Source organism: Tursiops truncatus, chromosome 6 (genome assembly GCF_011762595.2).
Source record: "Tursiops truncatus isolate mTurTru1 chromosome 6, mTurTru1.mat.Y, whole genome shotgun sequence".
NCBI classification, from domain to species: Eukaryota; Metazoa; Chordata; class Mammalia; order Artiodactyla; family Delphinidae; genus Tursiops; species Tursiops truncatus.
In genome coordinates this window covers 16,978,114-17,050,202 of record NC_047039.1, presented here as the reverse complement: position 1 = coordinate 17,050,202, position 72,089 = coordinate 16,978,114, and the positions used below count along the sequence as shown (strand labels likewise).

Sequence of the window (72,089 nt, the reverse complement as noted above, 5' to 3'; positions counted from 1 at the left end):
ATAATAAGGTCACAGACACCCCAAAAAACACCACCAGACATGGTCCTGCCCACCAGAAAGACAAGATCCAGCCTCATCCACCAGAACATAGACACCTGGTGCCTCCACAAGGAAGCCTACACAACCCACAGAACCAACCTTATCATTGGAGGCAGACAGAAAGAACAACAGGAACTATGAACTTGTAGCCTGCGAAAAGGAGACCCCAAACACAGTAGGTTAAGCAAAATGAGAAGATAGAGAAATACACAGCAGATGAAGGAACAAGGTAAAAACCCATGAGAACAAACAAATGAAGAGGAAATAGGCAGTCTACCTGAAAAAGAATTCAGAGTAATGATAGTAAAGATGGCCTAAAATCTTGGAAATAGAACAGAGAAAATACAAGAAACATTTAACAAGGACCTAGAAGAACTACAGACCAAACAAACAGTGGTGAACAACACAATAAATGAAATTAAGAATTCCCTAGAAGGAATCAATAGCAGAATAACTGAGGTAGAATAACAAGATAAGTGACCTGGAAGATAAAATAGTGGAAATAACTACTGCAGAACAGAATAAAGAAAAAAGAATGAAAAGAATTGAGGAAAGTCTCAGAGACCACTGGACCAACATTAAACACACCAACATTCAAATTATAGGGGTCCCCGAAGAAGAAGAAGAAAAAAAGAGACTGAGAGGGCTTCCCTGGTGGTGCAGTGGTTGAGAGTCCACCTGCCAATGCAGGGGACATGGGTTCGTGCCCCAGTCCGGGAGGATCACACATGCCATGGAGCGGCTGGGCCTGTGAGCCATGTTCGCTGAGCCTGCACGTCCGGAGCCTGTGCTCTGCAATGGGAGAGGCCACAACAGTGACAGGCCTGCGTACCACAAAAAAAAAAAAAAAAGGGACTGAGAAAATATTTGAAGAGATTATAGTTGAATACTTCCCTAATATGTGAGGAAATAGTAAGTCCAGGAAGTGAAAAGAGTCCCATACAGAATAAATCAAGGAGAAACACACCAAGACACATATTAATCAAACTGTCAGAAATTATATACAAAGAAAAAATATTAAAAGCAGCAAGGGAAAAAGAACAAATAACATACAAGGGGATCCCCACAAGGTTAAAAGCTGATCTTTCAGCAGAAACTCTGCAAGCCAGAAGGGAGTGTCAGGACATATTTAAAGTGATGAAAGAGAAACACCTACAACCAAGATTACTCTAGCCAGCAACGATCTCATTCAGATTTGACAGAGAAATTAAAACCTTTACAGACTGGCAAAACCTAAGAGAATTCAGCACCACAAAACCACCTTTAAAACAAGTGCTAAAGGAACTTCTCCAGGCAGGAAACACAAGAGAGGGAAAACACCTACAATTATAAACCCAAAACAATTAAGAAAATAGTAATAGGGAGACACATATCAATAACTACCTTAAATGTAAATGGATTAAGCCTCCAACCAAAAGACACAGACTGGCTGAATGGATTAAAAAGAAAAACCCGTATACATGCTGTCTACAAGTGACCCACTTCATACCTAGGGACACATACTGACTGAAAGTGAGAGGATGGAAAAAGATATTCCATGCAAATGGAAATCAAAAGAAAGCTGGAGTAGCAATTCTTATATCAGACAAAAGAGACTTTAAAATAAAGACTATTATAAGAGACACAGAAGGACACTACATAATGATCAAGGGATCAATCCAAGAAGAAGATATAAGAATTGTAATATTTATGCACCCAACATAGGAGCACCTCAATACATAAGGCAAATGCTAACAGCCATAAAAGGGGAAATCAACAGTAACACAGTCATAGTAAGGGACCTTAACACCCCAATTTCACCAATGGACAGATCATCCAAAATAAAATAAATAAGGAAACACAAGCTTTAAATGATACATTAAACAAGCTGGACTTAATTGATATTTATAGGACATTCCATCCAAAAACAACTGAATACACTTTCTTCTCAAGTGCTCATGGAACATTCTCCAGGATAGATCATATCTTCAGTCACAAATCAAGCCTTGGTAAATTTAAGAAAATTGAAATCTTATCAAGTATCTTTTCCGAACACAACGATATGAAACGAGATATCAATTACAGGAAAATATCTGTGAAAAATACAAATACATTGAGGCTAAACAATACACTACTAACTAACCAAGAGGTCACTGAAGAAATCAAAGAGGAAATCAAAAAATACCTAGAAACAAATGACAATGAAAACATGATGACGTAAAACCTATGGGATGCAGCAAAAGCAGTTCTAAAAGGGAAGTTTATAGCAGTACAATCCTACCTCAAGAAACATAAACATCTCAAATAAACAACCTAACCTTACATCTAAAGCAGTTAGAGAAAGAAGAACAAAAGAAGCCCAAAGTTAGCAGAAAGAAAGAAATCATAAAGATCAGATTAGAAACAAATGAAAATGAAATGAATGAAAAAATAGCTAAGATCAACAAAACTAAAAGGTGGTTCTTTGAGAAGATAAACAAAATTGATAAACCAGTAGCCAGACTCATCAAGAAAAAAAGGGAGGAGACTTCCCTGGCTGTCCAGTGGTTAAGGCTTTGCCTTCCAATGATGGGGGTGCGGGTTCGAACCCTGGTCAGGGAGCTAAAATCCCACATGCCTTGGTGTCAAAAAACCAATACATAAAAAGAAGCAACATTGTAACAAATTCAACAAAGACTTTTAAAAAATGGTCCACATTAGAAAAAACCGTTAAAAAGAAAAAAGGGAGAAGACTCAAATCAATAGAATTAGAAATGAAAAAGGAGAAGTAACAACTGACACTGCAGAAATACAAAGGATCACGAGAGATTACTACAAGCAACTATATGCCAGTAAAATGGACAACCTGGAAGAAATGGACAAATTCTTAGAAAGGCACAACCCCCCGAGACTGAACCAGGAAGAAATAGAAAATATAAACAGACCAATCACAAGCACTGAAATTGAAACCATGATTAAAAATCTTCCAACAAACCAAAGCCCAGGACCAGATGGTATCACACGTGAATTCTATCAAACATTTAGAGAAGAACTAACACCTTTCCTTCTCAAACTCTTCCAAAATATAGCAGAGGAAGGAACACTCCCAAACACATTCTATGAAGCTACCATCACCCTGATACCAAAACCAGGCAAAGACGTTGCAAAGAAAAAAAACTACAGGCCAATATCACTGATGAACATAGATGCAAAAATCCTTAAAAAATACTAGCAAACAGAATCCAACAGCACATTAAAAGGATCATACACCAGGATCAAGTGGGGTTTATCCCAGGAATGCAAGGATTCTTCAATATACACTAATCAACCAATGTGATACATACACCATATTAACAAATTGAAGGAGAAAAACCATATGATCATCTCAATAGATGCAGAGAAAGCTTTTGACAAAATTCAACACTGATTTTTGATTAAAAAACTCTCCAGAAAGTAGACATAGAGAGAACTTACCTCAAAAAAATAAAGGCCATATATGACAGACCGAAAGCCAACATCGCTCTCAATGGTGAAAAACTGAAACCATTTCCTCTAAGATCAGCAACAAGACAAGGTTGCCCACTCTCACCACTATTATTCAACCTAGTTTTGAGATTTTTAGCCACAGCAATCAGAGAAGAAAAAGAAATAAAAAGAATCCAAATTGGAAAAGAAGAAGTAGAGGTGTCAGTGTTTGCAGATGACATGATACTATACATAGAGAATCCTAAAGATGCTACCAGAAAACTACTAGCGCTAATCAATGAATTTGGTAAAGTAGCACGATATAAAATTAATGCACAGAAATCTCTTGCATTCCTGTACACTAATGATGAAATATCTGAAAGAGAAATTAAGGAAACACTCTCATTTACTGTTGCAACAAAAAGAATAAAATATCTAGGAATAAACCTACCTGAGGAGACAAAAGACATGTATGCAGAAAACTATAAGACATTGATGAAAGAAATTAGAGATGATACACACAGAGGTGAGATATACCATGTTCTTGGACTGGAAGAATCAACATTGTGAAAATGACTATACTACCCAAAGCAATCTACAGATTCAGTGCAATCCCCATCAATCTACCAATGGCATTTTTCACAGAACTAGAACAAAAAATTTCACAATATGTATGGAAACACAAAAGACCCCAAATGGCCAAAGCAATCTTGAGGAAAAAAATGGAGCTGGAGGAATCAGGCTCCCTGACTTCAGACAATACTTCAAAGCTACAGTAATCAAGATAGTATAGTACTGGCACAAAAAACAGAAATATAGATCAATGGAACAGGATAGAAAGCCCAGAGATAAACCCACACACATATGGTCACCTTATCTTTGATAAAGGAGGCAAGAATACACAATGGAGAAAAGACAACCTCTTCAATAAGTGGTAGTGGGAAAACTGGACAGCTACATGTAAAAGAATGAAATTAGAACACTCCTTAACACCGTACACAAAAATAAACTCTAAATGGATTAAAGACCTAAATGTAAGACTGGACACTATAAAACTCTTAGCAGAAAACATAGGCAGAACAAAAACATAGGCAGAACACTTTATGACATACATCACAGCAAGATCCTTTTTGATCCACCTCCTAGAGAAATGGAAATAAAAGTAAACAAATGGGACCTAATGAAAGTTAAAAGCTTTTGCACAGCAGAGGAAACCATAAACAGGATGAAAAGAGAACCCTCAGAATGGGACAAAATATTTGCACACGAAGCAACTGACAAAGGATTAAACTCCAAAGTATGCAGGCAGTTCATGCAGCTCAATATCAAAATCAACCCAACAAACACCCCAATCCAAAAATGGGCAGAAGACCTAAATAGACATTTCTCTAAAGAAGATATACAGATTGCCAATAAACACATGAAAGAATGCTCAATGTCACTAATCATTATAGAAATGTAAATCAAAACTACAATGAGGTATCACCTCACACTGGTCAGAATGGCCATCATCAAAAAATCTACAAACGATAAATGCTGGAGAGGGTGTGGAGAAAAGGGAACCCTCTTGCACTGTTGGTGGGAATGTAAATTGATAGAGCCACTATGGCAAACAGCATGGAGCTTCCTTAAAAAACTTAAAATAGAACTACCATACGACCTAGCAATCCCACTACTGAGCATATACCCTGAGAAAACCATAATTCAAAAAGAGTCATATACCACAATGTTCATTGCAGCTCTATTTACAAGAGCCAGGACATGGAAGCAACCTAAGCGTCCATCGACAGATGAATGGATAAAGAAGATGTGGCACATATATACAATGGAATATTACTCAGCCATAAAAAGAAATGAAATTTAGTTATTTGTAGTGAGGTGGATGGACCTAGAGACTGTCATGCAGAGTGAAGCAAGTCAGAAAGAGGAGAACAAATACCGCATGCTAACACATATATATGGAATGTAAAAACAAAAATGGTTTTGAAGAACCTAGGGGCAGGACAGGAATAAAGACACAGACGTAGAGAATGGACTTGAGGACACAGGGAGTGGGAAGCGTAAGCTGGGACGAAGTGAGAGAGTGGCATGGACATATATACACTACCAATCATAAAATAGATAGCTAGTGGGAAGCAGCCGCATAGCACAGGGAGATCAGCTCGGTGCTTTGTGATCACCTAGAGAGGTGGGGTAGGGAGGGTGGGAAGGAGATGCAAGAGGGAGGAGATATGGGGATACATGTTTATGTATAGCTGATTCACTTTGTCATACAGCAGAAACTAACACACCATTGTAAAGCAATTATACTTCAATAAAGATGTTTAAAAAAAGAAAAAGAAAGAAAGAAACCACAGACAGTCATATCATATCACGTTACAGGGACTGCAAGTGTCTCTAAATATCATTTGTACTCATCATGTCTTGAAAATTATTGTGGTTATTATATCTGGTGCTAGATCTTGTTATTTAATGCATGAATGATGAAACTCAGTCATTATTTGTCACAAAATTATTTTTGCTTAATATTTTCATGATTGCTTTTCAATATAATCAGTTTCATTTGTAATCATGTATATTTGATTCCCTGCATTTAAAAACATCATTCTGGTTTACAGGCTTCACCTGAGAGCCAAGGGGCCTATGGCACAAAATTGGCGAGGCACCCCTGTTCTAGGTCATCTAAGTGTACATAAGGATCACCTAGGAGACTTATTGGAAGTAGAGAGCCCTGGGTCTTATCCCCAAAGGATCTGATTCTATTGGTGAGAGGGGGACCCAGAAACCTACATTTTTATAACATACCCTAAGATACTGGTACAGATGGTTCATGGACTGCATTTTGAGAAAAAAGTGCTCTGAGAATTCTTAAATTTATTCTGGGGTCAACTAAGATCACCAGAGTCAAGCCCTTGAATACGGCTTCTTTAACTTATTATCTAATTATTTCAGGGTTTACACTTCACTATGTCATTGGCACACTGGGAAGATGTCATAAGTAGTGGCTGTATAAAAGTTGATGCTGTCCCCATTGTCAGGATTCCATGAATGCTGTCAGCTTCATCATTGTATATTTTTATGGACATCCCTGGTAGAATTTTTTTGTTGAAGTATAGTTGATTTACAATGTTGTGTTAGTTTCGGGTGTACATCAAAGTGATTTTCAGTTATGTATGTATATTCTTTTTCAGATTTTTTACCATTATATGTTATTACAAGATACTGAATATAGTTCCCTGTGCTATACAGTAGGACCTTGTTGTTTATCTGTTTTACATACACAGTAGTGAATATCAGTTCATCACAAACTCCTAATTTATCCCTCACCCCTCTTTCCCCTTTGGTAACCATGAGTTTGTTTTCTATGTCTGTGAGTCTATTTCTGTTTTGTAAATTTTATGGCTTTCAAATCAGAAAAAGTTGTGCTACTCCAAAGCAATTTTTTAAAAATCTTTGAACATTATTAATCCTAAGATGATTTTCCTCTTCACATTGGCCATGAGAATCTTAAACACAACTTTGTGTCTTATCTTTAAAAATCACTGATAACCTATGATATGCATCTGTGTCCAAATACTATTCTGCATGACTTCAGCTATTCTCTATTCACATCATATGACAAGCATTCCTTTGCTATTTCTGGGAAGCATTGTTCCAGCAGAAAAAAAAAAAACAAAAAGGAAAAAAAAAAGTGTCAGGGGCTCAGCTTCTGAGCTTCAGAGTCGACTACTGAGTCTCATAGCACAGAGAACAGAGAGGATCATTTTTAAGTCTCAACTAGCATGTCCGTATCAAATGCCACAGCCCTAAAAGGATCCTGGCATAAAGTTTATGCTACAAATAATAAATTTGGAAATTACTGATAAAGTGCCAGCCTACCCTGTTCTGACCAGCTGATTCTTCCGCAGGCTGGAGGATGGGAGTGCATGGTGGGAGGAGACTGTCAAGCTGGTGAATATCCAGATGCTGAGCCTGCAGCCTGCCCTCCCTCCCCTCCCCCAGCCCCTAGGCAACAGGACAATAGATCCAAAAGAAGCAGAGACCTGGGTGCAGCTGAGGAGGAGCTATTCAGGCAGGGTCCCCACCTCTCCTGCCAGCATGCCGGGGCAGCCCCACAGCAGAAAGGGCCTGGGAAAGCCCCCTCAGGTCCTGCAGCCGAGAGTGATGGAGGATCAAGGCCCAAATATTTCTGTTCTCCATTCTTTTTTTTTGCACATTTTTTTCACATCTTTATTGGAGTATAATTGCTTTACAATATTGTGTTAGTTTCTGCTGTACAACAAAGTGAATCAGCTATATGTATACATATATCCCCATATCCCCTCCCTCTTGAGCCTCCCTCCCACCCTCCCTATCCCACTCCTCTAGGTGGTCACAAAGCATCAAGTTGACCTCCCTGTGCTATGCAGCTGCTTCCCACTAGCCATCTGTTTTACATTTGGTAGTGTATATATGTCAATGCTACTCTCTCACTTTGTCCCAGCTTCCCCTTCCCCACCATGTCCTCAAGTCTGTTCTCTACATCAGCGTCTTTATTCCTGCCCTGCCACTAGGTTCTTCAGTGTGATTTTTTTAGATTCCATATATATGCATTAGCATACGGTATTAGTTTTTCTCTTTCTGATTTACTTCACTCTGTATGACAGACTCTAGGTCCATCTACCTCACTACAAATAACTCAATTTTGTTCCCTTTTATGGCTGAGTAATGTTCCATTGTATATATGTTCTGCACATTTTTTAATTGAGGTGTTTGGTTTTTTTTGTTTGTTTGTTTTACATCTTTATTGGAGTATAATTGCTTTACAATGGTGTGTTAGTTTCTGCTTTATAACAAATTGAATCAGTTATACATATACATATGTTCCCATATCTCTTCCCTCTTGCGTCTCCCTCCCTCCCACCCTTCCTATCTCACCCCTCTAGGTGGTCACAAAGCACCGAGCTAATCTCCCTGTGCTATGCAGCTGCTTCCCACTAGCTATCTATTTTATGATTGGTAGTGTATATATGTCCACTCTCTCACTTTGTCACAGCTTACCTTTCCCCCTCCCCATATCCTCAAGTCCATTCTCTAGTAGGTCTGTGTCTTTATTCCTGTCTTACCCCTAGGTTCTTCATGACATTTTTTTTTCTTAAATTCCATATATATGTGTTAGCATATGGTATTTGTCTTTCTCTTTCTGACTTACTTCACTCTGTATGACAGACTCTAGGTCCATCCACCCCATTACAAATAGCTCAATTTTGTTTCTTCTTATGGCTGAGTAATATTCCATTGTATATATGTACCAAATCTTCTTTATCCATTCATCCAATGATGGACGCTTAGGTTGTTTCCATCTCCTGGCTATTGTAAATAGAGCTGCAGTGAACATTGTGGTACATGACTCTTTTTGAATTATGGTTTTCTCAGGGTATATGCTCAGTAGTGGGATGCTGGGTCATATGGTAGTTCTATTTGTAGCTTTTTAAGGAACCTCCATACTGTTCTCCATAGTGGCTGTACCAATTCACATTCCCACCAGCAGTGCAAGAGGGTTCCCTTTTCTCCACATCCTCTCCAGCATTTATCGTTTCTAGATTTTTTGATGATGGCCATTCTGACCAGTGTGAGATGATATCTTATTGTAGTTTTGATTTGCATTTCTCTAATGATTAATGATGTTGAGCATTCTTTCATGTATTTGTTGGCAGTCTGTATATCTTCTTTGGAGAAATGTCTATTTAGGTCTTCTGCCCATTTTGGGATTGGGTTGTTTGTTTTTTTTGTTATTGAGCTGCATGAGCTTCTTGTAAATTTTGGGGATTCATCCTTAGTCACTTGCTTCATTCACAAATATTTTCTCCCATTCTGAGGGTTGTCTTTTCATCTTGTTTATGGTTTCCTTTGCTGTGCAAAAGCTTTGAAGTTTCATTAGGTTCCATTTGTTTATTTTGTTTTTATTTCCATTTCTCTAGGAGGTGGGCCAAAAAGGATCTTGCTGTGATTTATGTCATAGAGTGTTCTGCCTATGTTTTCCTCTAAGACTGTTCTCCATTCTTAAACGTAGTTGATGGAGGGCATGATCCCCAAAGAGGCATGGTGGCTCAGAAAACAGATGCCTTAGCTAATTCTAGCACAGATTGCTATCAGAAACCAGGTGGCAACACCTCACAAAAAGCAAGAATGACTTTCTCAGGCCACAAAAGCAGGTATACAAATATGGAATGTTCTTAAATTTCCATAACATGACTCATTTTCAAACCCAAGTCTCTGTCGTGCTGACTAGTGAAAATTTGCTTCTAGTCAATTCAGGGTTTTCCAGCCCACTGGATTTATCTTCCCTCCTCTGCTTGTTTCACTGGTGTGCCGATGTTCTGGGGGCTGGGGACAGTGTCTTGGTCAGCTCGGGTTACTATAGCAAAATATCATAGGCTGGGGGCCTGAAACAACAGCCATTTATTTCTCACAGTTTTAGAGTCTGGGAAGTCCAAGATCAAGGTGCCGGCAGATTCAGTTCCTGGCGAGGGCCCTCGTACTGGTTTCTAGATAGAACCATCTTGCAGCATCCTCATGTGACCTCTTCTTTGTGAGAACAGGGAGAGAGAGAGCTTTGGTCACTCTTCTTCTCATAAAGACACTACTCCCAGGAATTCCCTGGTGGTCCAGTGGTTAGGACTCGGTGCTTTCAGTGACATGGGCCCGGGTTCGATCCCTGGTCGGAGAACTAAGATCCCGCAAGACACATGGCACAGCCAAAAAAGAAAAATGAAAAAAAAGACACTACACCCATCATGGGAGCTCTACCTTCACGATCTAATTTAAACATTGTTACCCTGGGGCCCTCCCTGATGGTGCAGTGGTTAGGAATCTGCCTGCCAATTCGGGGGACATGGGCTCGACCCCTGGTCCGAGAAGATCCCACATGCTGCGGAGCAACTAAGCCCCTGCACCACAACTACTGAGCCTGAGCTCTAGAGCCTGCAAACCGCAACTACTGAAGTCCGCATGCCTAAAGCCTGTGTTCCATAACAAGAGAAGCCACCGCAATGAGAAGCCCTAGCACCACAAAGAAGAGCAGCCCCTGCTCGCCGCAACTAGAGAAAGCCCGCGTGCAGCAACAAAGACCCAACGCAGCCAAAAATAAAATAAATAAATTTATGAAAGTAAATAAGTAAATAAACCTAATTACCCCCCAAAGACCCCAGCTCCATATGCCATCGAATTGGGGATTAGGCCTTCAACAGATGAATTTGGGGGGGACATACAACCAGCCCATGACAGGTGGAGAGGGTCAAGGTTGCCCCCAGCCCTGGTCACCAGCTGTCTGGATGGCATCTCCTGGTGCACCTTCATCCTTGCTGCTTTTTCACCACCACACACACCCTCTCAGAGCACTGTTCGGCCAGTGGCCTCAGCGGAGATGCTCCCGGGATCTCACCTCCATGGCTGTGTCAGCTACTTGGCCTATGGAGGCTCCGTCTTGGAGGCTGGAACAGTGGGGCTCTCCATGTGTTCTTTCCAGAAACCTTGTGCTCTGAATCCTGCAGGACTTTGATTTTCAACCCCAAGCAACTCTTTTCTCTCAAATGATTATCTCAGTTACATATTTCAAAGATCTGGTTGTAATGCCAAAACTGACCTATGCATTGACCATTTCTGCATCCCTGCTTATAAGGATGGTGGCCAGACCAAGGGGAGGGGACAGTGAGCAGGGGCAGCACGGAGGGAGGTGGCAGAGGGATTACGGGATAAGAGGCCAAGCAACTGATGCTTCCAAATGTATCCTGAGTGCAGTTTTACCTCTGCCTCTAATATTTTCCTACCTTTACCCTGACTTTTATGTTATTCTCTTGAATTTGTGTTCAAGACAGAATTTGTTCGAATATTTTGCAGGTTAAAGTGAGATACAGATAACAAAATGTAACATATCATGGCGGGAGGGGGGTTCACTAAGTTGTAGCTATTAATTATCTCCATTTTACAGATAATTAATAGTAGGTGCTCACTAAATAGTGGGTATCTTATTATCTCCATTTTTTACAGCAGAGGAAATGAAGAATCCAAGAGTTTAAGTGACTTGTTCAACATAATACAGCTAATGTTTGGGAGGACCAGGAGGCAAAATTCTACCTCTAAACCGTATGCTTTTTCCACTGTAACAACTTTGTCCCTTTCTAATACTTTTTCAAGTGATTTTATATTCAAGCATCTAGTGGATTTATGAACCTTCCCTACCAGGGTGTTAAGATAGATCTTCAAATGTATTTCTAAAGAACTTTGAATTTCCCTAGTGAAAATTCTCATTGAAAATAGCTGTATCTTCAGCTCTTAATTATTGGTGACAGTGAGAGACCGGGATAGAGCAGTTGGATGAGATTCATAAGTAATCATCTTTTTTGAGTCAAGAGTCTCAGGCTGCTTCTTCCATCACTTCTCCTGCTGGAGCTTCCCATGGGGAGAACCTAGTTTCCCAAGAGGCTGAACTCCCAAGGTTTGAGCTGGGGAGAGTTGTCGTGATCAGACATCTGCATTAATATGGCATGGAAACAGCAATCCAGGAGAACAAAGGAACACAGGTAACTTAAGGAGGGAGTGGAGTGATCCAAGGAAGTGAATTTCAAGACAGTTTTTTAACCAGAAATAAGTGCTCAAATCAATGCGATGGATCTGGTCAGATTCTGCATTACCACACTCACTGTTTTTCTGTATCAGTGTCACCCTTTTTGGAAGGGACATGGGATATCCTTGTCTGTCAGACAATCTGAAAAGAGACAGTAATCTAAAGAGTTTGTCAAACACTTTTTTTTTTTTTTTTTTGGCCTCTCCCGTTGCAGCGCACAGATTCCAGACGCGCAGCCCCAGCGGCCATGGCTCACGGGCCCAGCCGCTCCGCGGCATGTGGGATCTTCCCAGACCGGGGCACGAACCCGTGTCCCCTGCATCAGCAGGCAGACTCTCAACCACTGTGCCACCAGGGAAGCCCTGTCAAACACTTTTAAATTTTTTATTTCTATTTGGTGAGTTATTGGGCCAATCTCCATTTTTGCACCTAGATCCCCAAGGAAAGTGGGAATAACGGAGATAGCTAGAAACTTGCTGTTTTGTTGTAGAATAGATGTTACCAGAGCCATGAACATTATTAAATACCTGCTATGTGCTAAGTAAAGAAAAGTATTGATTACTGCAAGGTAAGAGCAGCCATGCATCCCCTAGCGTTTAGCATAAGAGCTTACAAAGGAGCTAAAGTCATCCAACAAGGGAAAAATAAGGGGAGGCTTATACAGTGAATACCATGGAGAAATAAGCAACAAGCCAGAGGTCAGACCAGAACTAGAACCATACATCTGCTCCCTTGATCTCTGATAGAGAAGCTCGAGGTGTCTACCTCTACACTCAGTCAAATACATTAGAATTAGGTATAATCCCATGTTTCCATGACAGTGTAACCAACCAACTCCAGCACATGAGATTGAGTTGGACAAAGACAGATCTGAACCAATTATGATTTCCTGGTACTGGTATGAATATAGAAGTGACAAAAGCAAAATGCCCAGAGGAAGACTGGATGTAGCTCAATGATCTGTGTGTTCACCAGACCTACCTTACCCCAAATAGAGTCTCACCTTTTAGCTGCTCCTCACGGAGTGGTCTCTGAAATTTTGAAGGCTTCAGAAGAGATTCCACTTTATTTTTAGATCTGCCCTAGGATGAGTGTTTCTGATCTTCCATCTCTGCAATCTTAGCTGGAACCAGGGAGGCCTCTTTCCTGCTTCATCCTGGCCAACCCCATGATTGGGAACCAGCTCTGAGGTTGGCACCAGAAAGCTTGGGTTTTATTTCTCTGAAATAAATTAACCCCCCAAAATGACACATAAATAGAACAGTGAATGAGGCAGGTAATTGCAAGGCTTCCCCTGAAACACAACCATTTGCAAACCTCTATCAAATGAGAATAGAGAATTCCCCTGGAAGAAGAAGAGAAGGCAGGGGTATGACCTAACTCTGTGCCTAGAATCTGGGTTCCAGTGGCACAGCTTCCACTTCTGGCTACGTTTTTTTAGGGACCTGAGAAGTAGAGTCTAGAAACTATCCTGGAAACTGGAAATTATCCTGGAAAGTAGCCTAAGATCTTCTTTCCCCAAGAAAAAGGCCAAAGGCTCTGTCCCTGCTTATGGACACTGATCATGTTGATTAAGGGGGCTCTAATCCAACTGTTGTCGTAAGGTATCCTCACATGGACCAAGGCTCTGGGCTAGAGACATCTCTATCTATCCTACAACAAAGCAGGGAGTCTCTTGCTCTCGCTGCCATTTACTGTCACTGGTCAAAACTGTAGTGGTCCCTTATTTGGAATTCAGACTCAAAAATGGAGATTGTCTCAATAACTGCCCAAATGCCTTGCAGTAGTCAGGCACTGAGAGAAATTAACAAGCAGAAGTTTATCCAAATGGGATCATGAACCAGTTCTTCAAACTCAAAAAAAAAAGAAAGGAGCTCTGAGTCAAATGCATGAAGCCTGAATCTGATTTTCAGAGTGTCAATGGTATAAAATCTGATTATCTATGCATGACTCTACTTTATACGCTTTCTAAAGTCATGTAAACCAGTTAATCATAGTACTATGAAGTGGGGTTAAATATAGCCTTTCATAGCAATCTATTGTACATAAGTATTGATAAATCCTTACTTCTCCACTCTGGGCTGGTTCTGGACCTGAGTTCCTCAGTGGTCAAGAATGTTATGAAACTGGAGACCTTCCCTGGAAAAGGAAGATGAAGAAGAGAAGGAGGAAGAGGAAAAGGATGAAGAAGAAGAGGAGGAAGAGGAAGAGATGGAGGAGGAAGAGGAAGATGAGAAGAAGAAAAAGAAGAAAAGCTGTTCCTGGTGGAAGGGATCCTTGTTAAGTACTCAAGAGGCTGGTGCCTCAGAAGCAGGTAGAAAAAGAAAAAGCAGTGAGATAGAGTCTAAAGACAAAAGCCTTATGAAAAAGATGAAACCCACACCTGGATCTAAAAAGCCAGGATCTACAAAATGAGGAGCCAGGAGTGGCCTGGCTGAGTGACCGAGGGAGGGCCCAAGAGGCCACAATGCAGAGTGGGCCTTCCTGGGGGTGTGTTGCGAGCACAGGGTATCCCCCCACCCCAGACCCCTCCATCTGAGTCTGAATGTGACAAGGGTGTTGAGGGGTCTGGGGGCGACACAAACTCCCCTCTTTCTCCATTCTCCAGTTTCAGCAGAACCAGGAGAGAAGAGCCCAACCTCATGGCTATAAGACATTTCCTTTGTGGAAGGGGAGGAGAGTAGCAATTTTTTTATCACAACAAATTAAAAGATGAAGAAACATGGATAAGTAAAGTTATCTTTAAGACAATGATGATCATATTTGAAGGGTCTTTAGAGAAACACTCTTTTAGGCTCTTTGAGAAACTGACCAGGGAGGCATGTTTTGCTGCCTTTGTTTCTTCCTGGCAGATTCCCCTGTAGCCAGCCAGACATGAGCTCACTCCAAGAGCTGCCCACTGCCATAGATATTGTGCTATTGGTGCCCTATTTTCTTTGACATCAACACATTGCAGGTTCCTTCTGCTTACCCCTGTGCCTTGTACATTGCCTGGCATAGGGTAGGCCCTAGGTAAGTATTTGTCAAAGGCCATTAAATAGAATGACGTGCCTTTATGCATCTTCTCAGTAGTAGAAGATTCCTCCTAGACCCTCATTCTGCAAGTCTGGCTCCAATTGGATTCTATATAAGCCTGTCCCAGCTGGTCAGAGACCACCATCAAGATGCCCATAAATGGAGTGCCCTATTGAATACCCCATGTTCTTGGAAGTATTATAGTTCGCCATCTTCCATGGTGACCACTCTATACCCTGTTAAATTTCTTTTTTTTTAATTTTATTTTTATTTTTTTAACATCTTTATTGGGGTATAATTGCTTTACAATGGTGTGTTAGTTTCTGCTGTATAACAAAGTGAATCAGTTATACATATACATATGTTCCCATATCTCTTCCCTCTTGCGTCTCCCTCCCTCCCACCCTCCCTATCCCACCCCTCTAGGCGGTCACAAAGCACCCAGCTGATCTCCCTGTGCTATGCGGCTGCTTCCCACTAGCTATCCATTTTACATTTGGTAGTGTATATATGTCCATGCCTCTCTCTCGCTTTGTCACAGCTTACCCTTCCCCCTCCCCATATCCTCAAGTCCGTTCTCCAGTAGGTCTGTGTCTTTATTCCTGTCTTACCCCTAGGTTCTTCATGACATTTTTTTTTCTTAAATTCCATATATATGTGTTAGCATACGGTATTTGTCTTTTTCTTTCTGACTTACTTCACTCTGTATGACAGACTCTAGGTCTATCCACCTCATTACAAATAGCTCAATTTCATTTCTTTTTATGGCTGAGTAATATTCCATTGTATATATGTGCCACATCTTCTTTATCCATTCATCCGATGATGGGCACTTAGGTTATTTCCATCTCCGGGCTACTGTAAATAGAGCTGCAATGAATATTTTGGTACATGACTCTTTTTGAATTATGGTTTTCTCAGGGTATATGCCCAGTAGTGGGATTGCTGGGTCATATGGTAGTTCTATTTGTAGTTTTTTTAAGGAATCTCCATACTGTTCTCCATAGTGGCTGAACCAATTCACATTCCCACCAGCAGTGCAAGAGTGTTCCCTTTTCTCCATACCCTCTCCAGCATTTATTGTTTCTAGATTTTTTGATGATGGCCATTCTGACTGGTGTGAGATGATATCTCATTGTAGTTTTGATTTGCATTTCTCTAATGATTAATGATGTTGAGCATTCTTTCATGTATTTGTTGGCAGTCTGTATATCTTCTTTGGAGAAATGTCTATTTAGGTCTTCTGCCCATTTTGGGATTGGGTTGTTTGTTTTTTTGTTATTGAGCTGCATGAGCTGCTTGTAAATTTTGGAGATTAATCCTTTGTCAGTTGCTTCATTTGCAAATATTTTCTCCCATTCTGAGGGTTGTCTTTTGGTCTTGTTTATGGTTTCCTTTGCTGTGCAAAGCTTTGAAGTTTCATTAGGTCCCATTTGTTTATTTTTGTTTTTATTTCCATTTCTCTAGGAGGTGGGTCAAAAAGGATCTTGCTGTGATTTATGTCCTAGAGTGTTCTGCCTATGTTTTCCTCTAAGAGTTTGATAGTTTCTGGCCTTACATTTAGGTCTTTAATCCATTTTGAGCTTATTTTTGTGTATGATGTTAGGGAGTGATATAATCTCATACTTTTACATGTATCTGTCCAGTTTTCCCAGCACCACTTATTGAAGAGGCTGTCCTTTCTCCACTGTACATTCCTGCCACCTTTATCAAAGATAAGGTGTCCTTATGTGCGTGGGTTTATCTCTGGGCTTTCTATCCTGTTCCATTGATCTATCTTTCTGTTTTTGTGCCAGTACCATACTGTCTTGATTACTGTAGCTTTGAGTATAGTCTGAAGTCAGGGAGCCTGATTCCTCCAGCTCCTTTTTTCGTTCTCAAGATTGCTTTGGCTATTTGGGGTCTTTTGTGTTTCCATACAAATTGCGAAATTTTTTGTTCTAGTTCTGTGAAAAATGCCAGTGGTAGTTTGATAGGGATTTCATTGAATCTATAGATTGCTTTGGGTAGTAGAGTCATTTTCACAATGTTGATTCTTCCAATTCAAGAACATGGTATATCTCTCCATCTATTTGTATCATCTTTAATTTCTTTCATCAGTGTCTTATAATTTTCTGCATACAGGTCTTTTGTCTCCTTAGGTAGGTTTATTCCTAGATATTTTATTCTTTTTGTTGCAATGGTAAATGGGAGTGTTTTCTCGATTTCACTTTCAGATTTTTCATCATTAGTATATAGGAATACCAGAGATTTCTCTACATTAATTTTGTATCCTGTTACTTTACCAAATTCATTGATTACCCTGTTAAATTTCTGACCATCTTGTCTACAGCCCTTCCTTCTTCTCTGACTCCCCTCTTTACCACCATTCTAGGTTCAATGCCTATATGGATGGAGAAAGATAGATAGATGATAGATAGATAGATAGATAGATAGCACTTTGGTCTTATTACTGTAGAAAAATCAGAAAGAATGAGATGTGCTACCCACCTCCTCTTCTTCCTCTCAAGAGGGTAGGTAAGGCTTTGAGTCCTAGAAACTGTGCTTCTTTTGCCCAAAAAATAGGGTTAAAAGATCTTTATTGTTAAAAATCATGTGATCTCAGAGACCAAAAGACCAAAAAAAGAGTTGTCTGAAAAGAGGACTAGTACCAGAGCTTGGGATTGGGACAGGAGACGGTAACATGACACAGGCAGACCTTAGAGAAGTTTGGAAAGATTACAAGACACAGAGAGTTATGGGAGTTCTGGGAGTAGGAAGGGTCTATATCCTGCTCCCTTGCAGGCGCGTAGGAGGTGTCAGGACCTCAGAGAGCAATGCCTCTGTAGGCTGCATCTAGGTGACTAGAAGATGCAGCTTGGGCTAAGGATGGGCTTAGCCCAAGAACTAAGCATGGGCCTCAGCAAAGGCTGTATGTGCCAGCTTGCACAGAGGCAGCCAAGCTTCAAGGGACTGTATGGGCTTGAAAATTGGACAGTGTCATCTGAACTAAAGACCAGAGGGTGCCCGGCAAATAGTCTGCACTTTTTAAGATTCTATGACTCACACCTCAAAGAAGGCATAGAGCCGGGGAAAAGGAGCCCCAATTGTGGCTAAGATTGGATTTTCCATTGGCCTGGCAGGATGTGGGCTCAGAATAAAATAGAGTTAGAGGGAAGAAAACTTTCTTTATAACTCACCTTGTAAGTAGAGTAAAATTCATCCTTGTGCTGCCCTCCCAAGCAGCCCTGTACAGCCCAGCCTGGCTGGTCCCAGACATTCCAAGGCAGATCCGCCTTCAATATGCATGAACCAATGCTAGTTAGAAGTTAATATTTCATGAGTTTCCCTTACTATACTGTGGCTTTGCAATGTCAGAGTTTCAAAGCTTTGTCGTGAATGCTGTCTACCAACTTCCCAAGGCCCTCAGCTCTGAGCAGGCACTGAATGCTCAAAGGTACCTCCCTATTTCAGTCACCATTCCTGTCACAAAACTGCAAGCTGCAGTCCTCGGAACAGCTTTGTTCTGTCCATGTATTACTTGTCATCTGTAAGGATTGAATCTGATATGTGGTTATAAAGTAATGAGACTGACTTTTAAACAAATCACAGACCTTATGAATCCAGATGAGTGCTGGCCTTCAGTGATGTCACCCTGGGAGGCTGGCCACACACTTACAGCAATGAGGCTGCCACTCCAGGCACCAAGACTGGAATTTCTCTATGGAAAGTGACTGCAGGAACAATTACCCAATTACAGAGGAAAATAGAAAATCAGTCCCACCACTTGGTGGCACTAATGGCTCTCAAGTGTGGTTCGTTGTTTGTGTGTCAGCCTCCCCTGGTAGCCTGCGTCCTCCTCAAGGTCATGTGTCTCATCCATCATTGCATCGCCCAGGCAGCGTACAGAACCCAGTACAGAGGAGGTACTTCATAAATGTTTGGTGAATAAACAACGGGCTCCTCATTGACCCAGTGATTTTTTTCCTTCCCCTTTTTTCCATCTTCTCCATTAGATGCTTATTTTTTTTATCCATATCCTCCTTTTCTTGCTGCATAAGTCACAACAAAAAATACCTAGGGAGGGAGCTAGAATTGACCACAGAGCACAGAGGGACTGAGGCTTCTGCATCCATCAGGATAGGCTAGACTATGTCATAGTAACCAGCAAACCCCAAATCTCAATGGTTTAAAATGGTGAAAGTTCATTGCTACCTCATTGTACAGGTACCAAGTGTAGAGGTAAATGTAGGGAGCTCTGCCTCATGTAGTCAGTTGCCTACCTAGGCCAACAGAAACCACCATACTCTCAGCAGACACTTCAGGGTTCATACAGTACAGGAGGAATGACAAGGCCAGAGGTGTTCACCCCAGAAACTAAATTCCCTACCTGGAAATAACATAAGTCTACCCACAGCCCACATGGCCCACTGGTCTCATGACCTCACTATAAGGAAGGACAGGGAAAAAAACTGTCATCCTCCTATGTGACTGGAAGAAGAGGAATACAAGATCAAGATAAGGGTAAGTATTCGAATTCTCTACCACATCTGGATGTCAGCAAGAGCTGATCAATGAACACATCAAGTGTGGTATATCGTTACATTAGTGGCCCCTCAGTGGATCATGCCTCCCAGAATCTATTCCTTTTCTTAGTTCACCCTCACATTGACTATGAACTTGGCCAAGTTACTTTCTTTGGCCAATGGGACATCAGCAAATGTAATGCAAGCCAGGGATTTATAAGTGCTTGCACACTGAGGCTTGCTCTCTTGAAATGCCGCCACTACCCTGTACCCTGTAGAAAGTCCAGACTTTCTGCTGGAGAGGCCACACAGAAAAGAATAGAGGTGCCTCTGTGGATAGCCCCAGCCAACTGGAAGATGTGCACGAGGCCATCTCCATCAGCCAGCTCCCAGATGAACTGACAACTGAGTATAATAAGCATATGACTGAACCCAGCCAACACCATGCGGGACAGAGATAAACCATCCAAGCTAAGCCTGCCCAAATTACTGAACCACAGAAGAGTGAGCAAATAAATGGTTCTTGTTTGAAACCACAAAAACGTGGAGTGATTTGTTGTACAGCGTTAGATAACTGCTAATGCAATTCTTATCTAGAAGGGGAGTACTGCCATAACAAAAATCTAAAACATGTGGTATTGGCTTTGTGACAAACCAGAGGATAGGAGCTGGGAAAGCAGTGAATAGATTGTCAGCAGAGGCTGGAGAAATGGTGAACAATCTTTTAGTGTATGCTAAAAATATAGTGAGGAAATTGTTACTAGGAGTTGGGAAAAGGACAATCTATGTTATGTAGTAGCAGAATCATTGGCAAAAATGTTGCCTGCAGTAACTTAAAAAATATAAATTACCTAATGAACTTATGGATTTAGCTAAGGAAATTTCTAGACACAATGTTGAAGGCATCAACTAGATGCTTCCAGTTGTATATGATAAGATACCACCAAGAGAGATAAGCCAAAAGAGAAACTGTTCAGTATTCAAGGATATTTTAGGAGAAATGTAGAGAGCCCAGAAATTCCTGGTTTAGAAAAAATTAAACTGTTTTTCATCCCTAGTATCTCCAGCCAGGCAAAAATTCTCACATAAAAAGTGACCTCAGCATAAAGATCAAATCAGGGGTATGCTTGTAAGACCTCTGAAAGGAAGTGCCTAGGAGACCCTCTCAACTAGATAAACGGACTTCTGAGAATCTTGAGGGCATTGTCCCACAGCAGCTTGATATGCTCAAAGAGAGGGTCTGTCTCAAAAAAAATTATAGATAAAGTCTTGAGGGCATAAAGTTAATCCCGATAAGATTCCTAGTAAATGCACAAAAGTTTTAAGAGAGTTTTATCAATGAAAGCATTACAAGGTTCAACTAAAAGTGAAAGAGATCATTCAAAATGAAAAGAGGCCACTGGACCTCCACTTTCTGCAAGCAGGGATCAGACTGAGAAGGCTACTTAGCTACAGACATGCATAATTTCCTATGTGAAAGAAAATACATCTCAGAGGGTGGAGCTAAGAGCCCAGAGGGAAGACCTAAAAGCCACAGAGAACAATTGGCTAGGTATCCCTCTGAGGGAGCAGAATCGTGTCCTAATCAAGGAACATTTTCTGACCCTTATAGGGGAAACCAACATGTGACCAGCTGGACTTCATAATTTCTGTAAACTAGTGACTGCTCTGTGGTTCCCATCCTATCCATTTTAAATAAGAGTGGCTGTAGGGTCTATCTAGTTCCTTTCTCATTACTGTGTTTTAGGGGTGAAGGGATAGAATACTTACTTATCTTTTAAGTTGAAGAGTTGAAGGTCTCTGTATCAAGGGAAGCTTGGTGCTTTGTGTCCACCTAGAGGGGTGGGATAGGGAGGGTGGGAGGGAGATGCAAGAGGGAAGGGATATGGGGATATATGTTTATGTATAGCTGATTCACTTTGTTATACAGCAGTAAGCTAACACACCATTTTAAAGCAATTATACTTCAATAAAGATGTTAAAAAAAAAAGCTAAAAATAAATAAATAAAATTTTTTTAAAAAGAGAGAAGCTGCATCTGAAAAGCCATACTTGAGAAGTCGTATCTATGTGATAACCTGGTGCAGATCATCAGATAATGGACTTCCAGCTTGATGTCATAATGAGATAAAACTTTGGGGGGCCTTGGGAAGCGTGAGTGTATTTTGCACATGCCAGGGAGTGATTTGCTGAGACCAGGGGATAGACTGTCATATACTGTTTCTACAGATGGCCCATTTCTTCCATCCATGCAATGTGACTCTGCAGCTCTCTCCATTGCAGTGGGAAAACTATTTCTCCACTCCTTGCATCTCAGTTGGTTCTGTAATTTGTTTTGGCCAATCAAATGTGGCAAAAGTGATATTGTGTGACTTCTGAGCCCTGGCCTCAAAACAGCTGCTATCCTCGTCCTGTTGAAAAGCGACTGTCACCATGTAAAAGAAAAACTGATTATCCTGCCAGGAAGGGAGAGACCATGTAAAGGAGAACCAGAAACCCCAGCCAAAAGCCCTAGCTGGGGACATGTGAATGAGACCAGGCATGTGAGTGAATCCTTCTTGGGACATCCAGCCTCCATCGAGCTGCTGGATGACTGCAACCACAAAAGTAACCCCCAGCTAAGCCCAGTCCATATTTCAGAACCACGAGCAAATAAATGATTGTTGTTTTAAGCCAATATTTTTACATGGTTTATGTTCAAATAATAACTAAAATATCAAGAAATAGACTAATAGTTTAGTTAGTGTATCTGTGCTATATAAAAGCCAACTATTCATAAATAAACACTTTATAATACACGGTCTTATTTGATTTCCTCCGTGATTTGTGCCATAGGTGTTATTATCTCTATCTATAGATAAAGAAGCAGAAGCTCAGAGACGTTAAGTAACTATTCAGGGCCGTGCAGCCTGTAAGTGAACCAGGACTCAATTTTTCCAGTTCTAAAATCCAGGGTGCTACCTGTTTTTAGTAGTTCAAAGTCCTGGACCAAGAGAAAGGGCATCTGTGGAGACACACTTGAGGAGCCTTATCTGCTTCTGAACCTGATGCAGATCATGAGATAATGGACTTCATGTCTGATGCCATAATGAGAAATAATTTTTTGTTATACCACTGGTGCTTCTTAGATCCTACAGTTAGATAACTTCAACATAGTCTAGAAATTTAAATCCCTAGAACTTGAAGACTGGAATTAACAGTTTATCTATGGGCAGGTAGACAAGCATGGAGATGCATGGAGTAGACAGATGTTAATGTGACCAATCACACCCCTGCTTCCAGGCCTTTGCGTTTGCTCTTTCCACTGCATGAACCACTCCCCATGGAACCCATTGGGCATTGAACCTTCCCCTCCTTTAAGTCTGTTCTATGTTGCCTTGTCTGTAGGGTCTTCCGTGGCTGCCCCAGACAGACCCATGCACAGTCTATTCCTCTTTCTGGTTTGCTTTGCTCCACAGCACTTACCACCCTCTGACATGCTATTTGTTTTACTGCTTTATTTGTTTATTTATTTGTTGTCTGTCTCTCCCCCACAAGGATGGAAGCTCCATGAGGATAGGGATTTTCATCTTGTCTTACCAGTGCATCCCCAATGCCTAGAACAGTTCCTGGCACGTGGTAGGTGCTCTGTAAATGTGTGCTGAATGAATGAATACATAAACAATACAATACATAAACAAAATAGTTTCAGTAAGAAAGTTTGGCTTAAAGATGTTTAAATTCTAGAAGCCTCTGTCTGAATATCTGTAAATGCCCTGGCTCTCTGTGAATTCTGTTTTCTGTGCCTCTTGTGAAATCAACCTTCCCTCAGCCTCTGAATTCTAAAGGAAACTGCTGGCCCTCTTGGGATCCTAAGAAATGGGGCTATTCAGTCCCAATTCTCCGAATGTCCTGACCCCAGAATGTCAAGATACTCATTCTTCCCTGTCTTCCTTTCCCCTTTTCCATGTGCTTTCCAAGGAGTCCCACGGCCACTGACTCAGCTCTTCTCTAACAAGAGCTCATGTGTGCACAGAGAAAGATATACAAAATGAAGTGATGAAAGGGGGAAAGGTAGAGGCTTCCTCACAGGTTCCAAGCAATGAACATAGAGAAATGAGCATTCTGAGTGCTCTTCTCCCATAGGACAGGTGGAGCTCCTTGGAAAAACAGTGTGGGCTCTTGAACAGACCCTGCCATAACTGCTTGTTTCTACCCCAGTACCTTTGTTTATGCTGTATACACACACACACACACACACACACACACACACACACACACACACACACACACACATACCCCTATCTGAAATATCAAACTCTAACCCCAGATCAACCCCATATTTCAGAACACATTTATTCCTTGCTATTTATTCTTACCACACTAACACTGGTTCTTCTCCTTCGGAATGTTACAGCATTTATGGTCCACAGCAATCTATATTAGTCAAGGTCCCAGCAGGAAACAGATGTCACAGTCAGCTGGGATGTTTAAAGAGATGTTTTATAGAAGATCTATTTACAGAGGTGTGAGTAAGGGTTAAAGGAACTGTGTTATTCTGGGTCCTCTGTGAAGAAGATGCCAAGACTAAGATTAAACTTGCAAGGATTTTTCAGGGGAAATATCTATGAGGGGAAAAAATGGGTAGGGTCCAGATAAAGCTAGAAGAACAGTCAGACCATGATGCAAGTTTGAACCTAAAGGGAGGCCAGAGGAATAGAATGTTGGGTAGAAGTATCCTAAAGGATGATACAATCTGAGGAAATTTTAGGAGTCCTCCAGCCGATGTCGGTCATCAGAGGATCTTGTGTCTCCCAAGAATGGACCTTCCTTACTATACCTGCGACACTCATTCATTGACTGGGAGCAGCCCGCGGGAAGTGGAGCCTCAGTGCAAATGTGGTGGTGGGCTTTACAACTAGCACCCTTAGGCATCTGTGCTCCCTGTAGTTGGAGGTCTGCAAGGCTTATTCTCATGGTCACCACAGCCTATCCCTTCCACCAAACAAATCTACTTCTCTACAAGATTTGGGCAGCAGTTCCCCCATGGTTCCAGGAGGCCTTTTTTCCTGAGGGGGAATCAGAAGAGGGAGGTTAGCAGGGTGAATTACTGCTCCCATCTTTGCAATTGACTGTGGGGTCAGAACAAATACCACCCTCTCCCTGCTCCACTACCCTTTTTTAAATTTTCCTCAAGCTCAACTATGACTCATCAAGATTTTGGCAGGTCTTGGTGGCTTCCCTGGTGGTGTGACCCAAACCTTCATTCCTGAGGGTTATGAACCCATGATAATCACTCATCTCAGGCCAGGGTGATTGCATGTGTCCATTCATACTTACAATGTGGTAAAGGAGCACAAGGAGAGACCCAAGTGGACCACCCAGTGTGTTAGCTCAGGCTGCTTTAAACAAAATACCACAGACTGGGGGGCTTAAACAATATAAATTTTTATCTTCTCACAGTTCTGAAGAGTGGAAGTCCAAGATCAAGGTGACAGCAGGTTTAGCGTCTGATGAGAGCTCTCCCTTTTGTTGTAGACAGCCACCTTCTTGCTGTTTACTCCCATGGTTTTTCCTCGGTGCCTGCACATGAAGAGACAGAGCTTTCTGGTGTCTCTTCTTGTAAGGATAAGAGTCCAGTCAGATCAGGACCCCATCTTTAAGACCTCATTTAACCTCAATTACTTCTTTAGAGACCCCCATTTCCAGACACAGCCACACTAGATGCTAGAGCTTCAACATATGGATTTTGGAGGGACAGGTTTAGTTACTAACATCTGGATTCCATGTGTCTTCTTTCCTGCCACTATTGTGTAAAAGCAGAGCTGCATCTTCCTGCTGGTCAAAGTCACTTGCCCCTGTAAGCGTAGTGACTCCTTTCCTTGCCCGTTGTCTCTGGGCACAATGAACCTAATGTGCCCTGAGAGCATCTGCGAGTTGTGGTTCAATGGTACACTTGCTGTGACCCATGACAAGGGTTCACCTCTTCAGCAATCCTCCAACCCTGCAGAACCCAAAGTTGCAGGAACAAGGCATATAACATCCCCCCATGGGTCATTGGTATGATGGTAAATTTGGCCACCCCTGCTGCTACTCCTTGGTTCCTGGACCCTTGAATTCTTATTGGAGATGGAACCACACATAAGAGTCACCGATTTAATAAATACTCTTCATCCTGAATGATGGCATCCAATCGCTTCAGAATGTTTCCTCTAAGCTAGGGCTTCCATTGTACTGATAGAAGGCTATTCTAGTGTTCCATGAGGATGGCTGCCTCTGAGTATGTAGTATGTAATAAAACAAATATATCTGCTAGTTGTGGTCCCAGTCTCACACTTTCTTCAACGTGAAGTGGATCTTCTGATTGTATGTTGTACTGTGTGGGGTTCCATACCTATGGATCAGGCATTCTATAAACACCTAGATAGTAATTCTGGCTGAGGTTTTGCTGGTAGGAAAGGCAAACCCATACCAGCAAAGATATTTATCCTTGTGAGAAGGAATCATTGACCCTTTCAAGGTGGAAGCAGGCCAATGTAGTCAACTTGCCATTAAATGGTCAATTGGTTTCCTTGAGGACTAGTGCCAGGATGAATTGGTTTCTTTTGCTAACAGTTGAGACATTCAGAAGCAACAGTAGCTAGATCAGCCTTGGTAGGTAGAAGTCCATGCAGTTGGGTCCACACATATCTTCCTCTCTGATACTGTGGCCACTCCACTTATGAGCCCATCATACCAGCCATCAGTGGTTGATGATGAAGGCTGGCTAAGGTTCACAGAACAAGTCATTTGATCTACTTGGTTATACAGTTGATGGCGGACACTTACTTGTGAGTGCAAGTGCAATACAAAAATCTCCACACATTATGCTCACTCCTACATGTCCACCACATGCCTCCACCCCAGACCTCCTTGCCTGTGTTCCTCTATTCCTTTTCTTTTCTGACCCCAGACCAGGCCATTAGCCATCCACTTTGGGACACTTTTCCTTTCCTACAAAGAAGATGATCAGGTACACTGCTTGTAGTTCCACTGGGAAGACTTTCCCCTCTCTACTGTCTTTTAGGGCCAACCCTAAATGTGGGAGAAATGCAGCTGCTGTCAATTTTGACTTACACACATGTACTGAGTTAATCTATCTGTAAACCAAGCTCAGCCATTTTCCTCTTCTTCCAGCTGGTCATAAGGGATTCTCCTCTATGGCCATAAGCACAAGTCGGAGAAGGGCATTGATCCAACTTTAGTGGGTGACAAGCAGGTCTGGGCTACTTAAACGTGCAGGTTAGTCATGCCCTCTGGTCCTACTAGGGCTCAACCTTAGATGTACTATTTCCACACCACAATGGATGCCTGCTGGACCTGCTTGGCTTTATGGTTTGGAGGTCTGACAGAACCCAGCTCATAATGGGCAGTTCCAGATGCATTGTCACTTGATGATTATGGTCAAGTACTCTGCTTCTATCAGGTTACAGTAATGTGCCAAGAGCTATTTCTCAACGGGTGCATAATTCTCCACTGAAGACAGCATGGCTTTGCTCCAGGATCCCAGGGGCCTGCACTGTGATTCTCCCACTAGAGTTTACCATAAGCCAAGGTCACCCCACCTACCCTTCCCTCATCCAGCCAAGTCTCTGGCCCCTTTCATCTTATTTATTTATCTCAAGACTCTATGCATTGACTTATATAACATCCTATTAGTTTGAAGGGGCTGCCATAGCAAAATACCATAAACGAGCTGGCTTAAACAACAGAAACTTACTGTCTCACCGTTATGGAGGATAGAGGTCCAAGATCAAGGTGTGAGTAGGGTTGGTTCCTTCTGTAAGCTGTGTGGGAGAATCTGCCCCATGCCTCTTCCTTAGCTTCTAGTGGTTTGCTGGCAATCTTTGCCATTCGTTGCCTTGTAGAAGCATCACCACAATCTCTCTTTATCTTCACATGGCATTCCTCCTGTATGTGTGTCTGTGTCCAAATTTCCCCTTTTCATAGGGACACCAGTCAGTTTGGATTAGAAGCCCATCCTACTCCCGTATGACCTCATCTTAACTAACTACATCTGCAGCAGTCTTATTTCCAAATAAGGTCATACTCTGAGGCATTAGAGTTAGGATATCAGTATATGAATTGTGTGACAGTTCAACCCATAACAAACATCTTGATGTTCTCTCCTCATTGAACACCTCTCTCTGATGCTTCCTTCCTCCTGGGATGAGGATAACTGCCTCCTACATCATCCAAACACTGTCATTCTTTGAATCTGAACCACTCAGTTGGGATGGTAGTGAGCATGAGGCCCAAGAAGCAGCCCTCCCACTGACCCTCACATACTCACGACAGGCCCCGCCCTTGACAGACTCTCTCAATCTCAAGACAACAGGGTGTCCTGAAGCCTGTCACTCTTCCTGACTTCAGCACATCCAGTTCTTCACTGAAGCCCTCACTCCAGACTTGACTTTGACACACCACATTTCACATTTTCCTCACCGGACAGAGCATGAAAAGGTACTTTTTAAAGAAGCTGTGTCCTCTCCAAGAAACACTGACTGGACATAGCTGTGAAAGAGCCCAGGTGACTTCAGGACTCCAGATTCTTTCATCACTCTCATCAGGCCTTTGGAAACTCACAATTCTACCCTGCCCCTAAGCATCCTTATAAACAAGTAGCACAATATAAAAAAGAGAGCACTGAGCTTGGAGTCAGGATACCTGTGGTGCAACCAGGCTCTGTCATTTAGCACCCAGGTGACTTTAGGTGAGTCACTTCACCTCCTGGTTCTCACCTGTAAAGCAAATAGGCAGATGAGTGACTATTAGATGATCTCTAAGTTGCCTTCAAGCATGAATGACCTAGGGTTCATTAACCACCAGCCCAGCTGGGGGTTAACTTGTCCAAAGAGAGAGGAATATATTTTCTTAGACAGGAAAGCTTATTTGAAAATGTCTCTTTTCCTCAATATGACTAATTATTAGAGAAATGCAAATCAAAACTACAATGAGGTATCACCTCACACCAGTCAGAATGGCCATCATCAAAAAATCTACAAACAATGAATGCTGGAAAGGGTGTGGAGAAAAGGGAACCCTCATATACTGTTGGTGGGAATGTAAATTGGTACAGCCACTATGGAAAACAGTATGGAGATTCCTTACAAAACTAAATATAGAACTACCATGTGATCCAGCAATCCTACTCCTGGGAATATATCTGGAGAAAATCATAATTCAAAAAGATATATGTACCACAATGTTCATTGAAGCACTATTTACAATAGCCAAGACATAGAAACAACCTAAAAGTCCATCAACAGAGGAATGGACAAAGAATATGTGGTACATATGTACAATGGAATATTACTCAGCCATAAAAAAGAAAAAATAATGCCATTTGCAGCAACATGGATAGACATAGATATTGTCATACTGAGTGAAGTAAGTCAGACAGAGAAAGACAAATATCATATATTATTGCTTATATGTGGAATATTTTTAAAAATAGTACAAATGAACTTATTTACAAAATGGAAATAGAGTCACAGATGTAGAAGAGAAACTTATGGTTACCAGGCAGGGAAAGGGGGAGGTATCGATAAATTGGGAGATTGGGATTGACATATACACACTACTATATATATACTCAATAACTAATAAGGACCTACTGTATACCACAGGGAACTCTGCTCAGTACTCTATAATGACTATTTGGGAAAAGAATCTTAAAAAGAGTAGGTATATGTATATGTATAACTGATTCACTTTACAGTACAACTGAAACTAACACAACATTGTAAATCAACTATACTCCAATAAAAATTTTTTTTAATAGTTTTAAAAATTAGGGAATTCGGGCTTCCCTGGTGGCACAGTGGTTGAGAGTCCACCTGCTGATGCAGGGGACACAGGTTCGTGCCCCTGTCCAGGAAGATCCCACATGCCACGGAGCAGCTGGGCCCGTGAGCCATGGCCGCTGAGCCTACGCGTCCGGAGCCTGTGCTCCACAACGGGAGAGGCCACAACAGTGAGAGGCCCGCATACCACAAAAAAAAAAAAAAAAACATTAGGGAATTCCCTGGCAGTCCAGTGGTTAAGACTCCATGCTTTCACTGCTGAGGTCCAGGTTCAATCCCTGGTCAGGGAACTAAGATCCCACAAGCCTCACGGCAAAGCCAAAAATAAAATACTTTTTAAAATCCTTTACATTTTTTTAACTAAAACAAAACTTTTTAAGAAAAAAAAAGAAAAGAACTTGTCCCCTTTCTCTGAAAGTAATAGCGAAACAGGATAGAAACCACGTTGGTTCATATTTAAAATTCAGGGGGGAAACCTTCAAGATGCTGGAGGAGTAAGACATGGAGATGACCTTCCTCCCCACAAATACATCAGAAATACATCTACATGTGAAACAACTCCTACAGAACACCTACTGAATGCTGGCAGAAGACTTCAGACTTCCCAAAAGGCAAGAAACTCCCCATGTACCTGGGTAGGGCAAAAGAAAAAAGAAAAAACAGAAACAAAAATTAGGGATCGGACCTGCACCTCTGGTAGGGAGCTGTGAAGGAGGAAAAGCTTCCACACACTAGGAAACCCCTTCACTGGTGGAGACAGGGGATGGCAGGGGGGAAGCTTCAGAGCCACAGAGGAGAGCACAGCAACAGGGGTGCAGAGGGCAAAGCAGAAAGATTCCTGCACAGAGGATCAATGCGGACCAGCATTCACCAGCCTGACAGGCTTGCCTGCTCAACCGCTGGGGTCGGGTAGGGGCTGGGAGCTGAGGCTCGGGCTTTGGAGATCAGATCCCAGGGAGAGGACTGGGGTTGGCTGCATGAACACAGGCTGAAGGGGGCTAGTGTGCCACAGCTAGCTGGGAGGGAGTTTGGGGAAAAGTCTGGAACTGCCTAAGAGGCAAGAGACCATTGTTTTGGGGTGTGGGAGGAGAGGGGATTCAGAGCACCGCCTAAAGGATCTCCAGAGACGGGTGCGAGCTGCAGCTATCAGTGCAGACAACACTAACAGTAACATAAACAAAACAGTAACATAAACAAAATTGATAAACCATTAGCCAGACTCATCAAGAAAAAAAGGGAAAAGACTCAAATCAATAGAATTAGAAATGAAAAGGGAGAAGTAACAGCTGACTGCAGAAATACAAAGGATCATGAGAGATTACTAAAAGCAACTATATGCCGATAAAATGGACAACCTGGAAAAAATGGACAAATTCGTAGAAAAGCACAATCTTCTGAGACAGAACCAGCAAGAAATAGAAAAAATAAACATACCAAACACAAGCACTGAAATTGAAACTGTGATAAAAATCTTCCAACAAACAAAAGACAAGGACCAGATGGCTTCACAGGTGAATTCTATCAAACATTTAGAGAAGAGCTAACACCTATCCTTCTCAAACTCTTCCAAAATATGGCAGAGGGAGGGACACTCCCAATCTCATTTTATGAGGCCACGATCATATGATACCAAAACCAGAAAAATATGTCACGAAGAAACAAAACTACAGGCCAATATTACTGATGAACATAGATGCAAAAATCCTCAACAAAATACTAGCAAACAGGATAGAACAGCACATTAAAAGGATCATACACCATGATCAAGTGGGGTTTATCCCAGGAATGCAAGGATTCTTCAATATATGCAAGTCAAACAATGTGATACACCGTATTTAAAAACTGAAGGAAAAAAACCATATGATATTCTCAATAGATGTAGAAACAGCTTTCGACAAAATTCAACACCCATTTATGATAAGAACCCTCCAAAAAGTAGGCATAGGGGGAACTTACCTCAACATAATAAAGGCCATATATGACGAACCCCCAGCCAACATCGTTCTCAATGGTGAAAAATTGAAACCATTTCCTCTAAGATCACGAACAAAACAAGGTTGTCCACTCTCACCATTATCATTCAACATAGTTTTGGAAGTTTTAGCCACAGCAATCAGAGAAAAAAAATGAAATAAAAGGAATCCAAACTGGAAAAGAAGAAGTAAAGCTGTCACTGTTTGCAGATGTCATGATACTATATAGAGAGAATCCTAAAGATGCTACCAGAAAACTACTAGAGCTAATCAATGAATTTGGTAAAGTAGAAGGATACAAAATTAATGCACAGAAATCTCTTGCATTCCTATACACTAATGATGAAAAATCTGAAAGAGAAATTAAGGAAACACTCCCATTTACCATTGCAACAAAAGAATAAAATACCTAAGAATAAGCCTACCTAAGGAGACAAAAGATCTGTATGCAGAAAAGTATAAGACACTAATGAAAGTATTAAAGATGATACAAATAGATGGAGAGATATACTATGTTCTTGGATTGGAAGAATCAACATTGTGAAAACGACTATACGACCCAAAGCAATCTACAGATTCAATGCATTCCCTATCAAACTACCACTGGCATTTTTCACAGAACTAGAACAAAAAATTTCACAATTTGTATGGAAATACAAAAGACCCTGAATAGTCAATACAATCTTGAGAAAGAAAAACAGAGCTGGAGGAATCAGGCTCCCAGACTTCAGGCTATACTACAAAGCTAAAGTAATCAAGACAGTATGTACTGGCACTAAAGCAGAAATATAGATCAATGGAACAGGATAGAAATCCCAGAGATAAATCCATGCACCTATGGTCACCTTATTTTTGATAAAGGAGACAAGAGTATACAATGGAGAAAAGACAGCCTCTTCAGTAAGCGGTGCTGGGAAAACTGGACAGCTACATGTAAAAGAATGAAATTAGAACACTCCCTAAGACGATACACAAAAATAAACTCAAAATTGATTAAAGACCTAAGTGTAAGACCAGACACTACAAAACTCTTAGAGGAAAACATAGGCAGAACACTCTATGACATACATCACAGCAAGATCCTTTTTGACCCACCTCCTAGAGAAATGGAAATAAAACCAAAAATAAAAAAATGGGACCTAATGAAACTTCAAGCTTTTGTACAGCAAAGGAAACCATAAACAAGATGAAAAGACAACCCTCAGAATGGGAGAAAATATTTGCAAATGAAGCAAGTGACTAAGGATTAATCTCCAAAATTTACAAGCAGCTCATGCAGCTCAATATCAAAAAAAACAAACTACACAATCCAAAAATGGGCAGAAGACCTAAATAGACATTTTGCCAGAGAAGATATACTGATTGCCAACAAACACATGAAAGGACACTCAACATCACTAACCATTAGAGAAATGCAAATCAAAACTACAATGAGGCATCACCTTTCACCGGTCAGAAGGGCCATCATCAAAAAATCTACAAACAATAAATGCTGGAGAGGGTGTGGAGAAAAGGGAACCCTCTTGCACTGTTGGTGGGAATGTAAATTGATACAGCCACTATGGAGAACAGCATGGAGGTTCCTTAAAAAACTAAAAATAGAACTACCATACGACCCAGCCATCCCACTACTGGGCATATACCCTGAGAAAACCATAATTCAAAAAGAGTCATGTACCACAATGTTCACTGCAGCTCTATTTACAAGAGCCAGGACATGGAAGCAACCTAAGTGTCCATCAACAGATGAATGGATAAAAAAGATATGGCACATATATACAATGAAATATTACTCAGCCATAAAAGGAAACGAAATTGAGTTATTTGTAATGAGGTGGATGGACTTAGAATCTGTCATACAGAGTGAAGTAATTCAGAAAGAGAAAAACAAATACCATATGCTAACACATATATGGAATCTAAAAAAAAAAAAGTGGTTCTAAAGAACCTAGGTGCAGGACAGGAATAAAGATGCAGACGTAGAGAATGGACTTGAGGACACAGGAAGGGCGAAGGTTAAGCTGGGCTGAAGTGAGAGAGTGGCATGGACATATATACACTACCAAATGTAAAATAGATAGCTAGTGGGAAGTAGCCACATAGCACAGGGAGATCAGCTCAGTGCTTTGTGACCACTTAGAGGGGTGGGATACGGAGGGTGGGAGGGAGATGCAAGAGGGAGGAGATATGGGGATATATATATATGGTTAGCTGATTCACTTTGTTATACAGCAGAAACTAACACACCATTGTAAATCAATTATACTCCAATAAAGATGTTAAATAAATAAATGAATAATAAAACTCAGGATCTTAGGCACTTTCCTTAAATATGTTTCCAGATCTCTATCGCTTTGTAGTAAACCATCTCATAACTTAGTGGCTCCAAACAATAATTGATGATTATCCCTCATGGCTCTATGGTTCAATTGGGCTCAGTTGTGTGGTTCTTGTTTGGGGTCTCTCATGCTGTTGTAGACAGCTGGTCTGATCCACTCACATGGGCTGGCAGGTGAAGCTGGCTGCCAGCAGGCCACTCAGCTGCTGAACTGAGCAGAGCACCTACATGAAGTCTTTCCATGTGCCTTGGCTTGAGGGTGGATTCCAAGAGGAAGTACCCAATGGTGAGTGTGCCAGAGAGGGAACCAGAAACCACAAGCCTCCTCTGTCCGGCCTTGGAAGTCCCAGAATACCACTCCTGCTGCATTCTGTTGACCAGAAAACTTTAAAAAAGCCTAGATACAAGGGGAGAGGAATTGATTCCATCTCTTGATGGAGAAGTGTCCAGACCACCTTGCAGAAGAACATGTTGGACAGGAGAATCATTACGTTCAACTTTGGAAAATGCACCCTACCACTGTATGGAAATCTATGGTATAAATCTATATGATACAATGTATAGAAATGCATAGAAAAGACATCAATAATACTTATCTCTGGGTGAAAGAATTTTCATTTCTTTTTGAAAAGTGCTTACACAGTGCTTGCTATATACCAGGCACTTTTTAAAGTACCTGAACACATATAAACTCATTTAATCCTCAAAAATTCATTCAAGCCACTATATTACCTTCATTTTACAATTGAAAAACTGAGGCACAGAGAAGTTAAGGAAATTGCCTAAAATCATACAGCTAGTAAGCTGGAATTTGAACTCTATATACTGCAATTAAGGTGAATGTTTATTTTTCTTTTTATTGAGCTGTATTTTCCAATTTTTATCAATGAACGTGTATTATTTTACAAGTCAGAAAAATGGATACTCACCGATATTGCAAGAAGTCTAGGCAAATGGCTCTGGAAAGTCATCTGTGCAGTGTTTGGTCATGAACAGGGTATTGCAGACATAGAAGTCCAGTCTAGACTAAAGGAGGAACAGGGGAAGCTGAGACAGCTCCTGAAGGAAACAGTGTGGTGTTGTAATTCCTGCCCTGGGACTCGGGGCACTTGACTTCTTCTAACAGATCTAACTGTACTCACTCCAGTAAAATCATGCTGACGGCATCCCCAGCTGTGGAGCTTCCAAATAAAATCTTTTCAGATAAACAGCAAACACTTCCGTTGCATAAGTGTGTCCCAAATATTGCATGGGATACACTTAAACAAAACAGGTATTTGGGTTTTATCTGAAATTGATATTTAACAGAGCATTGTGTATTTTTATTTGCTAAACCTGGCAACACTGTCTGCAGTGAATGTGGTGAGATGCTCTGGGACCACCAGGAAGCCTGCAAGGGTGGGTGAGCCATCAGGATCCAGGGACAGGACTTCACGGAAGAACTCAGCTCCATGGTTTCCTTAATGGAGGCTGAAGGGGAGGAAATTCTGAAATCAGGAGCACCCCCAATTGAGGCTGTTCTATGCTTGTGCCTAACAATAATAAATAAGTCAGAGAAACAAAATAAGTCGGAAGAGTGGGAATCTTTTATCTGAGCCGCCTTCTGCTGTGTCCTTAGGCTACAGTTCTTTGCTGTCACACTACGATATGAAACCACTTCCTTTGCTAGCCCTGAGGAATGATGAAGGGGGAAGGGTGGCATGGGTTATGGGGAGATGGACAATGCAAAAGGGCTTAGGGTTTACTGAGAGAACTTCTAGTTAAATCTGGAGAGGAATTTCCTTCCTTTCTTAAGGTTAAACCTGGATGAATCACTAATGCCTAGCGATAGCACGTATTTCAGTGGACACTTCTTGCCTGAGTGGTCTTTAAGGAGTCCTCTTTCTTGAGTTGTGGAGGGGAGTAATTTAACTCTGACATCCATTGCAATCCTATTTTCTGGGCAGGGTGCCAGGATGAGGACCATGAGCCTTGGATTTGCATCCCTGTCCCTCATATGCTTACAATGACTTGGGCATGTAATTTAACCTCTTTGGGCATCACATTCTCTTTGTAAAACAGCAGGCTCTCAGTCAGAATTAGTCTCCCCTCCCTTTTCATTCTTCCCAGTCATTACTCTTTCCAGACCCTCCCTTCCCCAACAGGAAGCGCATTTTCCCAGTCCCACTTTCCTGCTGCCCCACCACCCAATACTCTCTGAACCCTTTCTCTATGTCCCTTCCCCATTCATGCCCTCCTCTACTGCCACCTCTCCTTGTGTCCACTGGCCTTTGGCTGAGAGCATTCCACCTCTTCCTGCCTGCGGAGGTCAGCTCTTTGCTGGATGCGAGGGAGTGGCAGGCACTTGCAATGGCCCAGGAGTGCCAGGAGGGTGTTACAATGCAGTCAGTGCTGGATCAAGAGCAGAACCCAGACAATGAAAGGACTGTCTCATGAACACTTTTTATATGACAAGAGTGAGTGAGCAGGAAGCTTACAGCAACCATTAGTGTGCAATGAAGCAATTCCAGATATGATGTGTTTCAGCAATTTAGTATCTACAAAACCCTCTGCCTGAGGGAAGCCATAATCTTGCCCTGCACGTGTGTGTGTTTGTGCGCACGCGCACGCACGCACAATTATACACATTTCAGAAACTCCAAGAATCTTCATTTGGATCTAGGAATTCCATGGGGTCTTGAGCTCCAAGCCATATCACGGAGTTCCCTGATCATTGCCTTCCCGGAAGGCCACAGAATATACATTCTTGTTCCCAGGATGTTACTCCCAGAGTTTGCCCTCTGGCCAGGCTCTGGGAGGGATATAATTACATCCCAGATGTTCAAAGCATTCTGGTAAGAGTTGTACCACCCTGTTAGTTTAAGTAGAAACAATCCCCCGTTCTCATCACCACCTCATCATCATCGTTTTGTAAAGAGGCCAGCCCCAGAGAATGCTTTCATTATCTAATCATCTTAACTTCCATAATTATTTCCCTAAAAGGACAATTAGCAGATACACCTCTGGGATTTAAAATATATAGATAGCACAGCCTAATACAAAAAGTGTATCACAAAAGGGAGAAGAGACTAAAACACAGAAGAAAAGAGAGATGAAAAGATGGGGGAGAAGACAGAGGTGGGAAAATAAAAGGAGCAACGCAGGAGAAAGGAGAAATGAAAAGAAAGGAGAAGGGCAGAGAGAGGACTGGGAAGAGGTGAGGAGAGAGAGGGAGGTGCTGGCAGAAAAAGTGGTAAAGCTGGTGAAAATGAACGTCAGCACCCCTCCATCCCAGCAGCCTGAGTGCCTCTCCTCCTGACCACGTGTCGGTCAGAGAATCCATCAAAAGTCATTGCAACCAGTATCTCCAATCCAGAGAATTGCTCCAGCTCCACACTTCTGGTGTGGCTTTCCCAGTTCTCTCCCGGTTCTTTCCCATTGCCTAAAGGGCCACCCTCACTGCCTCATCCTCCAGGTTGACAACGTACCTGCTGATAAGCACACTGCTTCCTAGGCATCACCCTTGGCTCCAGAGACCAGAGCTTCTAGAGAAGTGACTCCCACTCCAGTGCCCTGGCGAGGCTTCTGGACAGACATTGTGCCTTAGGCTGAGCCCTGTCCTGGGTTGCTTCTTATCTGGGAGTGGGCATGAGACAACAGACCCCTGTCACTCCTCTGTCTACCGTCCCTGCAGTGTATGGATGTGCCATTAAGAACTAACTTGGAGAACAGGAGGCTCTGTGGCAGCATTACAGTTTCTCACCTCCTGCAGGTATCACAAGGCAGGTATGGTGAGGATCAAGCCCAGAGTCTGACAGTTGGGGCTGTAGAGTCCCAGCACCGATTAGTTCGCAAACCTGCCAGACCTTGGATGTAAGGTAAGGGCGCTAGTGGAGAAGTAGCAGCTCTCTGAAATACAGAATGGGGAACTTTGAACAGATACTGACAAGGCTGACAAATTTGATCCCCCAAATTCCCCTGCACCTCCCTGGCTCTTCAGGATGGGGTGGAAACAACGCTATTGCTCCTGGCCTCAAGTTCATGCACTGTCCATTACACCCTGCCCGTGCCTTTGTACCTAGTCCTTTTCTAAATTAACCCTCTTTACATTATTCCCATCTGAGCGTGCCAGCTGTTTCCTCTGGGCCCAAACTGATACAATGTTAACAAATGTTAAGAGGGGAAAGGAGTTCTATGGCCAAATAAGGTTGGAAAAGTCCAGTTAAATGGAACCAGGATTTCCAACTGCAAGTGATAGCCAAACAATGTACTAAGATATCAATGTGCTTTTCATTCTCATTACTGTAGGAGACTCAGAAAGACTGGGCTGCTTCCCAGCCCTCAGTCAAGAAGTTGGCTAACCTTTTTCTGAATCTGGTCTCCAGTGCCTCACAGTGGGAGTGGGGTTAACAGCATATTATGTCTCAGAGCCAAAATAATGGACACTGATACAAAACACCTGAATGACAAACCCAACTGAGATGTAGTTCAAGAAGTGGAGACCAACAAAAGGGGAAGGGAAGGATCCCCAGGCCCAAAATGAAGAAAATAAAAAACAAAGATGAAAAATAGGAAATAAATTTAGAAGATAATCCAAGTTCAATAATTATGTAATAGACATTCCGGAAAAAAAAAGAAGAAAACCATCCAATATGTGCTACAAAAACGTTTCCCATGAACTGAAATATATGAGTCCCCTGACTGAAATGGCTTTCTGATTGCCCAATAAAGTTAATGAATAAAGACCTCCCATCTAGGCTCCTCATCATGAAATTTTAGAACAACACGGGTAAAGATAACATCTTAAATGCTTCCAGAGAGGAAAAATGTCACATCCAAAGACATGAAACATGAATCACAATTGAATTCTCAATAACCACATAGGACATTAGAAGACAAAATTCTGAGGGAAATTTATTTTCAACCTAGAATTAAATTCCCAACTGAACAAAGATTCAAGTATGAGGATAGAATAAAGATATTTTTAGACCCACAAGACACATTCAGGCTTTTCAGCAAGCAACTAGATAGGTAGTAGAAGATATGAGGAAGAAAGACAAAAAGATCCCAGGAAACAGGGCTCCAGACAGGAGAATGGGAAGGTATATCCTAAGAAGACAGAGAAAATGAGTCCCAGACAGCACCTTTGTAACAGTCCCAGAGAGCTGCTGATCCAGATGGGAACAGTCAGGCTGCTGGCTCCAAGGAAGGATGGCATTTAAAAGAAAATCAAGCTGTTGTAAAACCTGACGTGACCATACAAGAAAGGAGATGTAATTATGGTATGCTACTTGGCTCAGCAGTACCCTGATTCATGTACTATAACCATGTAAATACTGAATATTGGCTCAAACAAAATTTGTGATATAACTGCATTGTTAGGGTGGCAGAAATGGTGCAAAGACAGCTAAAGTGTCATTTCCCACAATAAGAATGTGCACTCCTAACTGCCAAGAGAGGGGCAAAGTAGGCATCTTCCCTAAAAATACGTCTAACTACAGAAAACCTTTGTGGTCAGGAATCCTGTGGGGCTGGTGTTCCATGGAATATCAGTGAAGGATTTTGTCCACCCCTCTCTGATTCCCTCAACACAGGAGCTTGCAACATGGTAAAGAGACCCAGCACCTGAGGCTCACAGTTCTTGGGCATAGCACAACTTAACACTACCTCTGAAACCCCAACATTGCTCTCTCAGACCACAGCTTCCCATCCGGTCAAGTAATTCCATGAGTTATATGGTTCACTTAACACTTGTTCAATTGTTAAACTTAAGCTTGTTCATGTCTTTTTAAAGTCTATAATGGTGCTGTAACGTTACTATTGCAATCAGAGTCCATTCAACGTGCTTTGAAAATGATGTGGCAGTTTTTGTTTTTTGTAGGTTTTTTTAACATCTTTATTGGAGTATAATTGCTTTACAATGGTGTGTTAGTTTCTGCTGTATAACAAAGTGAATCAGCTATGCGTATACATATATCCCCATTTCTCCTCCCTCTTGTGTCTCCCTCCCACCCTCCTTATCCCGCCCCTCTAGGTGGTCACAAAGCACTGAGCTGATCTCCCTGTGCTATGCGGCTGCTTCCCACTAGCTATCTATTTTATGTTTGGTAGTGTATATATGTCCGTGCCACTCTCTCACTTCAGCCCAGCTTAACTTTCCCCATCCCTGTGTCCTCAAGTCCATTCTCTACATCTGCGTCTTTATTCCTGTCCTGCACCTAGGTTCTTTAGAACCACTTTTTTTTTTTGTAGATTACATATATGTGTTAGCATATGGTATTTGTTTTTCTCTTTCTGCCTTACTTGACTCTGTATGACAGACTCTAGGTCCATCCACCTCACTACAAATAACTCAATTTCGTTTCTTTTTATGGCTGAGTAATATTCCATTGTATATATGTGCCACATCTTCTTTATCCATTCATCCAATGATGGACGCTTAGGTTGCTTCCATGTCCTGACTATAGTAAACAATGTTGCAGTGAACATTGTGGTACATGACTCTTTTTGAATTATGGTTTTCTCAGGGTATATGCCCAGCAGTGGGATTGTTGGGTCGTATGGTAGTTCTATTTTTAGTTTTTTAAGGAACCTCCATACTGTTCTCCATAGTGGCTGTATCAATTTACATTCCCACCAACAGTGCAAGAGGGTTCCCTTTTCTCCACACCCTCTCCAGTATTTATTGTTTGTAGATTTATTGATGATAGCCATTCTTACCGGTGTGAGATGATATCTCATTGTAGCTTTGACTTGCATTTCTCTAATGATTAGTGATGTTGAGCATTCTTTCATGTGTCTGTTGGCAATCTGTATATCTTCTTTGGAGAAATGTCTATTTAGGTCTTCTGCCCATTTTTGGATTAGGTTGTTTCGCTTTTTTTGATATTGAGCTGAATGAGCTGCTTGTAAATTTTGGAGATTAATCCTTTGTCAGTTGCTTCATTTGCAAATATTTTCTCCCATTCTGAGGGTTGCCTCTTCGTCTTGTTTATGGTTTCCTTTGCTGTGCAAAAGCTTTTAAGTTTCATTAGGTCCCATTTGTTTATTTTTATTTCTATTTCTCTAGGAGTTGGGTCAGAAAGGATCTTGCTGTGATTTATGTCATAGAGTGTTCTGCCTATGTTTTCCTCTAAGAGTTTGATGGTGTCTAGCCTTGCATTTAGGTCTTTAATTCATTTTGAGTTTATTTTTGTGTATGGTGTCAGGGAGTGTTCTAGTTTCATTCTTTACATGTAGCTGTCCAGCTTTCCTAGCACCACTTATTGAAGAGGCTGTCTTTTCTCCAGTGTATATTCTTGCCTCCTTTATCAAAGATAAGGTGACCATATATGTGTGGGTTTATCTCTGGGCTTTCTATTCTGTTCCATTGACCTATATTTCTGTTTCTGTGCCAGTACCATACTGTCGTGATTACTGTAGCTTTGTAGTATAGCCTGAAGTCTGGGAGCCTGATTCCTCCAGCTCCGTTTTTCTTTCTCAAGATTGATTTGGCTATTCGGGGTCTTTTGTGTTTCCATACAAATTGTGAAATTTTTTGTTCTAGCTCTGTGAAAAATGCCAGTAGTAGTTTGACAGGGATTGCATTGAATCTGTAGATTGCTTTGGGTAGTAGAGTCATTTTTACAATGTTGATTCTTCCAATCCAATCTTTAATTCTTTCATTAGTGTCTTATAATTTTCTGCCTACAGGTCTTTTGTCTCCTTCGGTAGGTTTATTCCTAGATATTTTATTCTTTTTGTTGCAATGGTAAATGGGAGAGTTTTCTTAATTTCACTTTCAGATTTTTCATCATTAGTGTATAGGAATGCAAGAGATTTCTGTGCATTAATTTCGTATCCTTTTACTTTACCAAATTCATTTATCAGCTCTAGTAGTTTTCTGGTAGCATCTTTAGGATTCTCTATGTATAGTATCATGTCATCTGTAAACAGTGAGAACTTTACTTTTTCTTTTCTGGTTTGGATTCCTTTTATTTCTTTTTCTTGTCTGATTGCTGTGGCTAAAAGTTCCAAAACTATGTTGAATAATAGTGAAGAGTGGGCAATTGTTCCTTCTTCCTGATCTTAGTGGGAATGGTTTCAGATTTTCACCCTGAGGACGATGTTGGCTGTGGGCTTGTCATATATGGCATTTATTATGCTAAGGGAAGTTCGCTGTATACCTACTTTCTGCAGGGTTTTTATCATAAATGGGTGTCGAATTTTGTCGAAAGCTTTCTCTGCATCTATTGAGATGATCATATGGTTTTTCTCCTCCAATTTATTAATATGGTGTATCACGTTGATTGATCTGTGTATATTGAAGAATCCTTGCATTCCTGGGGTAAACCCCACTTTATCATAGTGTATGATCCTTTTCATGTGCTGTTGGATTCTGTTTGCTAGTATTTTGTTGACGATTTTTGCATCTATATTCATCAGTGATATTGGCCTGTAGTTTTCTTTCTTTGTGACATCTTTGTCTGGTTTTCATATCAGTGATGGTGGCCTCATAGAATGAGTTTGGGAGTGTTAGCAGTTTATTTTTAAGATACATCTATATGTCTGTGTGCGTTTCCCTGTGTATGATTACAATATGAAAATAATTATGTCCTTTTCAACTGGTAAACTAATGATGAAAACCTACATGTCAACTTCAATATATATGAAGGAGTATATTTAAAAGCAGCTTTCCTGCTCTCTTAACTCCATTATACCTTCTTTTCAACCTCAGTGATACCTGGTTCTTTGGAACTGTGTCTTCTCCAACTATCTTCTCTTGCCTTTCCTACACACTCTAGAATTCAGGTCAAGAGCTTCAGGTATCCCTACATCAGACTCCTTAATTTTTTTCTCACACTCACATTCCTCTGTCACAGCTGCCCTAAAAACTCCTTTCTCTACAACTGCATCTGGGCATCTGAACAAGGCTAGAAAAATGATAAAACCATAGGGGTTGGAGGTTTGTTGATATTTTCTAGTCTCAAGTGGGTTCAAAGTACACACAGGAGTCTTTTTATTTGTCTGTGAATGCATCCTTTCCCATTCACAATCTTCCCTGATCTCTTTAAACTTGTAGCCTCTTCCCTCCTCCTACTTCATAGTGGAAGAGGCATCTGCCTTCAGGTTCAAAGTCAATCTCTCCACCCGTGCACTTGTTCTCACCTATTCCTACCTCAATCAATGGCACTCATTCATTCACATCATGAGCTACTCCTCTCCACTTTCCCCTTCACCTCAAACCTTAAAAAATCTATGTCACTTGTAATTATTACTTTATCTCTCTCCTATTCTATTCTGAGTTTCTTAGGGGAAAGAAAGTCTGCACTGTGCCCCCACTTTCCGATCTCACATTCACTCTTTAATGTAAATATGTTGTAATATTTTTCTGCCCCCTTCATGCCAGGGAAGTTATTCTTGCCAAAGACACCTCCCAACTACCAAGTGAAATGGATTCTTCTTAGCTTTTAAATAACTTTATTCTTTGGTGCATTTGGAATTCTTGACAGAGAATTCCTTCCTTTCTCTCTCTCTATGGCCACACCCTTCCTGCTTCTTTCTCCTTCCTCTTTGATAATTCATTCGCTCACCCAGAAAACGTTTACTGAGCACCTCTACCATGCACGTCTGGACACAGGAGCTTACGTCCGGTGGAGGAAGGCACTCGGGGGGACCAGAGCACTCTGTAAAGTGCTACAGGGGCAGTGCTGGAAGTTTATGTGTCAGAGGAGGCATAAAAGAAGGGAATTGTCGTTACATTTAGGAGGGAATTCTTCAGAAGGGAGCATTTGCCAGAAAGACAAAGGGAGGCATGCCATCCTGGCAGAGGAGCTGAGGAAGTGCAGCCTGGAGGCCTGCAGGGGCCTGGGCCCCCGGCCCCCCATAAGTCATGTGGGTTGGCTGGGGGATAAGAGCAGGGGCTGCTCATCACTAGGACCTCTTCCTCCACCCACTCCCTAAAGTTGCTGTCACCATAGTCTCTCCCTTGTCTCTATCTTCTTCCTCCTCAGAACCCTCACACTGAGTGGTCTCAGGTCCATCCCCACCTATATGCACAAAATACAACCTCATCCTCCTCCTGTATCCCTGTTGTTGGATAGTGTACTCATCCCCCAAGGGACCAAAGATGGAAGCCTGGGGGTCATTCTTGACTCCCACCTGTCCTTCCCCTCCCCCCAGCAATACCCGGGTCCCATCAATGCCACCCCCACATCCCTCTGCCTTCCACTCCCCATGGCTAGGCTCTCAGCTTCTCCAAAGAGTTATCATGAGGGCCTCCTAACTGGTCACCCTGCCTCAAATCTCATCCTCCCTCTTCATGCAGGCCCCTCAGTTGACCTTTCTAAAACAGACAGGATGGTGACTCATCCCCGTACTTCCTGTCACCACTGCAGGCCTCCTCATACCCTCCAAGAGATCCCCCCAACCACGGAGCAGAGCAAACACACTCCTGCTTAGGGGCTCATCCAGCACTCCAGCCGAGGGGACTTCTTCCCCGAGGATGTTCAAGTAAAATTAATGTCTCAAGAAGATTGCTCTGTATCCATTTCTCTTGGGCCTTTAGCTGTCCTTTATTGTACCGCCTTGAGCCACCATCTACATGTTTTCCCCTGACTGAGGAGAAGAAATGCCAGCTCCCTGGCCTGGCACATATACTTGTCTCAGCCTGTCCCACGCCTGGCTCTCCAGAATGAGTTCTTACATCTCCCCACCTCACATTCATTACCCTCTCTCCCAACATTACCCTCTCTGTATCCTCATATACAGCACAGGGCCTGTGCAGAAAAAAAATTTAACTAATTATACTCAAAAAAATTTATATAATTATATAATTATACTCAAAAAAAATTTAACTAATTATACTCAAAAACTGTCTTCAACCAGAAGTCCTCTCTTGCTTTAAAACCTCAGGGCTCCCAGACTGCAGTGGACTTCTAGAAAACTCATTATGTTGCATTGTTATTTTTATTAAGTAATAAAGTTACCACTCTTTATAAAGCACACATGTTCATTATTTTAAAAGCAAGCAATAGAAAACTAATAAGGACCTACTGTGTAACGCAGGGAACTCTACTCAATATTCTGTAATAACCTATATTGGAAAAGAAATCTGAGAAAGAATGGATACATGTACATGTATAACTGAATCACTTTGCTGTACACCTGAAACCAACACAACATTGTAAGTCAACGAATCTCCAATAAAAAAATTTTTTAAAAAGAAAAATAACAGTATAAAGAATGCAACAAGTTTATCAAACTCCCACCACTACCTAGAAATAACCAGTGTTGACACATAAACCCCACTGTGTGCATGTAGCTTTGTGGTCATTTGTATGTCTGTCTCCAACACAATGAAGGAACTTCTCCAGGGTCCCAGCACCTGCGGGATGCCTGACTGTGATGGAGAAAGGAAGGGGATCCCCAACTCACGTCCTCCGGGAACAGGAGTCCACCCTCCTGCATGAGCCTCCCTGCTTCGCTGACCATTGGCTCTTAGCTCCAAAACAAGGGCTCCCCCAGTCCTCCAGCTCTCCCCTCCCCCATCACCCACCTTCACCACCTATTCCCAACCTTCTGCTCTGGGGTAGAGACTTGTCCTGCGAGACTCTGGAGGCCCTTCTAATTACAGGGGAATTGACAGGGCGGGGTGGAGAAATTTGTATGTTTAGCCAAGGTGAAGAGAAAGGAGATCAAGAGAGGAAATTTTCTGTCGGAAATTTCCCAGCTCCTGCTTCTGAACTCAGTGGGTTCCCAGGGTCTTGAACTTGCAAAGTTTTGGAATGAGAGAGAGCAAAAAAAAAAGCTATGGGAAACCTGATGGGAGGGGAGGAAAATGGTTAACACTGCCGTCAGACCATCGGTTTTGGAGAGGTTTACAAAACAGTGAAATGTGTTTACTGCTCAATGTTGGAAAGCTAACAAGAAATAGATACAGAGGCAGCATGACGCTAACTGCCTTTGACACTGGTGATGGCCCTTTGGTTGGAACAAATTCACCCAGTGCCAAAACAGATTATTTCATGTGTCTGTTGTCTTGAGAGCCAACCTTTGCAAATATTCTAATGCCCAAATTGGCTCATCTGTCCATTTATTGATTTATTTGAAGGCAGATTGGTGTGGAGAAGAAGCTGGCAGGAAGGACCCTGCAACTATGCAGGGGCTGAAAGTAGGGAGGATCAGGTGGCTAATGGGAATCACACCCAGCTCCAGGCCCTTGGGTCAGGTGAGGCATGGCCTCCAAGGGCAATCTTGGGCCAATAACTCATTCTGACCTGCCACTGCCACTCATTTAGTCTTTGCAACTACACAAGGAGAGAGGAAGTGTTACCCACACTTTATAGAAACTGAGGCATGCAACCATGATGTAGCTGTGACGTGGCCGAGGTGGAATTTTGGCTGAAAGCCCGTGCACCCCTCACTGCCTAACCCTTTCTCTATGTCCTGCTCCTTGAGAAAGGAAATCAAAACCTCTTCCTTCTGGCAACCTGAGCCAACCTCTCACCCATGTGGGCCTGAAGAACTACCCTGCAGACATGCTCTGCCCTTGCCCAGCTTTCCTACTGGCACAGGGGTCCATATTCAGGGGTACAGGGATTAGGCTAACTCTGCTTCTTGAAATGAGTGCTTATTTATGTTTTCTGAGCAATGGATGCTTTTTAAATGTTTCAAATATATTTCTGAAAATAGGTAGATTAATATAGTTCAGGGATACCAATTCCCATTGACTGATTATAGCTGCCTGGGTTAAGCTCTGAGCTGAGATGGGTTCTAAGGCCAAGTCCAGGTTTAGTGGGAAAGAGTCCAGAGGTTAATGCATAGTTGCTTTCCATACATACAGTAGAGTCATAAGCACATTTAATTCACTCAAATGAAATCATTTGGGCTCTGTACAAATGAAAAGAGAAAGAAAGAGGAATTTTAAAAGTGTGGGTGATTCTACCCATCTTTACAGTCAATTAGCACATGCCCACACTGAGGGGGCAGTGCGCTCTCAGCACCCTCCTGCATCCCCTGGTATGAGCATCTCACAACACTCGGTAGAATTCTGGTGAAATACCAAGTATTTTCATACAATAAACTCCCAGATGAAAACTAAATACTTCATCCACACTGTCCTGTTCAAACACTGGAGGAAATTCTTAAAAGGCTTGATGTTTCCAACACAGAGCCTTCCTCAGGGATTCTCCAGGTTAATTTCATTTATATATAGTTTCATAAGGAACACATCACTCACATCAGATTACATATGCACTGCTTGCCATCCTGGTGGAGTGAAGGTACACTGGCTTGGGATTTACAGCTGTCAGCTCTACCACTTACTACTTTTCCAATAACTTAGCAGTTTCCTAAACTGCCCTGCAGGCCTCATTGGAGATAGAAATCAGTACCATGAGGTATTCCCCAGAGCCAAGTGCTGAGAAAATTCTTCAGCTTTATTGTTCTTCCAAGTTCTTAAGTTTATTTTCCTACTCCTCCTACTAGCTAAGCCAACTTTGGCAAAGTGAGTCACCTTTCTGCATCTGTTTCCTTATATTTAAAATGGGGCCAATAATCCATCATAGGGTGGTTTCAAAGAACAAACCCAATAAGATAATGTAGAGAAAGATGGACATATATACACTACCAAACATAAAATAGATAGCTAGTGGGAAGCAGCCGCATAGCACAGGGAGATCAGCTCGGTGCTTCGTGACCACCTAGATGGGTGGGATAGGGAGGGTGGGAGGGAGGGAGATGAAAGAGGGAAGAGATATGGGAACATATGTATATGTATAACTGATTCACTTTGTTATAAAGCAGAAACTAACATACCATTGTAAAGCAATTATACTCTAATAAAGATGTTAAAAAAAAGGTATTTTGAATTTTAAAAAGCACTCTAAAAATGCATTTTTGCTTTGTTTGTAAGTAGTTCTCTGTTTCTGTTTTTAGGCTGATGCTGTTGTATATTAGAATGCAGACCCGATTCTGTCACTAGTGTACCTAAAATCCTTCTGCTAGAGACTGAACATGTGTGCCCCTACAGAATCCATACGTTGAAGCTCTAAAGCCCAATGTAATGGTATTTGGAGGTGGTGTAGTTGGGGGTGATTAGTTTAAATGAGGTCATAAGGGTGTTGTCCCCATGATGATATTAGTGCCTTTATAGGAAGAGACTTGAGATCTCTCTCTCTCTCAGCTCCCAGTGCACACACCAAAGAAAGGCCATGTGAGACCAGAACCAGGGAGAGGGCTCTCACAAAAAACCCAACTGTGCTGGCACCCTGATCATGGACTTCAGCCTCAGCACTGTGAGAAATAAATGTTTGTTGTTTAAGCTACCCAGTCCATGGCATTTTTTACAGCAGCCAGAGCTGACAAAGGCACCTTCACTGATTACCCGTGCCCTTGGGGTAGAGACAACACTCCAGCCTAACACACAAGGCCCTTTATCAACTGGCATCAGTCTATCTTTTCAGGCTCACCACCTCTGCCCCCACATTCCTATAAACACATGCCTAACTTCAGTTTCCCTAAAAAGCCATGCTTTAAATAACTCTTTACCAACATGCGTGTTGTTCCCTCTGCTGGCAAATGAATCAGACTTTGAGAATCAATGCAAAATCATTTCTCTGTGAGGCTGAATCAATCATTTTGTTGTCTATCATTGTGCCCTTTTCTACTGTAATGCTTATCGTAAATAAGTACCCTTATTTCTGAGTACTTAAATACCTTTCACTCCCAACTGACCGTGGGTGGCATGAGGAGCTCTCACTCCTTTAATTAGTGTCAACCCTTAGACAAGAGCTCAAGCAAATGATGGGTGTATGAATGAATGAATGAGGAATCCATTGGTTATGTGTTTATGACTATCTCCAGGCAATTTTGAAAGAGAGGAAAATATTGTTAATAGCAATTTTACATGGAGATTCTACTACATTTCCACTGAAAAAGGTAGTTTAGATATGATAAGAGAATAAAAACCTGAAGGTCTTGCTTTCTCCATCCACCCAACCTGTGTGCTGAGTTTCTTCCGTATCCCCACTGTGAAGAGCAGACTTGGAAAACCCTACAGGAACTGCTCTTTACAAAGAGCATTAAGGGTAGAAACAAGGGTAGAGACCATAGTGATAAAGTTGAAGCACCAAGTACTTTTTATTTTGTGCCATTTAAAAACCATTATTGGACTTACTGCTAACATGGTACCTAATCCAAGATCTTCCCATACCCTTTTAAAATGCCCACAAAGATGCTGAAAAATGAAAATGTATAACAAAGGAAACTAAGAGAACTTTATGGGAAAGTAACCAGATGTATATTGGGGGGGGGGGGAACTTAGCTTATCTTTGCCTTATGAAATATCAAAGTTCTGTGTCATGTGAAACAAAGACTCTTTTTTTAAAACTTTAGGATAACATTTTATACTTTCTCCACTGTCTGCCTTCTGACTCCAAGACTCAGAAACACAGGTCTATGCCAAGCATAAATCTGAGGAACTGTCCCTTGGTGCTGATAGGAGTTTTGGCTGGAGAACAGTTGCTTAATCTTTTTCTCCCTCCTACTGGCCTCCAATCTTAATCTCTGCATCTTTTTACATCTCTTTAGCAAGAACCCTTAGAAATCACTTGTCAGAAGTAGAGGTCTTCTAGGAAATGTACTTTCTGATGTATTCCATCCATTCAGCTAATCAGAGAACAAGGCAGTGGCAGCAGGAGAAGATGCCTTCTAGGTAAATTATTACTAGAGTTTGGCACTTAGACTAGAGAGAGTTTACATGCACAAACCCAGCCAACAATTTTAGGTTTGGGAAAGTGAGTGTTAGAGATTTTGCCTCAAGTGAACAAAGAACAAGGAAACCTCTATACAAAAACCTCTAACAAAAGAAGAATACAGATTTTAATTTGTTTGAAGATGAATAAAGGAAAAGTAATTCAATGAAATAAAATTGCTGAACAAGAGAAATAGAACATCATCTAAAACTCAGAGGAACAACATACCTCTGAAGAAGTGAGCACCTCCAGGCATCAGGAAAAATATTCTGGAAATTTGTATCCTCAATAGAATGCAACAAGCCATTACCTCTTATGGAACAGAATGAAAAGAATCTGAGATTTAGAAGACAACAGAATGGAAAGGGGAAATAAGTAAACTATAGAAATAATTACAAATCTTCTAGCATTCTAATGGACTAGACCTGCTGGATTATAATAATCACCTTTTAAAGCATTTTTGAGTTCTCAAGAAAATGAAATCTACAAGAGAGGGAGAGAGGGAGGTAAGGAACACTGAGACATATAAAGCCAGGATTGTTATGTAATTAAATTCTTATATCTGCATTAAGATCAAGAGACTAGACTTGTGACCTTATGCTAATTGGGGGAAAGGAACATGAAGATCTTTTATTAAACTGAGGTCCTTCAAAGAGGCTGAAGTAGTCCTAGGGCAATAATGCTGCTTACTTCCTAGTAGAAGTAAACACAAATCCTCCCTGAGTAAAAATAACCCCATTAGAAGTTCTTAGTATTCCCACACATTAAGGTCAACCAAAGATAAACTCACACACACACACAAAAACATTTATCCAGTCCCACAAGCAAATAAGCTAGCATGATTAAGAATCAATAGAAATAAAATACAGCACATTACAAAATCTATTTGAGGAAAACTAAAAAACTCTGATTTAAAAAATCAAAAAAGAACTAACTAAATGGAGATATATTCCATATTCATGGATAGAAAGACTCAATATTGTCAAGATGTCAATTCCTTCCAACTTGATCTATAGATTCAATACAATTCCAATCAAGATTTCAGTTTTATAAATGTCAATGAATTAATTCTAAGGAGACTGATACTACTTGACTTCAAGACTTAATATAAAACTACAGTAATCAAAAAAGTGTGGTATTGGTGAAAGAACAGACAAATAGATCAATGCAACAAAATAGAGTCCAAAAACAGACACACACAAATACAGTCAACTGGTCTTTGACAAAGGAGCAAAGGCAATATGATGGAGAAACAACAGAAATGTTGCTAGAATAACTGGACATCCATGCCAAAAAAAAGGAATCTAGACAAAGACCTTACTCCATTCACAAAAATTAATTCAAAGTAGATCATAACCTTAAATGTAAAGTGCAAAACTATAAAACTCCTAGAAGATAACATAGGAGAAAACCTAGATGACCTTGGATATTGCAATGCCTTTTGAGATACAATACCACAGGCATGATCCATGAAAGAATCGGTAAGCTGAACTTCATTAAAATGAAAAACTACTGCTTTGAAAAAAACAATACCAAGAGAATGAGCAGACAATCCACAGACTGGGAGAAAATACTTGCAAAAGACACATCTGATAAAAGATTGTTATTGAAACTACTGTATATAAAGAACTCTTAAAACTCAATAATAAGAAAACAAAAAATTTGAATAAAAAAAAAGTAAGTCACACTGCACAATATTATATTATAAAGCCATTAAACACTATATTGTTTTAAGATACATACTTGTGATAAACTGTTTCTTAAAAATAAAAGAATGACAAATATAAGTTAATGATGGAGGTTACCTGTGGGGTGAGGCAAGCAGAGGAAGTCCTTTAATGCTATGGTTAATATTGCAGTTCTTAAACTGGATGGTAGAGTCAGTTGTGAGTTCTCATTTTAATGTCATAATTCATAACTTACATAACTTATATGTTATATATACATTATAACTTATATGCTACACAAAATTTTAAAACAAGAGAAATTGCAAGAAGTTTTCAAATACAGTATCAGAATTAAACAAAGACAGAAAGTAATAAAGAGCTGTCCTGACTCTGCTAAAACAAAAACAGTGCTATGAAATATGCATTTCAGAAGCCTTTTCCAATAAATGGAAAAGCCCAAAGGAAAATACGATGAGAGGACACATTATGAATACAGAAGACAGTGAATGGAAATAAACATAATTGGAGTACTGGAAGGAAAAAAACAAATAAACAAATAAAGAAGCAACAAGCAGAGACAAAATCGAAAAAAAACTTTCTTGATATGAAAAACACCTGGATTTGCCAGACCAAAAGGAGTCACTTACAATGAAGTTTAAAAAAAAAAAAAAGAAAAGAAATGCTTTAGAGAAAATGATTAATTTCAAGAAAAAGACAAAGACTCATATAAAAATATAGTCAAGGAAAATAAAACAGCTCTCCTAAAACAAGATAGCAAACTAACTTCAGAATATACCTCTTAAATTTAAACGCCAAAGACAATGAAACAATAGTGACAGAGTTTTGAGAGAAAATAGTTACTACTTGAAAATTCTGTGCTAATTAACTTGCTGCTTACATGTGATGGCAACAGAAAATATTCTTAGATATACAAGAACACAAAAAATATAACAATCACAAAATCTTGAAGGAAATAAAAACTAGTCAAAGAGCTGAAAAAAGAAATGAATAAAAATAAAGGACTCAGCAATGAAGAAGTCATGCTATTAAATGAGAGGTAAATATTGAAATCATTAAGACAAAGAATCAAATGAAAATATCTACTCCCAATGTAGTTATAAAACAAAAGGAAATGTCAAAAATAATTATAAAAAGAAGATATATAGGGGATGGAAAAGGATATTGCATGGAAATCAAAAGAAAGCTGGAATAACAATACTCATATCAGACAAAGTAGACTTTAAAATAAAAACTGTGACAAGAGACAAGGAAGAACACTACATAATGATCAAGGGATCAATCCAAGAAGAAGATATAACAATTGTAAATATTTATGCACCCAACATAGGGGTACCACAATACATAAGACAAATGCTAACAGCCATTAAAGGGGAAATCAACAGTAACACAATAATAGTGGGGGGCTGTAACACTCCACTTTCACCAATGGATAGATCAGACAGACAGAAAATTAATAAGGAAAAACAAGCCTTAAATAACACGTTAGGGCAGATACACTTAATTGATATTTATAGGACATTCCATCCAAAAGCAGCAGAATACACTTTCTTCCAAAGTGCACACAGAATATTCTCTGGAATATATCACATCTTGGATCACAAATCAAGCCCCGGTAAATTTAAGAAACTTGAAATTGTATCAAGCATCTTTTCTGACCACAACGCTATGAGATTAGAAATCAATTACAGGAAAAACTACTGCAAAAAATGCAAACAAAGAGATGCTAAACAATATGCTACTAAATAACCAACAGATCACTGAAGAAATCAAAGAAAAAATCAAAAATTACCTAGAAACAAATGACAGCGAAAACACAATGACCCAAAACCTATGGGATGCGGCAAAAGTGGTTCTAAGAGGGAAGTTTATAACAATACAATCCTACCTCAAGAAATAAGAAAAATTTCAAATAAACAACCTAACCTTACACCTAAAGTAACTAGAAGAAGAAGAACAAACAAACCCCAAAGTTAGTAGAAGGAAATAAGTCATATATATCAGAGCAGAAATAAATGAAATAGAAACGAAAAGAAAAACAAGAGCAAACATCACTAAACTAGAAGCTGGTTCTTTGAGAAGATAAACAAAATTGATAAACCTTTTAGCCATACTCATCAAGAAAAAAAGGGATAGGACTCGAACCAATAAAATTAGAAATGAAAAAGAAGATACAACTGAAACCACAGAAATACAAAGGAAAATAAGAGACTACTACAAGCAACTATATGCCAATAAAATGGACAACCTGGAAGAAATGGACAAATTCTTAGAAAAGTACAACCTTCCAAGACTGAACAAGGAAGAAATAGAAAATATTAACAGACCAATCACAAGTAATGAAAACGAAACTGTGATTAAAAATCTTCCAACAAACAAAAGTCCAGAACCAGATGGCTTCACAGGTGAAATCTATCAAACATTTAGAGAAGAGTTAACACCTATACTTCTCAAACTCTTCCAAAAAATTAGAGAGGGAGAAACACTCCAAAACTCATTCTATGAAGTCACCATTACACAGATACCAAAACCAGACAGAGATATCACAAAAAAAGAAAATTACAGGCCAATATCACTGATGAATATAGACGCAAAAATCCTCAACAAAATACTAGAAAAAAAGAATACAACAACACATTAAAAACATCATACACGATGATCAAGTGGGATTTATTCCAGTGATGCAAGGATACTTCAATATATGCAAATCAATCAATGTGATACACCATATTAACAAATTGAATAATAAAAACCATATGATCATCTCAATAGATGCAGAAAAAGCTTTTGACAAAATTCAAAACCATTTATGATAAAAACTCTCCAGAAAGTAGGCATAGAGGGAACCTACCTCAACATAATAAAGGCTACATATGACAAACCCACAGCAAACATTACTCTCAATGGTGAAAAACTGAAAGCACTTTCTCTGAAATCAGGAAGAAGACAAGGGTGCTCACTTTTGCCACTATTATTTAACACAGCTGTGGAAGTCCTAGCCATGGCAATCAGAGAAGAAAAAAGAAATAAAAGGAATCCAAATTGGCAAGGAAGAAGTAAAACTGTCACTGTTGGCATATGACATGATACTATATACATAGAAAATCCTAAAGATTCAACCAGAAAACTACTAGAGCTAATCAATGAATTTAGTAAAGTCGCAGGAAACAGAATTATTACACAGAAATCTCCTGCATTCCTCTACACTAACATCAAAAGATCAGAAAAAGAAATTAAGGAAATAATCCGATTTACCACTGCAACAAAAAGAATAAAATACATAGGAATAAACCTACCTAAGGAGGCAAAAGACCTGTACACAGAAAACTATAAGATACTGATGAAAGAAATCAAAGATGATACAAACAGATGGAGAGATATACCATGTTCTTGGATTGGAAGAATCAATATGCTGAAAATGACTACAATACCCAACGTAATCTACAGATTCAATGCAATCTCTATCAAATTACCAATGGCGGGCTTCCCTGGTGGCGCAGTGGTTGAGAATCCACCTGTCGATGCAGGGGACATGGGTTCATGCCCCGGTCTGGGAAGATCCCACATGCCGCGGAGCGGCTGGGCCCGTGAGCCATAGCTGCTGAGCCTGCACGTCCAGAGCCTGTGGTCCGGGAGAGGCAACGGGAGAGGCCACAACAGTGAGAGGCCTGCATACCGCAAAAAATAAATAAATAAATAAATAAAAATAAAATAAAATTACCAATGGCATTTTTCACAGAACTAGAAAAAATTTTTACAATATGTATGGAAACACAAAAGAACCAGAATAGCAAAAGCAATCTTGAGAAACAAAAATGGAGCTGGAGGAACCAAGCTTCCAGACTTCATACTATACTACAAAGCTACAGTAATCAAGACTGTATGGTATTGGCACAAAAACAGAAATATAAATCAATGGAACAGAATAGAAAGCCCAGAAATAAACCCACACACCTATAGTCACCTAATCTGTGACAAAGGGGGCCAGAATATACAATGGAGCAGAGACAGCCTCTTCAATAAGCGGTGCTGGGAAAACTGGACAGCTACATGTATAAGAATGAAATTAGAACACTACTTAACACCATAAACAAAAACAAACTCAAAATGGATTAAAGACCTAAATGTAGGCCAGACTCTATAATACTTTTAGAGGGAAGAGACCTTCAAGATGACAGAGGAGTAAAACGTGGAGATCACCTTCCTCCCCACAAATACAACAGAAATACATCTACATGTGGAACAACTCCTACAGAACACCTACTGAATGCTGGCAGAAGACCTCAGACCTCCCGAAAGGCAAGAAACTCCCCATGTACCTGGGTAGGGCAAAAGAAAAAAGGGGACAAGAGAATAGAGACAAGACCTGCACCTCTGGGAGGGAGCTGTGAAGGAGGGAAAGTTTCCACACACTAGGAAGCCCCTTCACTGGCAGAGATGGGGGTGGCAGTGGGGAACTTTCAGAGCCACGGAGGAGGCAGAACAATAGGGGTGCAGAGGGCAAAACCAAGAGATTCCCGCACAGAGGATTGGTGCCGACCAGCACTCACCAGCCTGAGAGGCCTGTCTGCTCAGCCACCGGGGACGGGTGGGGACTGGGAGCTGAGGTTCCGGCCTCAGAGGTCAGATTCCAGGGAGAGGACTGGGGTTGGCTGTGTGAACACAGCCTGAAGGGGGCTAGTGCACCACAGCTAACCGGGAGGGTGTCCAGGAAAAAGTCTGGAACTGCCTAAGAGACAAGAGACTATTGTTTTGAGGTGCGCAAGGAGAGGAGATTCAGAGCACCACCTAAACGAGCTCCAGAGACAGGCGTGAGCCACAGCTATCAGCACAGACAACAGTAGCAGGCATGAAACGCTAAGGCTGCTGCTGCAGCCACCAAGAAGCCTGTGTGCAAGCACGGGGCACTATCCACACCTCTCCTCCCGGGAGCCTGTGCAGCCCTCCACTGCCAGGGTCCCGTGATCCAGGGACAACTTCCCCAGGAGAACACATGGCATGCCTCAGGCTGTTGCAATGTCACACCGGCCTCTGCCACCACAGGCTTGCCCTGCGTTCCTTACTCCTCCATTCTCCCGGCCTGAGTAAGCCAGAGGCCTCTAATCAGCTGCTACTTTAACCCTGTCCTGTCTGAACGAAGAATAGACGCCCTCAGGTGACCTAAATGTAGAGATAGGGCCAAACCCAAAGCTGAACCCCTGAAGATATGCGAACAAAGAAGAGAAAGGGATATTTCTCCCAGCAGCCTCAGGAGGAGCAGATTAAATCTCCACAGTCAACTAGATGTACCCTGCTTCTGTGGAATACCTGAATAGAAAACGAATCATCCCAAAATTGAGGCAGTGGACTTTGGGAGCAACTGTAGACTGGGGGTTTGCTTTCTGAATCTAATTTATATATGGTTTTATGTTTATCTTAGTATAGTATTTAGAGTTTACTATCACTGGTAAATTTGTTTATTTGCTGGCTCTCTTCCTCTTTTTTTTTTTTATATACAGATTTTTTTTCTTTTTCTCTTTTTGTGAGTGTGTATATGTATGCTTCTTCGTGTGATTTTGTCTGTGTAGCTTTGATTTTACCATTTGGCCTAGTGTACCGTCTGTCCATTTTTATTTTTTATTTTTATTTTTTTAGTATAAATTTTTAGTGCTTGTTATCACTTGTGGATTTCTTTTTTGGTTTGGTTGTTCTCTTCCTTCTTTCTTTCTTTTATATAACTCTTTAATTTTTTGTTTATTTTTAACAATTTTTTTATTTTAATAATTTTATTTTTTTTTTCTTTCTTTCTTTCTATTTTTCTACCTTTTCTTCTGAGCCATGTGGTGAACAGGGTCTTGTTGCTCTGGCCAGGTGTCAGGCCTGTGCCTCTGAGGTTGGAGAGCTGAGTTCAGGACATTGCTCCAACAGAGATCTCCCAGGTCCATGTAATATCAACTGGCAAAAGCTCTCCGAGAGATCTCCATCTCAATGCTAAGACCCTGGTCCACTCAACGTCCAGCAAGCTACAGTAATGGACACCCTAAGCCAAACAACTAGCAAGACAGGAACACAACCCCACCCATTAGCAGAGAGGCTTCATAAAATCATAATAAGGTCACAGACAGCCCAAAACATACGACCAGATACGGACCTGCACACTAGAAAGACAAGAACCAGCCTCATCCACCAGAACACAGGCACTAGTCCCCTCCACCAGGAAGCCTACACAACCCACTGAACAAATCTTAGCCACTGGGGGCAGTCACCAAAAACAATGGGAACTATGAACCTGCAGCCTGGAGACCCCAAACACAGTAAGTTAAGCAAAATGAGAAGACAGAGAAACACACAGCAGATGAAGGAGTGAGGCAAAAACCCACCAGACCAAACAAATGAGGAGGAAATAGGCAGTAGACCTGAAAAAGAATTCAGAGTAATGAGAGTAAAATGATCCAAAATCTTGGAAATAGAATGGAGAAAATACAAGAGACGTTTAACAAGGACCTAGAAGAACTAAAGAGCAGACAAACAATGATGAACAACACAATAAATGAAATTAAAAATTCTCTAGAGGGAATCAATGGCAGAATAACTGAGGCAGAAGAATAGATAAGTGACCTGGAAGACAAAAGAGTGGAAATAACTACCACAGAGCAGAATAAAGAAAAAAGAATGAAAAGAATTAAGGACACTCTCAGAGACCTCTGGGACAATGTTAAATGTAGCAACATTCAAATTATAGGGGTCCCAGAGGAAAAAGAGAGAATGAAATGGACTGAGAAAATATTTGAAGAGATTATAGTTGAAAACTTCCCTAATACGGGAAAGGAAATAGTCAATCAAGTCCAGGAAGTGCAGAGAGTCCCATACAGGATAAATCCAATGACAAACACACCAAGACACATACTAATCAATCTATCAAAAATTAAATACAAAGGAAAAATATTAAAAGCAGCAAGGGAAAAACAACAAATAACATACAAGGGAATCCACATATGGTTAACATCTGATCTTTCAGCAGAAACTCTTCAAGCCAGAAGGGAGTGGCAGGACATATTTAAAGTGATGAAAGGGAAAAAAATACACACAAGATTACTCTACGCAGCAAGAATCTCAAACACATTCAACGGAGAAATTAAAACGTTTACAGACAAACAAAAGCTAAGAGAATTCAGCACTACCAAACCAGCTTTACAACAAATTTTAAAGCAACTTCTCTAGGCAGGAAACACAAGAGAAGGGAAAGACCTACAATAACAAACACAAAACAATTAAGAAAATGGTAGTAGGAACATACATATCAATAACTACCTTAAATGTAAATGGATTAAATGCTCCAACCAAAAGGCATAGACTGGCTGAATGGATACAAAAACAAGACCTGTATATATGCTGTCTACAAGAGACCCACTTCAGACCTAGGGACACATACAGGTAGAAATTAAGTGTATGGACAAAGATATTTCATGCAAATGGAAATCAAAAGAAAGCTGGAGTAGCAATTCTCATATCAGACAAAAGAGACTTTAAAATAAAGACTATTACAAGAGACAAAGAAGGACACTACATAATGATCAAGGGATCAATCGTAAATATTTATGCACCCAACATAGGAGCACGTTAATACATAAGGCAAATGCTAACAGCCATAACACAGTATGGCTACAGTAACACAATCATAGTAGGGGATTTTAACACCCCAATTTTACCAATGGACAGATCATCCAAAATGAAAATAAATAAGGAAACACAAGCTTTAAATGATACATTAAACAAGCTGGACTTAATTGATATTTATAGGACATTCCATCCAAAAACAACAGAATACACTTTCTTCTCAAGTGCCCATGGAACATTCTCCAGGATAGATCATATCTTGGGTTACAAATCAAACCTTGGTAAATATAAGAAAATTGAAATCGTATCAAGTATCTTTTCCAACCACAATGCTATGAGACTAGATATCAATTACAGGAAAACAATCTGTAAAAAATACAAACACATGGTGGCTAAACAATACAATACTATATAACCAAGAGATCACTGAAGAAATCAAGAAATACCTAGAAACCAATGACAATGAAAACACGACTACCCAAAACCCATGGGATGCAGAAAAGCAGTTCTAAGAGGGAAGTTTATAGCAATACAATCCTACCTCAAGAAATATCTGAAATAAACAACCTAACCTTACACCAAGAGAAATTAGAGAAAGAAGAACAACAACAAAAAAAAAAAACCCTAAGTTAGAAGAAAGAAAGAAATCATAAAGATCAGATCAGAAATAAATGAAAAAGAAATGAAGGAAACAATAGCAATGGTCAATAAAACTAAAAGCTGGTTCTTTGAGAAGATAAACAAAATTGATAAACCATTAGCCAGACTTATCAAGAAAAAAAGGAAGACTTAAATCAATAGAATTAGAAATGAAAAAGGAGAAGTAACTACTGACACTGGAGCAATACAAAGGATCATGAGATTCCGATAAGCAAATTTATGCCAATAAAATGGACAACATGGAAGAAATGGACAAATTCTTAGAAAAGCACACCTTCCGAGACAGAACCAGGAAGAAATAGAAAATATTAACAGGCCAATCACAAGCACTGAAATTGAGACCATGATTAAAAATCTTCCAACAAACAAAAGGGCCAGATGGCTTCACAGGTGATTTCTATCAAACATTTAGAGAAGAGCTAACACCTACCCTTCTTAAGTTCTTCCAAAATATAGAAGATAGAGGAACACTCCTAATCTCATTCTACAAGGCCACAATCACCCTGATACCAAAACCAGTTAAAGATGTCACAAAGAAAGAAAACTACAATCCAATATCACTGATGAACATAGATGCAAAAATCCTCAACAAAATACTAACAAACAGAATAGAACAGCACATTAAAAGGATCACACACCATGACCAGGTGGGGTTTATCCCAGGAATGCAAGAATTCTTCAATATATACAAATCAATCAATGTGAATCACCATATTAACAAACTGAAGGAGAAAATCCATATGATCATCTCAATAGATGCAGAGAAAGCTTTCAACAAAATTCAACACCCATTTATGATAAAAACTCTCAAGAAAGTAAGCATAGAGGGAACTTTCCTCAACATAATAAAGGCCATATAAGACAAACCCACAGCCAACATCATCCTTAATGGTAAAAAACTGAAACCATTTCCACTAAGATCAGTAAGAAGACAAGGTTGTGCACTCTCACCACTATTATTCAACATAGTTTTGGAAATTTTAGCCACAGAAATCAGAGAAGAAAAAGAAATAAAAGGAATCCAAATTGGACAAGAAGAAGTAAAGCTGTCACTGTTCACAGATGACATGATACTATACATAGAGAATCCTAAAGATGCTACAGGAAAACTACTAGAGCTAATCAATGAATTTGGTAAAGTAGCAGGATACAAAATTAATGCACAGAAATCTCTCGCATTCCTATACACTGTTGAAGAAAAATCTGAAAGAGAAATTAAGGAAACACTCCCATTTACCATTGCAACACAAAGAATAAAATACCTAGGAATAAGTAGGTATCTACCTAAGGATACAAAAGACCTGTTTGCAGAAAATTGTAAGACACTGGTGAAAGAAATTAAACATGATACAAACAGATGGAGAGATATATCATGTTCTTGGATCAGAAGAATCAACTTGTGTAAATGACTATACCACCCAAAGCAATCTTCAGATTCAATGTGATCCATATCAATCTACCAATGGCATTTTTCACAGAGCTAGAACAAAAAATTTCACAATTTGTATGGAAATACAAAAGACCCCATGTAGCCAAAGCAATCTTGAGAAAGAAACACAGAGCTGGAGGAATCAGGCTCCCAGACTTCAGACTATACTACAAAGGTACAGTAATCAAGATGGTATGGTACTGGCATAAAAAAAGAAATATAGATCAATGGAACAGGATAGAAATCCCAGGGATAAACCCACACACCTATGGTCACCTTATTTTTGATAAATGTGGCAAGAATATACAGTGGAGAAAAGACAGCCTCTTAAGTAAGTGGTGCTTGGAAAACTGGACAGCTACATGTAAAAGAATGAAATTAGAACACTCACTAACACCATACACAAAAATAAACTCAAAATGGATTAAAGACCTAAATGTAAGGCCAGACACTATAAACTCTTAGAGGAAAACATAGTCAGAAGCCTCTATGACATAATTCACAGCAAGATCCTTTTTAACCCACCCCCTAGAGAAATGGAAATAAGAACAAAAATAAACAAATAGGGCCTAATGAAACTTACTTTTGCACAGCAAAGGAAACCATAAACAATATGAAAAGACACCCTCATAATGGGAGAAAATATTTGCAAATGAAGCAACTGACAAAGGATTAATCTCCAAAATTTACAAGCAGCTCATGCAGCTTAATATCATAAAAACAAACAACCCAATCCAAAAATGGGCAGAACATTTTAAATAGATATTTAAATAGACATTGCTCCAAAGAAGATATACAGATTGCCAACAGACACATGAAACATCATTAATCATTAGAGAAATGCAAATCAAAACTACAATGAGGCATCAACTCTCACCAGTCAGAATGGCCATCATCAAAAAATTTACAAACAATAAATGCTGGAGAGGATGTGGAGAAAAGGGAACCCTCTTGCACCGTTAGTGGGAATGTAAATTGATATAGCCACTATGGAGAACAGTATGGAGCTTCCTTAAAAAACTACAAATAGAACTACCATACGACACAGCAGCCCCACTACTGGGCATATACCCTGAGAAAACCATAATTCAAAAAGAGTCATGTACCACAATGTTCATTGCAGCTCTAGTTACAATAGCCAGGACATGGAAGCAATCTAAGTATCCATCAACAGATGAATGGATAAGGAAGATGTGGCACATACATACAATGGAATATTACTCAACCATAAGAAGAAACGAAATTGAGTTATTTGCAGTGAGGTGGATGGACTTAGAGTCTGTCATACAGAGTGAAGTAAGTCAGATAGAGAAAAACTAATACCATATACTTACACATATACATGGAACCTAAAAAAGAAAAAAAAACAGTCATGAAGAACCTAGGGGCAAGACTGGAGTAAAGACACAGACCTACTAGAGAATGGACTTGAGGAGAGTGAAGGGGAAGCTGGGACAAAGCGAGAGTGGCATGGACATATATACGCTACCAAACGTAAAATAGATAGCTAGTGGGAAGCAGCCGCATAGTACAGGGAGATCAGCTAGGTGCTTTGTGACCACCTAGAGGGGTGGGATAGGGAGGGTGGGAGAGAGGGAGAAGCAACAGGGAAGAGATATGGGGACATATGTATATGTATAACTGATTCACTTTGTTATAAAGCAGAAAGTAACACACCATTGTAAAGCAATTATACTCCAATAAAGATGTTAAAAAAAAAAGCTACACTGAGGTACCACCTAACACCACTCAGAATGGCCATCATCAAAAAATCTACAAACAGTAAGTGCTGGAGAGGGTGTGGAGAAAAGGGAACCCTCTTGCACTGTTGGTGGTATTGTAAATTGATATAGCCACTATGGATAACAGTATGGAGGTTCCTTAAAAAACTAAAAATAGAACCACCATACGACCCAGCAGCCCCACTACTGGGCATATACCCTGAGAAAACCATAATTCAAAAAGAGTTATGTACCACAATGTTCACTGCAGCTCTATTTACAAGAGTCAGGACATGGAAGCAGCCTAAGTGTCCATCGACAGATGAATGGATAAGAAAGATGTGGCACATATATACAATGGAATATTACTCAGTCATAAAAAGAAATGAAATTGAGTTATTTGCAGTGAGGTGGATGGACCTAGAATCTGCCATACAGCGTAAAGTTAGTCAGAAAGAGAAAAACAAATACTGTATGCTAACACATATATATATGGAATCTAAAAACAAAAAAAAATGGTTCTGAAGAAACTAGGGGCAGGACAGGAATAAAGACACATACATTATGAATGCACTTGAGGACATGGGGAGGGGGAAGGGTAAGCTGGGATGAAGTGAGAGCATGACATGGACATATATACACTACCAAATGTAAAATAGATAGCTAGTGGGAAGCATCCACATAGCACAGGGAGATCAGCTCGGTGCTCTGTGTCCACCTAGCTGGGTGGCATAGAGAGGGTGTGAGGCAGATGCAAGAGGAAGGAGATATGGGGATATATGTATATGTATAGCTGGTTCACTGTGTTATAAAGCAGAAACTAACACACAATTGTAAGGCAATTATACTCCAATAAAGATGTTAAAAATAAAAAATATATATATACCCACAGAAGATAATGCTATTGTATTAGCACACACAGAAAAAAACTCTTAGAGGAAAACATAGGCAAAACACTCTTTGACATAAATTGCAGCAAGATATTTTTGGACCCACCTCCTAGAGTAATGAGAATAAAAACAGAAATAAACAAATAGGACCTAATGAATCTTAAGAGCTTTTACACAGCAAAGGAAACCATAAACAAGATGAAAAGACAACATTTAGAATGGAAGAAAATATTTGCAAATGAAGCAGCTGACAAAGGATTAATCTCCAAAATATACAAACAGCTCATGCAGCTCAATATAAAAAAAAAATGAATTAAAAAATGGCAGAAAACATAAATAAACATTTCTCAGAAGAATACATACAGATGGCCAACAAACACATTAAAAGATGCTCAACATCACTAATTATTAGAGAAATGGAAATCAAAACTACTATGAGGTAGCACACCGGTCTGAATGACCATCATCAAAAAATCTATAAACAGTAAATGCTGGAGAAGGTGTGGAGAAAAGGGAACCGTCATGCATTGTTGGTGGGAATGTAAATTTATACAACTTCTACTGAGAGCAGTATCGAAATCCCTTAAAAAACTAAAAATAGAGCTACCCTATGACCCAGCAATCCCACTACTGGGCATATACCCAGAGAAAACCATAATTCAAAAAGACACATGCACCCCAATGTTCATTGTAGACTATTTACAATAGCCGGGACATGGAGCAACCTGAATGTCCATCAACAGAGGAATGGATAAAGATGTGGTACATATATACAATGGAATATTACTCAGCCATAAAAAGAAACAAAATATGGGTCATTTGTAGAAACATGGATGGACCTAGAGACTGTCATACAGAGTGTAGTAAGTCAGAAAGGGAAAAACAAATATCGTATATTAATGCATATATGTGGAATCTGAAAATATTGGTATAGACAATTTTATTTACAAAGCAGAATCAGAGACACAGACGTAGAGACCAAACATCAATACAAAGGTGGAAAGTGCACGGAGGGGGATGAATTGGGAGATTGGGATTGACATATATACACTATTGACACTATGTATAAAATAGATAACTAATGAGAACCTACTGTATAGCACAGGGAACTCTACTCAGTACTCTGTGGTGACCTAAATGAGAAGGAAATCCCAAAAAGAGGGAATATATGTATACATATAGCTGATTCACTTTGTTGTACAGTAAAAACTAACATAATATTGTGAAGCAACTATACTCCACTAAAAAATAAAAATGAAAACAAATTTAAAAATTTAAAAAAAGAAGATACATAATGTAAGATGTTAGTAAATCACAGTAATTAATCCAAACATTGCAGATTAAATCGATGCATACTCTAAGTAAGAGAATGATTGATGGGGGGAAGTAAATATGCTAATTTCTAAATAATACATAAAAAGGTATTTGATAATATTATATATTTAGATATTAGATAATTGATATTTGATTGACATTGATACTTAAAGAAAGGGGACAAGTATGTCCTTCTAATTAAAATTAATTACTAGACAAAAAAAATCACTAGAGAAGAAAATAGAAGGTCTAAATCAATTGATAAAAATAAAATGAAGGATGTATATTTTTAAATATAAAAGTGGTCAATAAAAACATGATGGCAAAAATAGAACAAAACTTACCTGTGATAGTAATAAATAACAGTAGGATAAACTCATCTACTGAAATCAAAAGACACTTAGATTGTATTTTTAAAAGAATCCAATTATAAATTATCTCCAAGACATACTTTTACAATGACACAAAAAGGTTAAAAATAAAAAGATGGGGCTTCCCTGGTGGCGCAGTGGTTGAGAGTCCGCCTGCTGATACAGGGGACATGGGTTTGTGCTCCGTTCCGGGAACATCCCACATGCCGCGGAGCAGCTGGGCCCGTGAGCCATGGCCACTGAGCCTGCGCGTCCGGAGCCTGTGCTCCGCAACGGGAGAGGCCACAACAGCGAGAGGCCCGCGTACTGCAAAAAAAAAAAAGATGAACAAAGATGTACCTGGCTAATGCAAATAAAAAGAAAGCAGAGGCCATAAGATTAATATTAAAATGGAACTCAAAGCAATATGCAATGAACAAGATAAAAGAGGATCACATTTATTAAGGACAAAATCCACAATGCAGATAAAATAATATAAAATGTCTATGTTTTGAATAACATAGCATCAAAATACATGAAATAAAAACTATTCAAATCACAATGAGAAGTTGGCAGAAATACATTAGTAGCATGATATTTCTTAATACATATTTCTGGGCCTTGATAGAACAAATAGGAAACAGAAGAATCTGAAAAATGTAATTAATAAAATGATTTAAATTCTTCATTAAACGTGGCACTTTATGGAGGATGTACCTTCTTTTTCAGTGTCCATGAACATTTATAAAAGTTGGCCATATAATAGGCCCTAAAAAAACCTCAACAATTTATTCAAAAGCAAAAACTGTCATCCTCATTCTCTAATTTACACTATGATAAGACAAAAAGCCAATGCAGATGCACACATATAACAACTTAACCTGGGAATTATAAAATGCTCTCCTAAATAGTTATGAAGCTAAGGAGGAAATCAAAGTCATACTTAGAGAAAGCCTGGATAAAACAAGAGACAGACCATGTTCCCCATAAAAAGATTTAACATTATAAAGAGCACAATTCTCCACAAAATTTAACTTACAAATTTAATGTCATTCCAACCAAAATTCCAATGATTTTTTTGTAATTTGGTGAAAGAATTCTAGAATGTATATAAAGGGTAAATTGATGGGCTTCATTTTTTTTGTAAAAAAAGATTTTGAAAAATAAAAATAATAGAGGGGAACCACAACTGTAAATTATTAAAATAAATGATAAAGCTAAAAACAACATTTAAAGAAGGTACTTATACAAAAAAAAATTTATCCAAAAGTCTAAGAATATATAAAAATTCAATATATTTACATAATGTTTCAAATCAATGGGAAATGAGTATTATTATTAACAAATGGTGCTAGCAAAATTGATTAACAGGGACAGAAATAAACCTATATCCCATCAACAAAATATTATACCCAGGTGACAAAAGTGTTCAAATTGAAACAACAAGGTACTATTTAATAATTAGGGCAACCTGCCTTGGGGACAATTTGATAATACATTTCACAAGTTTTAAAATATCCATCACCTTTTACCCAGAAATTCAACTTTAATTATTGAGAATTTTCACAATGGAAAATAACAGAGATATGAATAAAATTAAACTGATAGAGATGTTTACTACAGTATTAATAACATTATTAGAAAATTTTTAAATGTCCAATATAAAGGAACTATTTAATTGAGTACTAGAGATGTAGTCATTAAAAACATTATATTTAATAATCTGAGAAGGGCTTCCCTGGTGGCGCAGTGGTTGAGAGTCCGCCTTCCGATGCAGCGGACATGGGTTCGTGCCCCGGTCTGGGAAGATCCCACATGCCGCGGAGCGGCTGGGCCCGTGAGCCATGGCCGCTGAGCCTGCGCGTCCAGAGCCTGTGCTCCGAAACGGGAGAGGCCACAACAGTGAGAGGCCCGTGTACCACAAAAAATAAAAATAAAATTAAAAAAATAATAATCTGAGAAAATATTTATAATCTGGAGAAAGCTATATTGCATTGTTACTTTTATGTAGATCCTATAGGACTTTCTATGTAGACAATTATACTCTCTGAGAAAATAATAGTTTTCATAATCTGGATTTTTTTTTCTTTTTCTTACCTTATTGCACTTACTTATTGCACTTAGGCTGTCTATACAATGTTGAATAGAACTACTGAAAGGTAACATCCTTGCCTTGTGCCTGATCTTAGGAAGAAAGCATCTAGTATTTCACCACTAAGAGTGAATAGGCTATAGAAATTTTGCAAATGACCTTTCTCAGGTTGAATAAGTTCCCTTCTATTCTTAGTTTGTAGAGGGTTTTGGTTAGGAATAGTACTGAATTTTATATGTTTTTTTCTACATGTATTGAGATGGTCATGTGGTTTTGCCTTTTTAGTTTGTTAATATTATGAATTATGCTGATTATTTTTTAATGTGAAACAAACCTGTGTTCTTGGAATAAACCCCACTTAGCCATAATGTATTATTCTCTCTCCAGGTACTAAGCTGGGGAAACCCTGGAAATCATATTATTTGTTTCTCATCTCTCAGGCTTCACTGTCTTTTGTTGCCTGAAATCCAAAGACTTGAAACTGTGGTTTCATATACACACATATATATATGGATGTGTGTATATGTACATGTATATATGTGTGTGTATATTTCTGTGTATACATATGTGCATGTGTGTGTATATATATTTTTTCACTTGTTTCACATAGGAGGATAAGTTGGAGCTCTGTTTCTCTAACTTGCCAGAAGCAGAGATCCTGACTGATATCATTTATTTTATTCTTCAAGAGATATAAGCTCTTTAGAAGCCAGTTCTAAGAAAGTTTTTGCCAAGTCAATTTTACATCTGAGCCTCTGAGAGAGAGAAACACGGAACAAGAGATATTCTGAGTAAAAGTATGTTTCCTCGTATATTAATTAGGACTACTTAAAACAAAAGAAAACAAATTAAATATAAAAATTAACAAAGTCTATGTAGAAAAGGACATCATCAAAAAAAACTAATATTCAAGAGAAATAAGTCAGACAGAGAAAGGCAAATACTGTATGATCTCACTTATATGTGCAACCTTAAAAAAACTGAAATAGACACAGGGGACAGACTGGTGGTTGCCAGAGCCAGTGGGAAAGGGGGGACGGGGAGGGGAGATGGGGGGAATGGGTGAAGGGGGTGGAAAGGTACAAACTTCCAGCTATAATATAAAAAAGCTCTGGAAATGTAATGTACAGCATGGTGACTATAGTTAACAATACTATATTTTATATTTCAGAGTTGCCAAGAGAATAGATCTTAAAAGTACTCATCACAAGACAAAAATCTGTAACAGTGTGAGGTGATGGATGTTAACTAAACTTATTGTGGTGATCGTTTTGCAACATATAAATATATTAAATCATTGTGTTGTACACCTTGGTGTAATACAATGTTATATGTCAATCATACCTCAGTAAAACTGGGGGGAAATTACCTCCGTGAAAAATAGAAAGATCTGCAGTAACAGCTTTGCTATATTCAGTTAAAGAGTTACTTGACATTAATAAAAGAAAAAGAAAAAAAGAGAGGAAGGAAGGAAGGAAAAAGGAAAGAAACAAAGGGAATAAAGAAAGAAACAGGAAGGAGGGAAGGAAGGAAGGAAGGAAGGAAAGAGGAAGGAAGGAAGAGAGAAACCTAAAACGAAACAACACTGAAAACTTAAAGGCATGGAAAAAAAATACATCAAAAAATTAATAAATGAAGCTGATATAACAGTATTTTTAAATATCAAACATTTAATGAGGCAAAGAGAGACATCATTTGGTATTTTTAAAAGAAGCAATCTCCAAGATCATAAACAAACTAGCCTGGAATGTATAAAGGAAACAATTACAAGGATAAATTGACAAATTCATGATTACAATGAGAGATTTTACATCTCTTCCTCTCAGAAACTGATGGGACAATCAGATGAAATTATTAAGATATAGAAATTTAAAACATACTTATAGAGAAAGAATCTTATACTCAACAGAATAACTATTTTTTCAAGTATGTATAGAGATTTACAACAAAATGACCATATATTAGACCAGAAAAGACATCTCAGCCCCCCCCCCAAAAAAGTAAATAGCCAGATAACAAAATGGGAGAAAATATTTGCTATCTATAAAACTGAAAAGATAGTCTGTAACTACGGTTTCACTAATAATTAAGCAATAAATTAATGAAAATAATTTCACTGGTTTATTTTCATTCTTTTAATGTGGCTACTGGAAGATCGTGTGGCTCACATTATATTTCAATTAACCAATGCTGATCTAAAATATACAAGGGCTCATGAAAATCAACAAGGAAAACATAGCTACAGTAACATCAACAGAAAATGGGCAAGGGATAAAAGCAGGCCATGTATAGAGGAGAAATTCAAAATAATAAGCATATGAAGATTTGCTCAAAATAATTGAGAATAAGAGAAATTTAAATTAAAACAGCAATTAAAATACCTTACATATTGACAAAAATGTGAAAATGAATAATGTCGAGTTGTTAATGATTTGGAGAAGTGGGAACCCTTTGCACTGCTGGTGGGAATGTGGATGGGTGCGGCCATTCTGGGGAACAATCTGCCAATACCTAGTCAAATTAAACAGGTACATATGCTATGACCCAGAAATTCCACTCCAATGTCTATATCCCAGTGTAATTCTTAGACAGCTACTAAGGGGCATATGTACAAGGATGCTCATTGCCATGTTATTTGTGGTGACCAGGAATTGGAGTCAACCTGGGTGTATGTCATTGGGAAAGAGAATATAAAATAAGTGGTTGGTACTCACAACAGCACACTATGCAGTAGCTGAAAGCAGTAGATTACCTTTAAACAGAGCAATTGGATGGATCTTGAAACCATAATGGATGGTGAAGAATATATGAGATAGGAAAATGAAGACCCAGAGGACTTCCGGGAAGATGGCGGAAGAGTAAGACGCGGAGATCACCTTCCTCCCCACAGATACACCAGAAATACATCTACGCGTGGAACAACTCCTACGGAGCACCTACTGAACGCTGGCAGAAGACCTCAGACCTCCCAAAAGGCAAGGAACCCCCCACGTACCTGGTTAGGGCAAAAGAAAAACCTAAACAGAGACAAAAGGATAGGGACGGGTCCTGCACCAGCGGGAGAGAGCTGTGAAGGAGGAAAAGTGTCCACACACTAGGAAGCCCCTTCGCGGGTGGAGACTTCGGGAGGCGGAGTGGGGGAGCTTGGGAGCCGCGGAGGAGAGCACAGCAACAGGGGTGCGGAGGGCAAAGCGGACAGATTCCAGCGCAGAGGATCGGGCCGGCCGGAACTCACCAGCCGAGAGGCTTGTCTGCTCGCCCGCCGGGGCGGGCGGGACTGGGAGCTGAGGCTCCGGCTTTTGTCGCAGCGCCGGGAGAGGACTGAGGTTGGCGGCGTGAACACAGCCTGCAGGGCGTTGGTGCGCCGCGGCTAGCCGGGAGAGAGTCCGGGGAAGGGTCTGGACCTGCCGAGGAGGCAAGAGACTTTTGCGTCCCTCTTTGTTTCCTGGTGCACGAGGAGAGGGGATTAAGAACGCTGCTTGAGAGAGCTCCAGGGACGGGCGCGGGCCGCGGCTGGAAGTGCGGAGCCCAGGGACGGACATGGGACGCTAGGGCCGCTGCTGCCGCCACCAGGAGGCCTGTGTGCGAGCGCAGGTCACTAGCCACGCGCCCTTCCGGGGAGCCTGTGCAGCCCGCCACTGCCAGGGTCCCGGGATCCAGGGACAACTCCCCTGGGAGAACGCACAGCGCGCCTCAGGCTGCAACGTCACGCCGGCCTCTGCCGCTGCAGGCCCGCCCCACACTCCGTGACCCTCCCTACCCCCCCGGCCTGAGTGAGCCAGAGCCTCTGAATCAGCGGCTCCTTTAACCCCGTCCTGTCTGAGCAAAGAACAGACGCCCTCCGGCGACCTACACGCACAGGCGGGGCCAAATCCAAAGCTGAGCCCCTGGGAGCTGTGAGAACAAAGAAGAGAAAGGGAAATCTCTCCCAGCAGCCTCAGAAGCAGCGGATTAAAGCTCCACAATCAACTTGATATACCCTGCATCTGTGGAATACCTGAATAGTCAACGAATCATCCCAAATTAAGGAGCCCTGTGGATGAAAGGCTCTTGGTGCTGCAGCCAGGACTCAGTGCTGTGCCTCTGAGGTGGGAGAGCCAACTTCAGGACGCTGGTCCACAAGAGGCCTCCCAGCTGCACATAATATCAAACAGCAAAAATCTCCGAGAGATCTCCATCTCAACGCCAGCACCCAGTTTCACTCAACGACCAGCAAGCTACAGTGCTGGACATCCTATGCCAAACAACTAGCAAGACAGGAACACAACCCCACCCATTAGCAGAGAGGCTGCCCAAAATCATAATAAGTCTACAGACACCCCAAAACACACCACCAGACGTGGACCTGCCCACCAGAAAGACAAGATCCAGCCTCATCCACCAGAACACAGGCACTAGTACCCTCCACCAGGAAGCCGACACAACCCACTGAACCAACCTTAGCCACTGGGGACAGACACAAAAAACAACAGGAACTACGAACCTTCAGCCTGCAAAAAAGGAGACCACAAACACAGTAAGATAAGCAAAATGAAAAGACAGAAAAACACACAGCAGATGAAGGAGCAAGATAAAAACCCACCAGACCTAACAAATGAAGAGGAAATAGGCAGTCTACCGGAAAAAGAATTCAGAATAATGATAGTAAGGTTTATCCGAAATCTTGGAGATAGAATGGACAATAGAATGGACAAAATGCAAGAATCAGTTAACAAGGACCTAGAAGAACTAAAGATGAAACAAGCAACGATGAACAACACAATAAATGAAATTAAAAGTACTCTAGATGGGATCAATAGCAGAATAACTGAGGCAGAAGAACGGATAAGTGACCTGGAAGATAAAATAGTGGAAATAACTACTGCAGAGCAGAATAAAGAAAAAAGAATGAAAAGAACTGAGGACAGTCTCAGAGACC

The 72,089-nt window shown here is 40.3% G+C and overlaps 1 long non-coding RNA gene across 1 annotated transcript; it reads right to left on the bottom strand.

The window, feature by feature from the left end:
• Window positions 1-24,840: 24,840 nt before the first annotated feature.
• LOC109550166 (uncharacterized) lies at window positions 24,841-34,725 on the bottom strand. The gene is made up of 5 exons (XR_004527222.2): window positions 34,651-34,725; window positions 29,987-30,041; window positions 28,272-28,345; window positions 27,333-27,544; window positions 24,841-25,148 (listed from the first exon to the last, which is right to left on the bottom strand). It is a non-coding gene; the product is annotated as an uncharacterized lncRNA (long non-coding RNA).
• Window positions 34,726-72,089: the final 37,364 nt, after the last annotated feature.